At 40.0% G+C, this 62,526-nt stretch overlaps 6 protein-coding genes across 9 annotated transcripts in view; 3 read left to right on the top strand and 3 right to left on the bottom strand.

The window, feature by feature from the left end:
- Positions 1 to 9,312: 9,312 nt before the first annotated feature.
- LOC147866937 (uncharacterized) lies at positions 9,313 to 11,154 on the bottom strand. The gene is made up of 7 exons (XM_087339654.1): positions 11,097 to 11,154; positions 10,853 to 10,923; positions 10,692 to 10,777; positions 10,122 to 10,615; positions 9,763 to 10,031; positions 9,433 to 9,671; positions 9,313 to 9,317 (listed from the first exon to the last, which is right to left on the bottom strand). Exons 2-7 carry the CDS (start codon positions 10,921 to 10,923, stop codon positions 9,313 to 9,315), a joined length of 1,164 nt encoding a protein of 387 aa, XP_087195780.1. The 5' UTR covers positions 11,097 to 11,154.
- Positions 11,155 to 12,576: 1,422 nt separating this feature from the next.
- LOC147866936 (pentatricopeptide repeat-containing protein At3g09040, mitochondrial-like) lies at positions 12,577 to 16,721 on the top strand. Of its 2 annotated transcripts, none has more exons than XM_087339710.1 (2): positions 12,577 to 12,820; positions 13,322 to 16,721. In XM_087339710.1, the coding sequence occupies exons 1-2, from the start codon at positions 12,592 to 12,594 to the stop codon at positions 15,865 to 15,867; spliced, it is 2,775 nt and encodes a 924-aa protein (XP_087195836.1). In that variant the 5' UTR covers positions 12,577 to 12,591; the 3' UTR covers positions 15,868 to 16,721. The 2 variants fall into 2 exon arrangements, with proteins under 2 accessions (XP_087195836.1, XP_087195837.1); XM_087339711.1 differs by having other exon boundaries at positions 12,685 to 12,820; positions 13,330 to 16,719.
- A 2,105-nt stretch (positions 16,722 to 18,826) lies between these two features.
- Positions 18,827 to 33,820, bottom strand: LOC147866935 (zinc finger CCCH domain-containing protein ZFN-like). Of its 2 annotated transcripts, XM_087339709.1 has the most exons (8): positions 33,579 to 33,820; positions 33,369 to 33,498; positions 24,584 to 24,756; positions 24,413 to 24,475; positions 24,207 to 24,317; positions 21,760 to 22,065; positions 20,673 to 21,026; positions 18,827 to 19,719 (listed from the first exon to the last, which is right to left on the bottom strand). In XM_087339709.1, exons 3-8 carry the CDS (start codon positions 24,746 to 24,748, stop codon positions 19,315 to 19,317), a joined length of 1,404 nt encoding a protein of 467 aa, XP_087195835.1. In that variant the 5' UTR covers positions 24,749 to 24,756; positions 33,369 to 33,498; positions 33,579 to 33,820; the 3' UTR covers positions 18,827 to 19,314. The 2 variants fall into 2 exon arrangements, with proteins under 2 accessions (XP_087195835.1, XP_087195834.1); XM_087339708.1 differs by having other exon boundaries at positions 33,369 to 33,820.
- Positions 33,821 to 42,671: 8,851 nt separating this feature from the next.
- On the top strand, positions 42,672 to 48,458 carry LOC147866934 (respiratory burst oxidase homolog protein A-like). Of its 2 annotated transcripts, XM_087339706.1 has the most exons (15): positions 42,672 to 42,962; positions 43,489 to 43,648; positions 43,762 to 43,810; positions 43,936 to 44,049; positions 44,173 to 44,607; positions 44,751 to 45,137; positions 45,564 to 45,659; positions 45,758 to 45,873; positions 45,969 to 46,071; positions 46,139 to 46,212; positions 46,572 to 46,740; positions 46,876 to 47,103; positions 47,304 to 47,432; positions 47,533 to 47,611; positions 47,736 to 48,458. In XM_087339706.1, the coding sequence occupies exons 1-15, from the start codon at positions 42,713 to 42,715 to the stop codon at positions 47,843 to 47,845; spliced, it is 2,499 nt and encodes an 832-aa protein (XP_087195832.1). In that variant the 5' UTR covers positions 42,672 to 42,712; the 3' UTR covers positions 47,846 to 48,458. The 2 variants fall into 2 exon arrangements, with proteins under 2 accessions (XP_087195832.1, XP_087195833.1); XM_087339707.1 differs by lacking the exons at positions 47,304 to 47,432; positions 47,533 to 47,611; positions 47,736 to 48,458 and having other exon boundaries at positions 46,572 to 46,657; positions 46,876 to 47,016.
- A 3,036-nt stretch (positions 48,459 to 51,494) lies between these two features.
- Positions 51,495 to 52,667, bottom strand: LOC147866933 (short-chain type dehydrogenase/reductase-like). The gene is made up of 2 exons (XM_087339705.1): positions 52,403 to 52,667; positions 51,495 to 52,360 (listed from the first exon to the last, which is right to left on the bottom strand). Exons 1-2 carry the CDS (start codon positions 52,613 to 52,615, stop codon positions 51,764 to 51,766), a joined length of 810 nt encoding a protein of 269 aa, XP_087195831.1. The 5' UTR covers positions 52,616 to 52,667; the 3' UTR covers positions 51,495 to 51,763.
- A 7,846-nt stretch (positions 52,668 to 60,513) lies between these two features.
- LOC147866932 (histidine--tRNA ligase, chloroplastic/mitochondrial-like) overlaps positions 60,514 to 62,526 on the top strand; it is an 11,899-nt gene continuing 9,886 nt past the window's right edge. The window contains exons 1-3 of the mRNA XM_087339704.1: positions 60,514 to 60,793; positions 61,641 to 61,831; positions 62,289 to 62,384. Of these exons, the coding sequence (XP_087195830.1) occupies positions 60,574 to 60,793; positions 61,641 to 61,831; positions 62,289 to 62,384 (507 nt within the window). The 5' untranslated portion in view covers positions 60,514 to 60,573. The remainder of the gene's footprint in view (positions 60,794 to 61,640; positions 61,832 to 62,288; positions 62,385 to 62,526) is intronic.

Here is a 62,526-nt window from a genome sequence, read left to right as displayed (position 1 = left end):
GTCGTTGCTTGTACCATTCAATAACAATACCCCCGATGCAAGTGCCAGTTTGACTGTCCCCGATTAAAACATGCACAAGATCGGTAATTGATCGGTTTATCCTCCCTCTTAAGGCAGTATATTTGATAAACTGCCAATGTCTCTCCACAAGATTGGTAGTGTCAACATGTCCGTAGTTGAACATTCTACCAAATTTGGGCCACAGTTTCCTCCACACACATGTCAAGCCACACCATCCTCCTTCTATATATTGCCAAACACCTGGCTTGTTTGCATATTCTACCTTTAAGTCCTCACATTGGGCATTGAATGTGGATTCCGTAATGCATTGCATGAGTTGGCACATCCGATTATAAAGGTGGTTTCTCTCACTTGCACTTACCTTTGGCAACAAGTTGTCCAACCATGCTTTTTTTGCATGGAAGTGACACAACAAAAGTCGACAATGTGTTTGCGACCTTTGCCCATTTGTAACTATCCAAGATAATCGGTCTGTTGCAACCACATTACTTATGGCATTATACGATGTCCAACTTTTATCAATGACTATGGCATTTGGCCTCACATTGGGCATCCGTGCAAATATGACTCTCAAGCAAGTTTCTAAAGCTACTTGCTCATGGTTAGACCCCTTATCAGAACTACATATCATGTACCATAATGGGATACCAACTCCCATGGCATTTGGAGCCACAGCTGCATATAATGGCAAGCCAAATTGGTTTGTTTTAAACGTGGAGTCGATTGCCCAAGAGTTGTTTATCGACAGTCGCTCACACATCTCTAACATCCATTCATCTTGGAGCACCAAGATGAACGGTTGCCTTGCGGGAGATCCATATTCACCAGGCAAGTAGGGTTGGACATGAGCCACCTTCCCAAGATCTCGGAGGGCATAGGCATCTTGCATCATCAAAGACCAATCAACCCCTGACATGGCACTCCCGATTTTTAACTTGTTGGCCATGTTATTGACCTCCTTTGGTATCATAAAGAACCTATAACTCACAAGGTCTAATGGACTAGCCTTGGACTTATGATATGCTTCCTTACGCATGCTCATCCGTGCCACGTGTCGTGCGCAACCAACATCAAAAAGGTCATCTCTACAACAACTTATAACATTTGGGGCCACTGGCAAATAGTATGCATCTGGTCTACTTCCCGGTACATGACCCGTATGAGGTCCATATATTGAAAGGGTCACTGTCCCATGGTCAACCCCGCCATTCATTCGAGCATTCACATGAAAAGTACACCCACATCGAGATGAATGCTTTCTACGTCGAGTGCATGGATATTGCTTGTTGGCCACACCGGATCGGTGACAATTATACCTAGTCACATGTGCACCCCTTGTGACCCCTGTACGAAAGCGTGTGTGATACCTCAATTGAACATCTATCAACATATCATCAACCCTATGTGCCTCTATCTTGATCACTTCTATGGGTCTAGACTTTTTATATTTCACGACACTTGTCCCCTCCATGTCAGATGGAGTTAACCTCGACACAACTTGACAACCGCATTGGTCAATCACTGCTTTCACATACGCACTAGGGATCCCATAGTCACGAAGGTCATTGGACCAATTTCTCTTTAATTCTGTCAGAGTACCTGTCAAAGAACGGTGCGATGCGCCACAATGTGACGCCAATACTATCTCCCTCCATTTCTCTACGTGCGTAATCTGAAGATGAGGCGATGCCTTAAGGTGTATTGCATTCTCATTCATAAGCGTGAGACGACTCTTCATGCGCCTCCATGCATGTAAATTAAGAGGTGCCCCCCTTGCGAGTGTGCTTAATATTTCAAATGTTACCTTAACTTGACCTAATAAATCTTTAAGCATTAAATCGTACATACCTCTAGTGAACGCAATATACCTCGCCGAACAATACATGAAGGGATCAACCTCCTCCGCCTCTTCTTCGAATGAAGCCGACTCATAGTCTTCGGATGTAGACGAATCCAAGTCATTGTCATAACTAGACTCGAACCCATAACCTTTTGTTACACGGGTCGAGACTTTACCATTAGGATATGAATTGTAATTTGAAGGATATTATTTTCATTTAGGTTTTATTGGGAAATTGATGTATATTCCAGATTTCTCTGGAACATTCTAGAAACTTCAGGAGTATTCCTGAAGACACTATAAAAGGAGGCGCAAGGCATTAGTTCGAACCAAATCGGTTCAACGCCAGTCTTAAGCCTTCTAACTACTGTTGTATATCTTCCGTCATATAATACATATATCTTTCGCATCATCATTCTCTCTCTCTCTCTCTCTCTCTCTCTCACTCATTCCTTCTCTCAAAGTTCGACACCTCTCATAGTACTAATCCTTCTCTGTCTTAGTACTATTCCCCAACAATAGTACTAATCCTTCTTTTAGTACTAACTCCTTCTCTGCCTTAATAGAGTTCCTGACAGTTTGAACCGATTTCTCTACTAGTCTCCCTCTTCCTTCTGTCTCCCTCCTTTCCTACTAGTCTCTTATTTCCCTTTTCCTTCATCCCATGGCCACCGTTAGCGCTGAAGAGTATCCATCCGTTTTCTCGGAATTTCAATGCTTGAAAGAGAAGTTTCATGCTTTGGAACAAGAAAATCAACGCTTGTTGGGGGATCTTCAGCAAATTTCCTTAGAAAAGCAGCAAACGCAACAACAACATGGGGAACTTGCGTTACGCGTGCAACAACTCGAAGCAACCATCGTAGCAATGCAACAACAAGGGCACGGAGCACAAGGGATTCATAAAGAACCCAAGATTGGCCTTCCCACGAAGTTCGATGGAACGCGATCGCAGTTTAGAGGGTTTCTTAACCAGGTACGGTTAGTTATTCAAATGCATCCGTCCCGATATCCCACCGATGCATCACGAGTGGGTTTAGTAGGCACGTTGTTAAATGGCTCAGCATTAGCATGGTTCGCTCCGCTACTAGAAAAGGAATCTCCAGTACTAAATAATTTTGAAGAATTCATAAGTGAGTTTAAAGCATGTTTTGGAGATACTGACAGCATAAGGACTGCAATCAACAAAATCCGGCGATTACGCCAAGGTGACCGTCCAGCCTCCGCATATGCTGCAGATTTCCGCCTACTCGCCGCCGATATCCCCTGGGATGATCAAGCATTGATGGAGCAGTTCCGCTATGGTCTACGCAACGATGTCAAGGATTTACTCTTGACTTTCCCTGAAGAGCCAAAATCATTAACAGAAGCAATCAGTCGAGCGGTCAGATGTGACAACCGCCTCTTCGAGCGACGTTCGGAACGACAATTTCAGATGCCGAGGGCAAGATCCGAACCTACCTATGCCTCAGTGGTAGCGAAACCTTTTCAAAGGGAGTCACATAATGCGCCTCCAGTAAGTACTCCAACTCCAATGGAAATTGACACTACACGTCGTCGTGGGCCGCTATCGGAGGAGGAAAAGCAACGACGCCGAACAAACCGATTATGCCTTTATTGCGGTGGACCAGGGCATATCGCGATAAACTGTCCCCATAGACCAAGAAGGCAGGTAAACCAAGTCATTGTTAGTTCTGACTATACTAAACCCGAGTCTATTTCAGTAGGAATCTCTGATAATCCTCATAGTCATAATAGTCCTAATAGTACTAATAGTCCGAATCTCGCAAACAAATTTGATGTCCTTAGCCAATTAGAAGAAGAGTTAAACGACTAAGTCCAGCCAAAATAGGAGCCGTTTGGTTGGACAGCCCTAGATCTGTGCAGCCCATTAGTGGTTCCATTCCCTCTAAGCAAGTTAGTGATGTGTTCGTAGCCCAAGTAGCAGTTAGTACTAAAAGTACCCCTCCAGTACATACCTTAGCCCTTCTAGATTCCGGAGCTAATTCTTGCTTCATGGATAGGAATTTTGCCCGAGCTCATCAGATATCTCTCAGAAAGCTCCCATGTCCAGCCTCAGTAGTAGTCATTGATGGTCGTCCCATTGCTTCTGGTAATATCATAGAAGAGTCGGAACCCGTTAATATTGTCCTAGATAACTTAACATGTGTAGTATCATTTAATATTATTAGTATTCCAGAACATCCCATAGTTTTAGGATTACCATGGTTCGAGTTACATGACCCAGACATAGATTGGAGGACAAGGGAAATCCGGTTGCGACAAACCCAAGGATCTACCCAGAAGGTTGCAACCATTTCGCTACGTCAGTTGCGTGAGGAAGGGCGCAAGGAGGAAATGTTTCTCTTTGCAATATCAGTACAACCCTCCAGCACCACCAAAGAGGAGTCCACCGTTCAACTTCCCGAGAAGTATCGTCAGTATGCTGATGTCTTCGATAAAGTACAAGCCAACACACTTCCTCATCATCGGCCGTACGACTGCGCCATTGACTTACAACCGGGAAAAGAGCCGCCATGGGGGCCGATCTACAATTTGTCACCAACCGAGCTAGAAGTCCTTCGAGCCTATATAGAGGAGAATTTGGAGAACGGTTTCATTCGGCATTCGAAATCTCCAGCCGGCGCACCCATTTTCTTCGTCAAGAAAAAAGATGGCTCGCTTCGACTCGTTGTAGATTACCGTGGCTTGAATAAGGTCACAGTAAGAAATAGGTATGCTCTTCCCCTTATCTCAAGTCTTTTAGAACGGATCAACGGTGCCAGGTTCTTCACGAAGATAGACTTACGAGGAGCCTATAACCTCGTACGGATCCGACCAGGAGATGAATGGAAGACCGCGTTTCGCACCAGATATGGGCACTTCGAGTATACGGTCATGCCGTTTGGACTCACTAATGCGCCGGCAGTCTTCCAGCACATGGCGAATGATATATTTCGAGATCTCTTGGATGATTTTTTGATCATCTATTTGGATGATCTACTGGTTTATTCAAAGACCCAAGAAGAACATGATTCTCATGTACTATTAGTACTAAAACGACTTCGAGAACATGGTCTGTATGCAAAGTTAGAGAAATGTAGTTTCGGGTGCAACCAAGTGGAGTTTCTCGGCTATGTCATCTCCTCAGAAGGCATATCTATGGACCCAGCCAAGGTCAAAACGGTGATAGAATGGCACACTCCGCGTTCGGTGCGGGATGTGCAATGCTTCCTAGGCTTTGCAAATTTCTACCGGAAGTTCATACAAAATTACTCAAAAATTGTGCTGCCTCTCACACAGCTCACCAGGAAGGGACAATCATTCCTTTGGTCTAAAGAGACGGACATGGCTTTCGAGAGTCTTAAGAAGGCGTTTACATCAGCTCCACTTTTAGGTCATGTGGATCCGGAAAAACCATTCATTATCGAAGCTGATGCATCGGATTTCGCATTGGGGAGCATTCTGTCACAACAGGGTAACGACGAGAAGCTACATCCTGTGGCTTTCCACTCCCGTAAGTTTGACGCCGCCGAAATCAACTACGAAATTCATGATAAAGAGCTATTAGCAATAGTTGATTCTTTTATGCAATGGAGGCATTTCCTGGAGGGATCTCCTCATCAGGTCACTGTATTCAGTGACCACAAGAACCTTGCCTACTTTCAAGATGCTCGTGTACTGAATCGACGTCAAGCTCGGTGGGCCCACTTCCTCACACGCTTCGACTTCAAAATTACATATCGTCCGGGGAAGCACCAAGGGAAGGCAGATGCATTATCACGGCGTTCGTATCTAACACCACGTCCCGGTGAGCCAGCTTTCGATAACCAGAAGCAAGTAATCTTGGGTCCAGCACGACTGCAAGCAGCACAGGTCTTTGACATGCCCGTGGATTCCGACATTACCAATACTATACGTGAGGACTTGAAGACTGACGCTTTCGCCCAAGCTATACTAGCACAAATTGACCCCTCTCGAGCGTCATGTTCACAATCACAATCACCAGGTACGGATTATCGGCAATTCAAATACTGTGATGGATTACTCTTCTTTAAAGAACTTTTGTATGTTCCTAATGGTTCTTGCCGCCTTCGAGTAGTACAAAACTGCCATGACACATATACAGCAGGACATTTTGGTAGTACTAAAACATTAGATTTAGTACAACGATCATTCTGGTGGCCCCGTATGCGACAATTTGTCGAAGATTTTGTTCGGACTTGCGATACATGCTGCAGAGCGAAAATGCCAAGACATCATCCATATGGTTTATTAGAACCATTACCAATTCCAAGCAAGCCATGGCAATCCATTGCTCTTGACTTCATTACAGATCTTCCAGTCTCTAAGGGATTCAGTGCGATTCTCACAGTGGTGGATCGATATACGAAGATGGCTCATTTCTTACCATGTACTAAAGAAATATCTAGTGAAGACACCGCCGAAATTGTCATGCGGGAAGTATGTCGGCATCATGGACTCCCTGATAATATCATCAGCGATCGTGGACCCCAGTTTGTGTCAAAATTCTGGAAGCACCTTTTTAAAATGCTGAAGGTCACTTGTAACCTCTCCTCCGGCTACCACCCACAAACCGACGGTCAAGCCGAACGAACAAATCAAACACTGGAGCAGTATCTGCGGTGCTTTCTCAACTATCATCAGAATGACTGGGCAGATATTCTTCAGTTCGCCGAATTTGCCTATAATAACGCTACCCACGCATCGACTAAAGTCACGCCATTCTACGCTTATACGGGATATCATCCCCGGTGGTGTGTCCTTGAAACCCCAGAAGTGTCCACAAATCCTTGCGCGGAGGATCGTTTGGAGCGGTTACGCAAGATACAAGCGGATTTATCTACTCAACTCCAGCAAGCTCAACAATCACACAAGGACTACGCAGATCGTCATCGACTTCCATCCAGTTTTAACATTGGAGATCGGGTGTGGCTGCTACGACGACACATCAAGACTACTCGCCCATGTGAGAAGTTGGATTATCGGCGATTAGGTCCTTTCCGTATTATCGGGAAGATTAATGATGTCGCTTTTCGTCTCGAGCTACCTCCGCAACTTCGGATACACCCGGTGTTTCATAGTTCTCTCCTCGAACCCTATCACGAGAGCACTATCCCAGGACGTACTATACAACCTCCACCTCCTATCGAGCTCGAAGATGGACCTGAGTATGAGGTCGCTGCCATCCTCGATTCCAAGATTGTTCGCAACAAGCTCTACTATCTAGTCGATTGGCTAGGATATAGTCCCAGCGAGCGTACTTGGGAACCGATCGAGAATGTGACCAATGCTCGTGCTCTTCTAGAAGACTTCCATCGACGATATCTCGAGAAACCGGGTCCTCAATCCAAAACGACTCGTGAAACTCGTCGTTTTAAAGGGGGGATAGTGTCATAACTAGACTCGAACCCATAACCTTTTGTTACACGGGTCGAGACTTTACCATTAGGATATGAATTGTAATTTGAAGGATATTATTTTCATTTAGGTTTTATTGGGAAATTGATGTATATTCCAGATTTCTCTGGAACATTCTAGAAACTTCAGGAGTATTCCTGAAGACACTATAAAAGGAGGCGCAAGGCATTAGTTCGAACCAAATCGGTTCAACGCCAGTCTTAAGCCTTCTAACTACTGTTGTATATCTTCCGTCATATAATACATATATCTTTCGCATCATCATTCTCTCTCTCTCTCTCTCTCTCTCTCTCACTCATTCCTTCTCTCAAAGTTCGACACCTCTCATAGTACTAATCCTTCTCTGTCTTAGTACTATTCCCCAACAATAGTACTAATCCTTCTTTTAGTACTAACTCCTTCTCTGCCTTAATAGAGTTCCTGACAGTCATCGTCGATGGTTGCGGAGTATGGTGATGCATAACCATCCTCAGAATCATACAAGGACGTGATTAAATCTATTTCGTTGGGATTCATCTCGAATGAATCTAACTAATCTGATTAAGAATCTAACTAATCTGGTTATAAGAATCTAACTAATCTGATTATAATTGATTAAGAATCCCCCTAATATGATTAAGACTCTAACTAATCTTATTAAGAATCTAACTAATGTGATTAAGAATCCCCCTAATCTGATTAAGAATCTAACTAATCTTATTAAGAATCTACAAAATCTGATTATAACTGATTAAGAATCTAACTAAGATGATTAAGAATCTAACTAATCTGATTAAGAATCCCCCTAATCTGATTAAGAATCTAACTAATCTTATTAAGAATCTACAAAATCTGATTATAACTGATTAAGAATCTAACTAAGATGATTAAGAATCTAACTAATCTGATTAAGAATCCCCCTAATCTGATTAAGAATCTAACTAATCTTATTAAGAATCTAACTAATCTGATTATAACTGATTAAGAATATAACTAATCCTGATTAGCTTTTAGAGATTGTGCAAAATAAGAATGTGATTAAGACGCAGAATGTGATTATAAGACAGATATTGGAGATGCAATGAGCTATGATTAAAATGACAGAGAATGGTTTAAAGTGACAGAGAATGTGATTAATTTACATGTTAAGATGACCGTTTTTCTGGCCGTTTACATAACAGGTTGGGCGACCTGGTTGGGTGACCAAAACAAAAGATAATTAATTTTAAAAGGTTTGGGCAACCTGGTTGGGTGACCAAAACAAAAGATAATTAATTTTAAAAGGTTTGGGCAACCTGGTTGGGTGACCATAACAAAAGATAATTAATTTTAAAAGGTTTGGGCAACCTGGTTGGGTGACCATAACAGAAGATAATTAATTTTAACCTGGTTGGGTGACCATAACAATACCACAACTTGCGATTGGTTTAAAACCATACATTCAGATCATCCACAATATTCAGATTGAGATAAATACATTCAGATTGAGATAAATAATTGTTGTAAACAACATTTCCATTAATAAGTAATCGCGATATACAATGAGTCGATTCTCACTATACAAAATTTCTGGGGATTCCAAAATATAGTTACAACATCAGCTCTATAGCCAAATCTGTGCTGAAAACAACATTCCCAAAATTTACAATATGGAGCCACCGGTCGCAGGTGCAAATCCTAATACCGATCGTGCCCACTCGTCCACATGAATCCGAAGTGAATCCACTTCGCGTTTGGTGAACCACATCTCTGTGCCTTGTAACCAAATATGTATAAGAACACATCTATACACAATCCACATGAACAAGGAATTGCAATTACACTTACAAAAGTCGAAGATATCCATCCTTGTAAGAACTCCCTCACCAACATTTGGATAGTCTTCATCACATAAAAGCCACAATCCCAACAATTTGGCTGTGTTGGGATGTGCAGTACCTGATGTCGACCATTGGGCACAATGGTGTGGTCTGACGGTTCAGATGAAATTGTCCGAATTGCCAACTCTACCATTCTCCGCATGTTGTCTGTTGCTAGTCTGTTCAATGGATCGCAGAAGACTACTTTGCTAGTTAGCTTAGAAGCTTGTTGTCGCATGGTGAACCACAAGTTCCAATGCCCATCAAGCACGCTCGGAATGAACGTAATCTCACATTGCGCAACTTTCTTAAGGATGTCTTGCTCCTTCATTGCCTGCTGGTGTAGCTGCACCCATAGTGGGTCGACGATGGTGAAGCGTTCTGTCACCTCGAGTGGCAATGAGTATTCCATCCACAACGTGAATAAGGTCATAGTCCATGTCGATGCCATTTCACGGCTCTTGCATATGGTCTCAAGATCTGACTCGGTAACATCAAGGGCCATATCGAGACGTGGGCAAGTTAGCTGGTACCTGAATGCATGGAAATATGTAGTTTTGAGTAGGTAAATCACACTCCATGTCAATTAGTAAGATACTAGTTTATATTTCACTTAAACCCTACCTGGAAAAGTGTTTATTTGGGGTTTGAATCCATAACCTTATGCCCTTGCCATGTTGAATTTGAACTATGGCCACATCCGATGCAGCGTCATCTGAATCTGATGTTAGGGAAACAACATCAGTGTTTGACTCGACCTCCTTCCGTCGGATTGGCATTTTCGGTCGTCTCCGTCTCGGTGGAGTGGACACACCACCCTCAGATGGGTTTTGACTCTCATCCACATCCATGGACACACCCTGCGGTTGGGTGGATATCCCCGCCTTTTTACACTGTTTCACCACAATAAGACACATCTTATTATCTGAATTTTGCCAATAAACCCTCCAACAATCTGAAATGAAATCCTCACTCATACTTACATAAGAATCCAAACCAGCTGCTATCTTCTTCGTCAACATCTCCAAACGCTCATCCTTATTGGAGTCGTATATAGTCATCTCTTTGTCCATAAATCGTGCCACGAACTCTGCCTGTGTGTCAAGACGGAGTTCAGCAGGAATAGAGTTGTATTTCGAAACAGCCCTAACCTTCAACTTTCGGATATATTTTTGTCGATTTCTGTAGTACTTGATTTCCGGGTCCATGAATCTTTTGAGTGATCTTTGACGCTCATAACTGTTAAAGCATGCCCCCAGAATACCCTCCTCCTCCTCTATACGCATCCCTCGTGGTAGGACTACGTCTATTGCATGTTCTCTGCGTAAATGTGACTCCATGTCACTTTTTTTCCGATACCACCTTGGCGAGAGGCGGCAAAACTCAGTGTAGATACATGCACGAGCCTTGTTCCCATTTGCATCTCTTCCAACCTTATACAACAAGTCGGGACGAGGAGCAACTGTTCCTTCTGCACCTGTGTTACATATTTAAGATTGACATAAAGATTGGCATAAAGATTGAGATATTGCAACGACACCAAATCCACATACCATTTGGAGGAGCATCTTGGTCCATTTTGTCCCCACTCGTACACATGTCGGCTCCTCGACTTCGCCAATGTCTTCTAACGAAGACCCTTTAACAAATCACGAGTCAACATACATGCATCAAACCCTAAACCATTCTTGGGGGAGATTGGTTCGTGACATACCTCTCTTGAGTTGGATATATATCACTGTTATCGAAATCCCACCAATCTTTGTACTTGGAGTTGGAAGTCATCTACCACCATTCAAGTAATCAAACATTTTTTGATTTTAGTACTCAAACACACAAAATATCAAGTTTAAGCAAGCAAATCATTAAAACCAACAATCAAAATATAGGTGATTAAATCAAGTTTAAGCAAGCAAATCTAGTGAACGCAAGATCATAATAAGTTTGATAGGCCTCACCTATAGTGTGGATAAGAGTGGTTACATCCTCTTCTAGATTATGCCTTCAAGATACTGGTTGGGATTAGAGTGGCTGGAAATCAACAAAGCCTTGCCTATTAGATCCTATTATACTTCACTTATGGTTCGCTTATCTTCTTGTCTATAGTGACTCTAAACCCTAAAGCTTAAACATGTCTATGCATCAATATGGTCCATACAATCTTCTTGTCTATAGTGACTCTAAACCCTAAAGCTTAAACATGTCTATGCATCAATATGGTCCATACAATCTTCTTGTCTATAGTGACTCTAAACCCTAAAGCTTAAACATGTCTATGCATCAATATGGTCCATACAATCTTCTTGTCTATAGTGACTCTAAACCCTAAAGCTTAAACATGTCTATGCATCAATATGGTCCATACAATCTTGCTTGTTTTCATTATTATTAAGAAGCGATGAATATAACATTGTGGAAGATATAATAACAAGGAGCATACCTGGGAATAGTGATGGAGGAGATCGATTTGTGATGGAGGAGATCGATTTGTGCAGCCACAGACGATTTGTGATGGAGGAGCTCCCACCTCTTTCCCGGCAAACCCAACCTGTCAATCTCGTTTGAAAAAATGACAGATTATGACAGGTTTAGGGCTTTTATAGACATCCCTAAAGGAGTCTCCCAACCTAGATAAACAGGTCTCCCAACTGTTTTAAAAATCAACAGTTGGGTGACCTGCTTCTTTTATTGAGTTGGTTGGGTGACCAACTCAATATAAACTCTAAAGGAGTCTCCCAACCTGGATAAACAGGTCGCCCAACTGTTTTAAAAATCAACAGTTGGGTGACCTGCTTCTTTTATTGAGTTGGTTGGGTGACCAACTCAATATAAACTCTAAAGGAGTCTCCCAACCTGGTTAAACAGGTCACCCAACCTATTTAAAAATAAACAGTTGGGTGACCTGCTTTTTTTTTTGAGTTGGTTGGGTGACCAAATCAACCAAAAATTTTAAAAAAAAATGGTTGGGAGACCTCTGACAGGGTTGGGCGACCGCCTGCGCAACTTTTTTTTTGGCGCCTTCTTCCTCATCCAAATCGGACGGTGCAGATCACACGCGCCTTCTCTGAGCGACCTGCACCGTCTGTGGCCGCGATTCCCTCACCAGGCCTCTTTATGATTTGTGTCATAATAGACACGTCGATGTATACATTATACATACATACATACATACTTATACATATGTACAGATATGTATGTATGTAGATAGAATCTAGATAGAGCCTAGAGGCACACCCAAGAAATAGTTAGGCAGTTGTCCTGCCCTGTTCTCTCATATTGATTGATATGAGCCAACCAACAACCATCCCCTTCCTTCCTCTACATTCATTCATTCATTCATTTTTCTCAGTGTGAATGAAAATGAAGCTTTATGTCTCCTGGCGTAGCCGCAGTCTTCTGGAATGAATCCCTCTCTGTTTCTCGACCCTATTATGGTAGGTACGTCAGTCAGCCATGACTCATCATCATCACCTCCCCCTCCCCTCACTTGCTTCTCTTCCCTCTCAAATTTCACGAAGACTAATTCCAAGCTTCAAAATATTTCATGGCTTCTTCTTCCCCCCCATTTTTCAGGGAAGCCATACATCTCTCAACTTGAGACGTAGTGAAAAAGAGAAAGCATCATTGTTTTGTAGATGCAGCATCAATGATTCTGACAAGCTCAAAGAGTTCAGCTGCATCAGTAAGTGAGCCTTTCTATGCAGTAAATGCTGCACATTTATAGGAATTTTGTAGAAATTCTATATATTTGTACCCGATTTTGATCAACGGGGACTGTAGACTTCTCTTTTTCATGCAGAATCTAGCAGAGTAACGATGAGAAAACACCACACATTTTTAGGATCAATTTTGAATTACCTTATATGCATGAATTAATTGTAAAATTTTTGCCTGAACATCAAATGAATTACCTTGTATGCATGAATTAATAGTAAATTTTGTGCCTGAACATCCAAATCTCAACCAGAATTCTAGAATTTCATTTGCATGCCTAAAATACTATGAAATCATTTGAAAGAACTACAAATGTACAGGGATTTAGTAGAGTTTTTTTTTCCATTTCTGCTGAACCTGTTCCCTTTATTCATATTTCCAACCAGCAAGCTCAAGAATTTGTCCATTGTTGTAGTGAATAATGACCCTTTTTACTGGAATACTGCTTTTGGTAAATTGCTTGCTGTAGGGTTTCAGGATCGAATTAAGCTTCTGAATGAGATAAGGTCCTGTAGAAAAGGAAATAACATATGGAGAGTAAAAAGGATACATACTGATATTGTCAAGAAAGACTTGATTAAGTACAATCCTGACATTGCTGCTGCTTTGATTTCAAAATATGCCAAATGTGGCGCTTTAGACAAAGCACAAGATGTGTTTGAAAGGCTTCAGACAAGAGATGTTACGTGTTGGAATGCCCTAATTACTGGATATACCCAACACGGTCTCAGTGATAAAGCTTTGAAATGCTTCAAGAATATGCAAGAGGCAAGAGTTCGGCCTGATATAGTAACTTATATCTTTGTTTTGAAAGCTTGTGGCATTGGTCAATATCTAAAGGTTGGGGAAGAGATAGACGCTGAGATTAGAAAGCAAGGGTTACTGCACAAAGATGTTATGTTGGGCAATACATTAGTGGGGATGTATTGCAAGTGTGGTGCCCTAATGAAAGCACAGGAAGTGTTTGAGCATCTTCCAAATCGGAATGTTGTAACTTGGAATTCTCTGATCAGTGGATATGTTCAAAGTGGCCTTGGTTGTGAAGGACTGAAATGCTTCAGGCAGATGCAAGATGCCAGAGTCTATCCGAATGCAGTAACGTACATCTGTGTTTTGAAAGCTTGTGGCATTGCCAGCTCTCTACAGGTTGGAGAATACATTGATGCTGAGGTTCGTAAAAAAGGTTTATTGTATAAAGATATCGTGCTTAGCAATACATTGATGGACATGTATTCTAAATGTGATGCATTGGAGAAAGCACGAGAACTGTTTGAACAACTTCCTGTGCATGATGTTGTGTCTTGGAATATCATGATCACTGGATGTGCCCGGCATGGGCTTGATGGTGAAGTGATAAAATGTTTCAGACAGATGGAAGATGAGGGAGTTAATCCAGATGCCATAACTTATGCCTGCATTTTGAAATCTTGTGGCATTGTTGGTTCCTTAGAGGTTGGGGAGGAGATCAATACCAAAATCAGAAAGCAAGGGTTATTGCAAAAAAATGTGGTGCTTAACACTGCATTGGTGGACATGTATTCCAAGTTTGGTGCATTGGAGAAAGCACAAGAAGTATGTGAAAAACTTCTAGTTCAGGATGTCATACCTTGGAATGCCTTGCTCACTGGATATTGTGAGCATGGGCTGGGTCAAGAAGCATTGAATTGTTTTAGGTCAATGCACGATAAGGGAATCCGTCCCGATGTTGTAACATATGTCTGCATTTTGAAAGCATCTAGCATTGTTAGGTCTATCGAGGTTGGGGAAGATATAGACACTCAGGTTAGGAAGCAAGGGTTATTGCAGAAAAACATTGTGCTTGGCACTGCATTATTGGACATGTACTCTAAATGTGGTAAATTGGATAAAGCACGAGAAGTATTTGAACAGCTTCCAGTACGAGATGTTGTGTCCTGGAATGCAATGATTGCTGGATATGCTCAGAATGGGCTTGGTGAAGAAGCACTGAGGTGTTTTAGACAAATGCAAAATGAGGGAGTTTACCCAGATGTGGTAAGTTATATCTGCAGTTTAAAAGCTTGTAGCATCCTTGGATGTCTAGAGTTTGGGCAAGATATTGATGTCGAGGTCAGAAAGCAAGGGTTATTACAGAAAAGCATCATGCTTAGCACTGCCTTGGTGGACATGTATTCCAAATGTGGTGCATTGGAGAAAGCACAAGAAGTGTTTCAGATGCTCCCTAAGCAGGATCCTGTCTCTTGGAATGCCCTGCTTACTGGATATACCCAACATGGGTTCGGTGAGGAAGCATTAAACTTCTTCAGGCAAATGCAAGATCTGGGAATCTGCCCCACTGCAGTAACTTATCTCTGCATTCTCAAAGCTTGTGGCTTAGTTGGGTCCCTAGAGGTTGGGGAAGATATACATATTCAAATCAGAAAGCAAGGATTATTGCAGAAGGATACTGAGCTTTGCACTACATTGGTTGGTATGTATTCAAAGTGTGGTGCACCTAAGAAAGCACGAGAAGTGTTCGAAGAGCTTCCTGCAGGTGACATTATGGCGTGGAATTCCCTGATTGATGGATATGCTCAGTTAGGACAAGCTAACATGGTATTAGACATGTATATGAAAATGAGGTCAGAAGGTGCAGAGCCAAATTTGATCACCTTCACTCATTTGCTTTCTGCATGTAGTCATGCAGGTCTATTGAAGGAGGGGGAAAAGTTATTTAATGAAATGCGTGCTGTTTATTGTCTCAAGCCGACCCTAGAACATTACACCTGTATGATTGATTTATTTGGCCGTGCAGGGCACTTGGGAAAGGCAACATCCTTTCTCGACGAGGTGTCACATTCTGGCCATCTCCCACTATTCATTGCTATGTTGGGTGCTTGTAGAAAATCTGAAAATATGCAGCTGGGGAGATGGGTATTTGAGAAATCAGTGCAGTTGGATGAAAATTGTGGACGTACATATGTCTTCATGGAAAATATATATGCAGCAGCTGGATTTCAAACAGAGCTAGATGGAGCTGAGGCTTTGAGAATATAGAATAACGCACGTGGTCATTTCCCAGATTTGAATTCGGTATAGGCCCTTCCAGATATAAAAAAGGAGAATGTGTTGTGTCCATGGTGAGAACTTGGTTACAACGTATGCCTCGATTAATACGGCTAACGCATGCATATACATATCATCAGGACGTGCAGATTCATAATATTGCCATTCTGCCGCCTTACACATATCAAAGCACAAGATTCAAGTAAACAATACAGAGTCCATATCCAGGTTTTTTAATGTGGTATTTGCTTTTGTGCAGATTACACTTGAAACCTTGGGAATAAAAGGGTTAGACATGTTGTGCATAAATAAAACTTGCTGTTCACGGGGCTGTGCCTGGTTGGTGTATTGGTTATTCATCCAGTGTGGGATGTTGTTAATAAGAGTCTTGGTGATGAAGCATCACAGAATCTCTGGATATTAGAGCTGTCTCTAGAGATTGAGATAAGAAATGAGTTATTGTGGAAAATTTTCGTTTCATGGAAATACAATATTCAATTGTGTTTGCTCTTTGAAATGAAACAACTAGAAAATGAGATGAAGTTGGGTTTGTTATGGAAGTAGAGCATATATTTCCAAGCGTCATGCTCAACTTCATTAGGCCAACACAAGCTCTCGATATATAATGGATATGTCTTAATCTGGTAACTTGTCCATATTTTCGAACGGGGTCTGCCTAATGTGGTAACATTTGTCTGTATTTTATAATATGATCTGTCTAAATGTAATAACTTCTGTATCTATCCTGGAATTAGAGCTGCTTTTTCATAACACAACCTTTGTGAATTCTAGAACTTATTTTGAAAAATCTTAGATAGCTTGAAGTTATCCTGATGCATTGAAAATTCCAATTTTCTTTAAAATCTTCAATGGGTCTAGAATCTTGGATGTATTGAAAATCAGCTTCATTTGAGGCCATGTTATCCGTTGATTGTTCTCCATGATGTATGGTGTATGGCTCTTCACTACCATAAACAGCAATTGTATCGACAGATGAGGTCCTCATCGTGCACAACTGACTCACTGAGCACACTCAATTGAACATCTTACCTTGGAAGATGTTGTTGTCACTATAGAGAGATCCATGTGGGTTATTATCATGAGACAGTTCCCCTCATTTTTGTATCAGTAGTTGTAGTACTACGGTTCTACCAGGATTTCTGTTTACTGTAAGTAGAATTTCTTTTCTTCGTTTTTTAACCATTTTATAACACACCGTATCAAAATTTCGTCGGATATAATTTGTTTGGTCTCATTGGTCATTTTGGCCATTAGAAGATGGTTACATATCAGTTCATTTAATTTCTACAGTACGCCTTCCACATCTAATGGAATAGGGATAGCATGAAATGTGTCAAGAGAAAGATGGATATGCCCACTGTAGGCTTCATTCTTACATTCTGAAATGTTTTAGACAAACACGTGGTTGAGAACTGCAATAACGTATGTCTGCATTCTGGTAATGCGAAAGTTTTAGTATTAGTCAGAACGATGGATTGTCTCTCCTACGAGCCTCCTACGAGCCGATACCTCGATGTTTCCTCTTCAGCTTCTCAACTAATGATCTCATGCCTCCTAACCCAATGTTTGGAGCTATGTATTGCACTCGGCCGCCTTAGGCTCATCATTTAATTGAACTAATCCCTACACGGAACCTCTCCTTGACAAGGATTTTCTATGCATTAATTTTCTGGAACAGCTCCCATGTTGCCACAATTAGATGATTGATTTCGAGGAGAAAGAAACATAAGATGGATTTTAGGCTTTGAAAGCCTAAACAGATAGCTGTTATTTGACCAAACGGGATGATTTGAATGGATCTGCATACGGCCATTCAAGAAGGCATGAACCTGAACCTCAAAACAAGCATGCTGAAAATAGGGAAGCCGGTACTTCCACTACCACATCATCATGGCTTGTAACTTTTGCATCGTCGTTATCAATAGCTCTAATGTTGGTGATATATTTTTTGTAATATGCTGTCAAATTTTATATTTTCCTATATATCTTATCAGGCAGCATGAAGCCCTTTGATATATCATCCCCATGGCTAAGCCCCATTACTTTAGTTATTTACATTTCTATGAACTAAATTCCTTAGCTTGAACTTCAGTGAGCACAAAACATCTTTATCGTTTCCACCGACGCTGGTACAAGCTTAATTTCTCATGTGCTATTCTTAAGCAAAACACTTGAAGTTTTCTCCCTCATGCACATTCTTTAACCATAAGGAGCTTTGCGGTCACACTTTAATCTCCCTCACTGTTCTTAACGTAAAGATGTGCTCAGTAGGCAGTAAATAATCTCGATGTTGAGGCAAGATTGTAGATCTCCCAACTCACTCCCACTCCAATAGGATAGCCTCCTTTTCTTATATACACGCAGAATTTATATCGATGTCTCTCTTTTATCAATCTACCTGATGCTATGATAAACTTTCAGATTTGCACTCAGAAAAAGTCAATAGGTTCATGATTTTCTCTTTGCATATACATGATGAATCAATTCCTTCTTCGAGGATACAATACACACAGGCAGGAATAATTTTCTCAACACCTCAAATATCCTTGCAAACATAACGCCCCATGCACTTTAGATGTTGTGTTACAAGAGCTTCACATTTGATGAACATGTGAGGATTGTTACTGAATGAAATCATTATATCATTTATTACTAGTTCACTCTTAATAAAGTTATAACAAATTTGTGAACCATTGAATTTCGGATTTCAACAGCTGGAATACATTCTACTGTATTCTTCAGTCTTGGATTTGACCCATAAGAGTTAGCTTAAAAAACTATTGCCATGGAAATTCATATATGTTTTCTGTTTGGCAACATGCATCCTGAAGTCATATTCATTCACGAAGATTTACTTTTATAATGGCTATCAAGGTTTTGCAAACACCTTGGCTAGCACGAGCGAGTTAATCTCTCAAAACAAACCTAATTAGTTTTTCAATGTGGATTCTTGTATTAAAAACTTTTATCATACAACATTCATAATAGTGAGGAGCAACAGTACATGCGATGATGACATTATTTAGTTGGATACATTAGACGTATGTATATATCCGAACAACTCTTTTCCGTGTCTTGTCATGGATGAGAGCATTTGAACATAAGCATTATTTGTGAGCCAAGAGGCCCTAAGGTGTCCATATCCATTTGAAAGCGAGTAACCGAGGAAGCTACACCAGCGACCAGAAACTGGCATGTTTTGGGGCAGGATGTATATATAAAAATATATATGAACATTGGAAAATAAAGGATATTTGCAAGGAAATTCTGCAATGATCACATCATTATCATGTGTAGTGGAAGAGCTGTTGCCAACAGTTGGGTCACTTTATGAGGAAAGTCCGAGCATGATAGAGCTTTGAAAACTATAATTACCTGCCCATTAATGAGAAATAATAAATAAAAAAGCAAACTCCTTTATGAGGATGCACTCATATTAGTGGCAACTTGGATAGACTCATGACCCCTCATATCCAAAGAGTCTGCACTGGATGACCTGTTTGAACCTGCAGTTCCTGACCGAGTTCCATTGCTGCCATCTCCATTATCATCACCAAATGAATCATCGTCATATACTTGCTGCTGTTTATCTGTATTTCTATTTGAAACAACTTTAGGGTACATCATCTTGGCTCCATTGTTTAAAGCAGGTAGAAAAGTTGCAACTGACATTCCCACCGGATAAGGAGTTAAGGTTAGTTCTGTCAGTGATGAGGTTGAGGAGCTGTATGTCAGGTTATTGGTAATAGGGTGGTCAAACTTGCAAGTGCTACCGTATTTGCATGTACCATACTGCATGTAGAATGCACACTGTGTAGCACCCTTCCAAAGATAGAAAAAGGATTGCCAAAACATTAAAATCCATATTTAATCACAGAGGAAAATCCTTTTTTTTATTCAAGGATACCAAAAAGAAAATATAATTGTTCACAGATTTGTATTAGAAATCATACAATTTCATTTTGTAAAGGACTTGAAGAGGTTAAGTTTTTAAAAAAACGTTCAACAAATCAAGGACATTATATGTATCTGTTTAAGTAAAGATGCTATTAAATTTGTCAATACTTTCCACATGGAGTCTAGTCAACATAGTTGTAAATCAAACCATGAAATCCCCGATTACAAATCATGAGTTTCCATACACCTACCAGGAAGTCACGTGAACTATATTTTACTCATATCTAGATGAACCTCTAATGTTTATCACAGGATAGACATTTGGAGACTGCAGTTTTTACCTAGATGAGAACTAGTCCATGTTTCTATAAAGAATCAAAATAAAGGAAAGACACATGGGACATGCTATACAACAGATCTATTCAGAAAAACTTTGAATGCTATGACAACCCCAGTGAGTACCTACTGCATGATGCTATATATCGAAGGATTACCTTTACCCTTCGCATCATTTTGGCGGTAACCTCTAGCATCAGCATAAGGTGCCAAGATGTTCCCCAATCTACCATGATCAGGTTTGCTAATGATTTCTTACACATCATTAAAGAATTAAATTTAGCTAGAAACACCATATACACCAATAGTTTTCCATCTATAATGCAATTTGGCCAATTCTGACAAAGATGGTAATGGTTTGGTGCATCACCGTGCAAGAATTATGCAAACTAATACATTAAGTGGTTGGTAGGAAAATAAGAGTGTTCACAAGATAAATATTCGTAGCAAAGAAATCAGACAGAAAAAAGATGCACTGCATGCATTACATGTATTGGCATTTTGAAATTTTTGAGATTTTAAAAAAATGTTAAGGAGCTTACTTGTCGTAATGGAAGGCCAAGGGGGCTAAGGGTGCAGTTGGGCAATGCTGAAGCCCTCTCCTTTGGATGATTAAAACGGCAAGTCATTCCATATTTACAGTCCCCTGTTTTCATATAGTAGTGACAATCAAGCTGGCCAGGTCGTTCTGGAAACACAGCTTCCTTAGAGATAACATTTGATTGTATGGCTGAGGGAAAACCTGTTGCAGCAGACCCCAGCACATAACTATTGTATGATGAATGAATACTACCAGATGACGCTTCATTGTTCGATGACGCCGTTCCATATATCAGATTTGCTCTTCCAAGTGGAGATTGTTGGGCATCCAATGAAGTCACAGGGCCCATTCGGGCCTAATTCCAAATAGCATTGTTAGCATCTTAATTAAGTGCCTATAATTCCCATTTTATATGGATAATATTTAGAAGATTGTATTTCATGTATAAAATTAGCCTACCCTGAAGATGCTCCTGAATTTTTCTTTCAGAATCCAATCTTTTGAGACTTTAGATTTTTAAATCAATCAATTGAACTTTGAGAGATGTCCATGTATGAGCAAACACCCAAGTTACATGGATACATGGCTCATAAGGTACCCCAATAATGTCGTATATCTATCAGATATTGTGTATGTGTCTTTCACTAAATTTAAGTAGCTTGAAACTCCTCAAGCCATAAAGCAGAGGAAAATTTGTTTCATGTGCTATAGTGGTTTCTTATCTGTTGATGTCTCAACAATGTTTGTGCTGTCTCCTCAAGCCATAAAGCAGAGGAAATTTTGTTTCATGTGTTATAGTGGTTTTGTATCTGTTGCTGTCTCAACAATTTTTGTGCTGTTTTACCTTAGGTTTATGGCAATTTGACTATGGGTGCAAGATTACAAATATTAATATTTATAGACGTTTGTATTTCATGGAATTTTTGAAACTGCACTCATGTTATAATAAGTCTCTAGTCATTGTAGTTTCTTCTTTGCCCCAACTTAATTCATAGGAAATTCAACATTTGTACAAGATTATTTTGACACGAAACTAAGAAATGCAAGTTTTTCATGAACTCAAAAGTTTATAACATGGCACGGCTTACTTGATATGGACTCCATCCAGGTACAGAAACCATGTTTTGGGGTTGCACGATCAAAGGAGTAAAATTGGAAGGTCTCTGAAACCGGGAGCTTGGCACATACTGTGCCCTAGGTAGTGACCATGATGCCACCCCTGTGGGAAATGGATGTGGTGAAGGTGCTCCTGCAGAGACATTAGATGGATACGCAGAAGATCCTGTTACTGTCATCAAAGCATTAATTCCAGCAGGTTCCGGATGGTTAAATTTACAAGTTGCTGCAAATTTACATGATCCAGTTCGCATATAATATGGACAATCTTTTTCACCCTGCGCAATCCAAATGAATTCTGAGTTACACCAACGTTTTAGAAATGCTGGATTATTACTTTTTTTACTTAGTTGTTTCCAAACTAGAATATACTCATTGCAAGAGAAAAAAGGTTATACCAAATTATCACAATATTTCATAACTAATCTCCAGCAATGCCTTTCTTATACATTTCCCAATGCAAATGCTATTAAGGAGCATCTCCATACAGAAAATCAGGAAAACATTCAAAATTGCTATCATTAACTCATACAGCTTGTTTCTGAAGAGATAATCACAAGGCCAAATAAGTGAAATATTCTATACTCCTATTTGGATTTATAGACAAGATTATAAAAACGAGAACAAAACTCCTGCACCCCTATATGATCATTACAAATCCAACATTCTGATCAATGAGATTATTGTCCACCTTGAGATTCATCAATAAATGTATCAATTGAGGAGTGAATGTTGGTGGAAGAAACGGATCACTACTTGGTACCTCTCTTAACACAAATTCAATCAATATAAAGTACAATTAGCAATCACTCTAGCAGGAAGTCTTAGTAAGATAGATATACATAGATGAGAACAAATCATCATAAATGTATTGGGGCGACATTTATATATTTAAGCACCTTTTCAACCTTCCTATACAAAAGAGGCCTAGCATAAGGTTAGCAGCCTCTTAAAAAGTGGAACTCGGAGTAGAATTTGACATGTTTTCACAAACATTAATTTTTTGATTAAATGATCTGTTAGCTTTTCAATGACAAAAGAGAAAAAAAGTGAGAACTTCCTATTAGTATAAGAGAGAAAAGTGTGGCCTTCATTTCTGTATAAGAAAGGAAATGCTATAATGTTTTGAATAAGAAACCTCTATCAAATCAATGACCATGTTCATGTAAAGACACAAGTTCTCTTATTTGCAACAGCTTCCTTGCATAGATTCGCACATTAGATTGATTACTTATCATTGATTATGATGTTTTTCCATTCACATCGAAAGGATTATATCATATGTACCCCATATTAAAGGAGCAGAGGATTCAGATATTTAAATATTGACTACCCACTGTCAATTATAGCATATGTACATACCATATAAAAGAGACAGGATTTAGATATTTAGGTATCTTGCTTGATGAACTCAATTTTAGCGATCATTTTTTTCTCCGAAGCTCTCAGAAAAAAGAGATGCAATAGACTATATTTAGACTAAATAAATATTAATTAGTTGCAATAGAAAAAAATAGCTGCAACAGACTAAATAATTATTAATTAGCTTCAATCATGTCTCAATCTGGACAATTTTTACTACTACAAAAAATCATTTTTCCCAAAAAACCATTGAAAGCGAATTGTTCAATGGAAAATGATCAAGTTGTGATTGACTTTGTTCTAGGATTTCATCAAAGTTGAAGCTTTTTTACTTTCAAGTTTATAATTTGGGAGTGATTTCAAGTTTTGAATGTCAAAAATTAAAATCAAGTTTTTCAAACACCGAGTCTTATTAGGAATCATTAATTGATCTGATAACTGAAAATAAACCTCAGGATAATGACTCAATCAAGCTACACAACTAATTTTGGAAATCTCAGCATTGGCAGCAGCTCTGCCGTGGAGATGTACAATACTATGGTGATGAAATTTAATATAAATCACCATAGTATTGTATATCTCCACTACAAATTTGCAAATAAGTAAATAAAGATACTAAAATTGAAGTGCAAAACCATGAGATTAATAAATGAGTCTACCAATCAACTAAGAGAAACACAATATGCGCAGTTATTTTGTTTTATAAATACGCAGATTATGGCTGGAATTGCGAGGGCAGGCTTGTTGCCTGCCTAACGCGCGCTTCTTTTCTTTCAGGCCTCGCCCAAGAAAGAAAGTCAGATCAAGCCAGTTATAGGCTATGAATGAAACAATTGTTATTTGGAAAATCTCAGCATTTGCAGTCACTCTGCAACAGATATGCACAATAGTATGGTGATGTACAATATGATACAATTTTTATGGAAAACTATGACTTTTCAGGGATATAAACCATGATTGAGATTTATGCAATGGAGATAACTACTCTTTTGACATCAAACAAGAAACATTGGAATACCAATAAAACATATAAAAATCAAACCGCCATATTCCTCACCTCACGCAAAGGAAAGCCGAGAGCATTAGTTGATATCCTCTCCAACCTTTCCTTTGGATGGTGAAATTTGCAGGTGGAGCCAAACTTGCAAATTCCCGTTTTCATATAGTACTGTAACTTAATTCAAGATCATTAGTTCAATAAATTAAAAACATATGTATTTAATAGTACAACTATTGTTTCCATAACACTTAATTATTACAAACCTGACATTCTGGTTGTCCAATGCGTTCAGGATATTCTCCATTATCCCTCACGAATGATGTAGCCTGGCGGGCAACCAAACATAAACTATATAAACTATGTTTTCTCACAGTTTTGATTCAGGGTTATGACCATTAATTCAACAGGCTATGATCCAATCAATTAATAAGTACCATATTTCGGTCAGGTGGATGATTAAATTTGCAGTCCATCCCATAAGCACACTGGCCTGTTCGAATGTAGTAGACACAATCAGGTTCATTAGGGCGTTCTGGAAAGCCTCTTGGGACCACATCTGCCCCCTGTGTGTGAGACTGGATCATTGGGTTTTGCCACATTGTTGCTTCTACAAGATGGAGCAAAACTCAGTTATTATTCAAGGTCCTTCATCTTATTTTAATTTTTCTTTCCAACAAAGGAGAGTTCCGGAGGGGGGGTTCTAGATAAGTAGAATGCCACTGTGATGACAAAGCTAAACAGCTCGAGTTTGTGTTCTCATTCCTTTCATATGACAAATATACCATCTTCAAATTCACTGAATTTTACATGCAGGCAATACTAATGATAAATTTGAGTCACTAGTTCTTAAAAGCATTCTGTTGTAATGAAGCGAGATTCTGAGAGTGTATCATTGTTTATTTTCACCACAAAATGGTGGGAAGGCTCTGGATCACAAGTACCCCAATGCCAACACAAAAATATGAAGCATGAGCTTATGGTCTATCTCCCTCTCTCAATGGGTATGCAGCCCTTGGCACCCTTCTTGAAAGACACCCTGCACATTTGCAGTTCCAAGTGCCAAAGATAGGCAAATATGATGCATAAAGAATGTGCCAATTGTGTCATTCAAGGAGTGGAATTTGAAGAACACAATGTTTTCCATCATACTGTTTTTTATGAAATATGAGGGAGATATTATTGCGTCTTTAATCAAGGATTTCACCCACTAACCCAGATAATCGAATATGAGGACCAATGGTGCTTGGGACCGTACTTGCTACAACTGAAGAGACGCAATGCGAAGTTGTCAGACCACAATACAAGGATTTCACCCACTAACTCAGGTAATGGAATATGAGGACCAACGGTGCTTGGGAGCGTACTTGCTAGAACTCAAGAGACACAATGAGAAGTTGTTGGACGACAATACAAGCACACAAGCTCATCAACAAAGAAAATTCACAATTTTCTTTAGCCCTATCACTCCTACTCATGCTACAAGCCAATCAAGGGCTACACAAGGAGCTTCCAACTACGATATTGCAAAGAGGTTACAAAGAGGTTACAGTAGATAGGGCAATAGCAATTTCTAGTGCACATAAGCATCAACATTGTGGACTACGATCTTGCCACCCTTGTTATCAACAAATAAAAGACATTATCTTCCACAATTGTAGGTGCTTCCTGGCTTCAGATATCTCCATTCTGGATCAACCTACACTAGAGTTCTTTGGAAGACTAAAATTACAATCTATCTCACTGGAGAAGCTTACATGTATACATAATGGGATTCTTTGTCAATCATATTTTTATTTACTTATTTATTTAGTTACATTATTTTGGTTTTCTGTTCCAAAAGACAACAGTTTTAAGATGAAACTCTTGTTGATGTTATAGGCTATTTCAACCTCTAAAATGACGTTACATATCTTTCTTTCTCCCTCTCTTGTGAGGAAGAACAGTACCTTGAGGAAGTTCACTATATCATGCAACAAGACGTGAATTGTATCGTGTAACAAGAAATACGATCGTGGACAAATAAAACGCCCATTAGTATGGACTTGTTACAGATTATTATGATCTGATTAAGGTTCAAGACAAGAATCATGCGGATGAGACTCGTGACCCCATTAATCATATCAAATGCCTCAACCTATAGTATCATAGACTAACATCACATTCATGATATTATTTGTAACTATTGCATTTGCAGCATTATTAGGGTTTACATTATTGTGGTGAAATAGTTACACATTATAACCAAATGGCGAACATGTAGGATAGGCAACTTGCAAACTGCATTGATGCTAGATGCTGAGCAAGTGGCAATGGCAATCTTTGGCATAATCTTACAGCTCTTGTACTTCTTGTCTATAATAAATTGCGCCTCCTTACTGTTGAGAATCAAGCTCAACTTGTGTGAACATATGTTTATGAAGAAAAGGACAATGTGTGAAAAAGTGTGTGAACACTTTATTGTAATCCGTGTAGTTGTCGAGTGTTAATGTGATCAAAGAATATTAGGTATTCTTATGACAAAATCATACTCAAGTGAATATCTTGGTTAGATTCCACCAACACATTTAATATGGCAGTCCCTTGAGGACTTGTATATAAAAACCCCTTTGTCCATTCTGTTTTGTTGATGATCTATAGTTAATTAATATAGCTCTCTTCAATGCATAAGCTGTCATCCCCCTACTGTATATTTTCTTATTCTTTTCTGGTTATTCTCTCTGATTTCTTCTCTTAAAAGACGTTAATATATCTTTCTTTCTTGCTTGCTTGCTTATACACCCACTCTCTCACACACACACTACGCTTCTGAATACTCAACTTAATAGAGTTACATTCTTTACGGGGTATCAAAGCGTGAGGGTTAGAGATCCTTCACTGAGCTCTACCATTGAAACTGTGTGAGCAGCTAGAGACGTTGTTTCAAACCGGCTATCGTCGTTGTAGTGTTGCACGGCAAGAGGCTCACGTTAACAAGAGCATACAAATCAAGCTAAATCAAAAAGATGAATGCACAAATGAGTAGCGCAGAAGTTGGACCATCTTGGGAATATAAGATGCATCAATACTTAGTTGGGCAAGGGTATTGGAGTTATATCAAGGGAGCTCAAGAAACAGCCCCCGATATTATAAATCCCAACTACCCCACATGGCAGCAAGGCACCAGTAGGGTATTGTATTGTTTGGCAACATGTGTGCAAGATCACATGTTAAGCTATATTCGAGATGATAAAGCCCCGACAAAAGCGTGGAAAAAATTGAAAAAGATTTTCGCGGCTTCAACCACAGCGAGAACGGAGTTGAACAATATTCAGCAGGCGGATATGTCCGTGACGGACTATACCCTCCGGATCAAAGACTTATGTGATTCACTTGGCTCCATCAATGTCGCAGTTGATGATGACGAGATGGTGCATATCTGCCTTGGTGGCCTCGCACAAAAATATGGCTCATTTCAAACTGCCATAACAACAAGGGAGATCCCCCCGAACTTTTTCGACTTGCAATCCATGCTAATGGTTGAGAAGAACCATACACGGTCGAAAAGCACGGCATCTGATGGGCAGATGCTATATCCACATGATGATCTCGATCGAGGTCACGGTCGTGGTCGTGGAGGGGGAGGAACGGTCAAGGAAGAGGTGGACGAGGTCCACAACAGTTTAATTCCACGCAGCAAGAAGATCGAAACAGCCGAGGGAATTCCAGCAAAAAGGAGAGCTTCCACCAGCCTGCATCAACCAGGCAGAACCAGCAAACTGAGTGCTGATATTGTGGAAAGCCTGGCCACTTTGAAGCCGAGTGTCGGAAGAAGAAGAATGACTCGGCTGCCTCAACCCAGCAGCAAGCAAACTATGTTGTGATGGCTGACCTAGAAAACAAAGTTCCAATGTTTGTTATGCAACACTGGGCGAATAACATGATAACAAGTGTTTCCCAACCTAATGATGTCTGGTTCGTGGACTCAAGTGCCTCAAATCATATGACAAGTCATCAAGAATGGTTCATGAATTTGAGGGAACCCGAGAGACCCGGCGTGGTGGAGACTGGTGATGACTCCACACACATGATTGAGCACATTGGAGATGTGGCCCTTAACAATCACAACAACAAGGGCTAGATGAAGGATGTACTGCATGTCCCGACAATCACAAAGAATTTGGTCTCGGTTGGCCAAATTGTCTAGCAAGGAATGCAAGTATGATTCAACCAGGAAGGTTGCTTCATCGAGGATAAGGGCCAACTTATCGCTCATGCAAGAAGAGAAGGTCATATGTTTATTCTTGATGCGACTGAGGTGAACACAGCAGTGTATGCAAAGGGACTCAAGACTGAGTCTGATATTGAGTTGTGGGACAAAAGGGTTGGCCATGTAAACCTCGGTAAACTCCGCTCAATGCAAACAAAAGGGGTTGTGCATGGATTGCCACGATTTACTTCGAAACATCTTGATAATGTATGTGAGACATGCCAGTTAGGCAAGCAACATAGGCATCCATTCCTAAGCGAAAGAAATGTGAATAAAGGCTTCTTGGACGTCATCCACTCAGATGTATGGGGCCCAGCTCAAACAGTGACAATCGGTGGGTGTAGGAACTTCGTTACCTTCATTGACGACTATTCACAGCATACCTAGATATGCCTGATGAAGTCGAAAAGTGAGGTCTTCTCCCACTTTCTCAAGTTAAAGAATCACGTGGAAAATGAGACGAATCGCAAGAGACGATGCTTACAGTCTGATGGTGGCCAAGAACACTTCTCAACCGAGTTCAAGGCCTTTCTAGAAGAGAAGAGGATTCGCCGGGAATTCTCTTGCCAGTACACACCACAGCAAAATGGTGTTGCTGAGTGGAAGAATTGCACAATTCTTGAGATGGCCCACGCCATGCTGTAGGAGAAGAACATGCCCAAGATCTATTGGGCAGAGGCAGCAGTTACGGCTGTGTATCTCATCAATAGGTGCACGACCGAGAGTGTCCATGACATCACCCCTCACGAGAAGTATTTTGGAACAAAGCCAGACGTTTCGCACTTGAAGGTTTTTGGCAGAGAAGCAGAGAAAGCTTGACCCAAAATCGGAGAAGATGATCCTCATCAGTTACTCACTTGAGCAAAAGGGTTATAAGTGTTTTAACCCCATCATTCGACAGTCACGAGTAAGCCGAGATGTGGTATTTGATGAGGTGACATCATGGTATGGCTCAGCATCAGTGACCCCCGTCATGTTCGAAACAAGCAGATCTGGAGCAGATTCTGAGAGTGAAGAAGAAAAGAGATGCTAATGACCATTATGGGTGGAGAACCAGCAGAGAGTCTGCCCACACTCCAGCTGATTGGACCTGACATGTCGTCCAGCAATCAGAGTCTTCACGGCATGAAGAAACCTCTGATGTCGTGTCACCTTGGTGCTACACCCGCAGAAAGAAAAAAAAAAGGCAAGAGGCCAAGGACACGATCATTCACCCCGATCGGTTGACAACAAGTATGAAATGAAGAAGGCCCCGGAGGTGACCAAAGGAAACCTCCGTCAATCAAACCGACAAAAGAACCCGATAGTTAGGTTCGGGTACAAGGATTACATTGCGCACCATTATGCATTCATGATGAAGGTCGCAGCAGACCAAGAACCCGAGACTTACAAAGAAGCTGCCCAAGATCCCCGTTGGATCGAGGGAACGAGGGAGGAGATGCACGCTTTGTTTGACAAGGATACTTGGATTTAGTCCCATCCTCTAGTTCTTTGATTGTTTTGTCAAACAAGCAACATCCATTACACCCGCTATTTCTTCCCCCTTTCACAAGTACTTGATAGGTTTTGAGAACTTTTTCTAAATGGTGAACTCTATTTTTAACCCCTTGTTACAAACAAACACAAATTTGCATGCTCCATTTGGAGAATGTTCATTTTATTTAATCTAGAATGATTACCTTTAGTATATTCTGATAAAAATTACGTAGGGTTCATCCAGCGACAGACATGAGACGAACATAAAATGCCATCAGTGTCCCATACCACCAAATATTGCCTTATGTTATACCTTGGTAGTTGAATAACAGATCCAAAGAAGAAAGTTTAGCCTACTAGAAGCTTGACAACGTCTCAAGATGCCATAATGGAGGGGGTAACTAGCCCCGTATATATATGTAGTCTAACACTGATTTAAGCTCCCATACCAACACGTGTTCCAACATGTCATAGCTCATTATGGATTTGTCCCAATTCCTAGGACAACTGGTTTCACAACTATCCTGCCTTTAAACCGTTAAAATAGAATTGGTTCTTAAGATTATTCCTATAACAATAAGTATGATGAACTCTCTGAATATTGTACCTCTCAATGGAACACAAACTTTCCCCACCTCAAACTACTAGACATACCACACAGCAAGGGAATTACAGACATCGACTATGTACTAGTCTAAAAAAATGCCTTCAATGTGATAAAAACTTTTGAAGTTGGGGATAGATAAATTCCAATCAACGCAGAAAGACATGTGAGGTGACGTTGCCAAGCCATGCAGAAGTCAAACAATGCATGCATTAGATTCGCCATTTAAGATGAAACGACAAAACAAAAATACTTATGCAAACACATCAGAGGAACTGCTCCTGTGTCACCACAACCATATGATATTGAGGATGCATGGTAGTTTTTCAAAAACGTAGAATGTACAATGGGTATTCTAATAATCAAATACATGTGAAAGGGCCATCTCTTAATGCATGGTTGGATGATGAATGAAATGCCACCAAATGCAATCTTGAGACCATTCTGGTTCAAGTGACACATGGACAAATGTAGCAAGTGACACATAGTGAAAACAATATGAACTTTATAGATAAACTCAAAAACAATTACATCTTTAAAAAACCTCAAAATGGGAATACAGAGTTATTAAGGGACAGTGCACAGATTCAAGTGACACACAATGAAAACAATATGAACTTGATAGATAGGCACAATATATGTTACATCTTCAAAAAAACTCAAACAGGCATAGAGTGCTATCAAGAGATAGTGCATTGCAATAAAGGGACATTTCTCATCAACTGAAGTCTTCACATGTATAGAGCAATTATACATAAAAAAGGAAAAGGCCATGAACACATGTTTCCTTTAATGCACAAGGAAGCTTTGGAGGACAAGAAAGTAATGAAACGAGAGAAAAACGTCAAAAGGGCAAGGGTGCAGACACGCTTCACCTATAATCAGGAATGCTCAAAATGGGCGGGCCAAATGGATAAACAGATAGAGACATGCATCCCTAAATCAGGTGTAGCTCAAGGTTTTCCTGGACATCGGTGAGATGACTAGATCAAGGAACTATACTAAGGAGGGCCTAGAAATCAATTTCCTACCTATCCCATGATTATGGTGGGATATTGTAGAACTGAATCTCTATACATTACTGCTGAATATCATCTCAACTAAATGGGCTGATAAACAGAGGAAGAGAGTTGTGTGTCAAACAGGTTTATAAACCAAGCATGGCACTCTTGATCCTCTCCTTTGTCTGCAGATTGTATGGAGAAGACTTGGCCTTAAAGGGTAACTGTTGCAAATTTCAAAAAAACTTTCAGGAATAAGGACAAAGTTATGGAAAAAAATAGAAAAACTTGGAGTACTAGCAAGCAAGAAATCAATCGTAACCCGGTTACACCAGCAAATAAGATGCAGTTGAAGACGAATGAAGGCTTCTCAAGAGATGTCATGAACAGCATTAGAGTGAAACATGGATGCCCACCCCCACTCACTCTATTCAGTCTATGGATTGACCAACTAAATGAGTTCATCTGAGAAATGTTAGGAGAAACATGAGGAGAAACCGGTCATTGAGCAATTTCACCGTATTGCTACTGATTTAAGTCGATGATGTTGTACTTTTGGCATATTATCAGCTGAGACTACAAAATCTTTTAGGTGCAATAAATACTTTCTATGAGCACAGTGGCCTAGCATTCAATCTGAGCTGGACCAAATCATGGTGGTAACTACTCTTAAATCTGAAAGCCAGCAGCTAGTATGTACGATTAAGAGAAGACAACTGAAGCGCTTGATAGTTTCAAATACTTTGGAGTTGACACCCTAATGAGCACACTTAGAACAAATTTCTAGCTAGAGAATGGAGACCATAAAATGCACCACTTGAGCATACCCAAAGATGGAAAATTAGAGCAATCGTATTTGATGCATGTGTGCTGCAAACTCTGTTTTATGGAATTGAGGTTTGGGGATTAAGTATTTTCAGCAAGCTTGTGGACTGAAACAGAAAAAATAGAGACAAAATTTCTACAGCATCATTTAGAGGTTAAGAGAACAATCCTACAGTCCATAATGTTCCTAGAAACTAGAAGAAGACATATTGAATTCCATGCCCTTTGAAGAGTTAAGTAAATCTTGAAAGTAAGGACAATGCCTCGAAATTGCCAACCAAGACCCCATGGGAAATTGGATGCTTAACAAAGAAAGGTCATATAAGTAAATGTTTTTGTCCAAGTGGAATCTTGAAGAATATATGCATGTGGACATAGAGGAAAAGGAAGGAACAGAAAAAAAGAGTTCATGATTTACTGAACCACACTGGAAACACTCCACCCAAGATCAAGAAAAGTCCAACATAGATCTAAGTTTTAATACTATTGCAGATGCATTAATACTCAATATTGGGGAAGTTACTGAAACCCAAACTCATATCTAGGCATCCATGCCCAAAGGAGCGAGAATACTGGCCGCATTGATGTACACACTCACATACATTGATAATGGAAATTAGGGGTTGTCTGGACATTGAGAGGAAAAAGACAATATGTTAGTGTACCAGAAACAGAAGAATATGTCAGTTTGGAATGCTTCCCATATGAGAACAACAAGCATGCTTTCTAATCACTCCTACAAGGTCATACATGACTTCAAGAACTCCTTATGAGGAAGGAACCATTGCTGAAAACACTGAACATTTTAGTAGCTCGTCTACATGACCACAGAACCAAACTCATGGAAGACCCAAACAGTAAATTCAGACTCAAGCTTAGTTCTTCATTTTCGCCTTTCACTTTTTGTTTTTTTTTAACATTTTAATACCCCCCACCTGCATTGCAGAGAAGTGTGCTTTTGCACAAGTGATTGATTACCCAAGTATGCTAATATATCACCTTAAAAGGATGCATATATATCATCTTAAAAGACGCTAATCTCTCTCTCTTTCTCTGAAAAGACGTACCTTCAAAATTAGAGTAAGTTGCTCCTGTACCATAGCCATTAGAAGGAGCTGAGATTCCAACTCCATGATGATGATATTGTTGTTGATGTTGCTGCTGCTGCTGCTGCTGCTGCTGAAGTAAAGGAGAGCTCTGCAAATGCCACTCCTGATCAAAGCTATTGTAATTAGGTCGAGGAACAGAAGAAGTTTGAAGAGATAGACGAAGTGGACCTGTAGTAGGCCTGCGTTTTGAAGATGACGAAGAATTAGTGGTAGCGAATTGTTCCATGGATCATACTGTGTAAATCGATACAGAAGGAAAGTATATAGAGTGCGTTATCAGGGTTGGTGTTACGATTTCAGAAACGGAGAAGAAAGAAAATTGAAGAAAAAAACATTAGGGTTAGGGTTTCAGAAACGGGGAGGAGGGGAAGAAAAATAAAACACACAGAAAACTGAGAGAGAGAGAGAGAGAGAGAGAGAGTGGTTGAGTGGGTGACATTGACGTCGCCACGTCATGATGCCACGTAGGCATTTCCTTCGTGGCGCTCGAACAACTGGGATGCTGCCACGTGGCTCTACCGACATGAGTTCATTTAGCCTCCCGCGCTTCCTCCTCTCACTTTTCTGAATCCCTTCCCATATGTTTTCTGAATACTGAGGGAGAGAGTGTGCGCATGCCTGAGTAACGATGATGCCACACCAACAATTAACGGGGCACTCTCGACCAACCTTTTGTGTCCATGCGGTGCTCTTGTAAGCCTATGCGTTTTATAGGGTTTCTTTGTAAATTGCACATTGCCATGCCATCATGTGGCAGGCGGTCTATCTTTGTGTCTGTCTGTGTGCGTGTGTGTTTGTGTCTGTGTTATTTGAGTGATGTATGTATATGAGCGTCTGGGGATGGATGTTCACCATTAAGGCAGCCCCGTTCTTTTCTTTCTTCTTAATTCCCTTCCAAATGCTTGCATCATTTATTTATTTTTCATTTGAGTTGACCCAAGTCTCGTCTAACTCGACCACTTTTTTTGTCCCCTCGATAAGTTTTCCCCCGATTCCCCATGTTGTCTCTTCCTCTTCTTAAATTATGTATAGACTACACATCCTCGCACTCTCTTTCTTTTTTTGTAATTGGTTGCAATCCATTAGCAAGCCTTCCTAATTTATGCTTACCAAGGAAAATATCCTTATATTAAGGGTAATATCAATTTGATCCCTTTATTATTATTAATGTAGTCTAACCATATAAATTGTCCTAGTTAATCAATTTTATTAGCACGTTGCACCACCATAACTTCCATGCTCTCTCACCACCAATTCTTCTTCTCTTTCGTAAATAGTAATTGTATTAATAACAAAATGTATAGTTATCATATATGGGGTTGCAATGTCAAGTGACCCCATAAGATTCCCCTTTGTATCCCTACATCACTTAATTCCTCTTTATGAACCTATTGCATCATGCTACATATTGGCCAATGCAACCGGCAAACATGATTACCTATAAGCCTACAAACATCTAATTGATATTGTGATAACCTTCAAAAGTCACTAGCAAAGAGAGTTACCATAACAATATGTCGTTTAAGCGTCAAATGTGTCTTTGGACTCCAAATTGAGCATTAAAAAAAAGCATCCTTCATACACCACTTATGTCATAATCCCTAGCACTAAAGAAACAAACACAAATTGAATTTGCCCATGGGACAATCCTCCTATCTCACAATGATCAAACATGCATTGGAAATGGTGTTTTGGTACCTCAGTTAAAGAGACACATACCATGATATATTAAACGTCCAATAGATCTTAATACTAGACAACTAATAAACCTATGATTGTTGTGCTCTCTCTCTCTCTCTCTCTCTCTCTCTCTCTCTCTCTCTCTCTCTCTCTCTCTCTCCATATGTGTGTGTGTATAGATATATAGATAGATATAACACGTGAGAAAGGAATCCAGCATGGCACATGTATATCCCATATTCAAGTCCTCAAAGCCCAAATTTTGATAGTTGGCAATGACAAAAGGCTCAAAAGGTCTAAAATCCTCATGACCCTTGGCCAATAGCAAAAGAAAGACAAAAGCAAACATCGACTCTAAATAGTAGGAAAGGAGAAGCAATTAACAAAGCGAGTGTATACACATTGGTCCATGATCAACATCCTATTGTGAGACCAAGTACTAGTCATGTCTACCTCTATATAAAGTATGCCACTAAAGATAAACCTCAAACACAACAACTAGAAAGAAGGCATCCTTATGATGTAAAATCCGATGATGAACATAATTCACTAATCAAATGCAGTCATAAGGCCACCCAAGAATCAAAGTCATGCATGGACAAGTGTAGCAAGGGAATACAATATCCTTGAAAGGAAGAAACCAAGACATCGTGAACTTGATGAAGAGACGCAAAACATTACGTTTTAAGAATCTAAGAGAGACATGGAGCTATCAAGGGATAATACATGGAAGTAAAAGTGCCATTTGTCCTTGAGTGAAATATTGACATATGTGGTATACTTAAATGTTAAGGACAAATAACTCGTGACTGTCATGTTTCCCTCGATGCACGCGGAAGCTTTTGGGCATAAAGAGGCCATGAAAAGCACGAATAAACTTAAAAATGGCAAGATGCATATATACTATATCTATTATCTATGATGAAAAAAATGCAAAAATGGGTTGGTGCATTGGCTAAAGAACATATACTTGCATTGTTAAATCATGCAACAATGCAAGGTATTCCTCGAGTTTTGCAAGAATGGAACATGACAAGGGAATAAAAATCAACTCACCAAGTATATCATAATCACATGAGATATTGTTTGGCTATACTTCGAATCAATATCGATCATTAAATCAATGAATAAGCTGAAAAACACACCCAAAAAAAGTTGTGGCCTAAGCAAGTTTTCGACCAAAATATGACATTATTAATCATATTGTTTACCATGGGTAGTTATGCAAGGAGTAGGCTTAAAGATCAACAATTTGTATTACTGCTTGATAGATTTTGAGAAGGCTTTCAACACAATCCCAATGGAAATGTTACAGTAAAGAATGGAAAAAAACTTGAGCACTAATATGCATTGTAGAATTTGTGGCCAAGTTATACCATCAAGAGAAACACAATTTGAAGGCATACAAAGGTTTTTCTAATCATGGGAGTGACAAAAGATGCACACTATCATATACTCTATTTGGTTTTATGTGGTAACCAACTAGAACAACTCATCTATAGATTATTAGAATATTACGAGGGAAAACCAAATGACATTTTAGAATCCATACTTTTTGTGAATATAATCGCATTATAGTCAACTTGGCTAAGACACAAGTCATGGGAGTAAGCATTATCAATGTTGATTGAACATTGGCAATCCGTTTGTGTTTAGATTATTAGGATAGTACTTACAAACCAACCGTTTGGTGTTTTAGAGTATCATTTATATTTGTATGGACATGTTGAACTTGAGTCAAGACAGAAAAACTATTAGATATAGTCCACACTTTTTATGAACATAGTGACCTTATAGTCAAGTAGCAAAGACCCATAATACGGTGGTAAGCTTTGTCAATGTTTAATGTTGGTAGACAACTCATAGTGTTCTGTACAAAGGAGACAATTTAAGTGGCTCATAGTTTTGAACACCTCTAAGTTGGTGCACATAGTCAACACACTTGAAACATGTATTTAACTAGGAAAATCGAAGACACAAACATTGGCCCCTCCTTGGAAGAAGGAACTAGGAAGGGATCATCTAGAAGAACAACCTTGCTCGTGTTGTTATATAGCTTCATGCTCTATTCTTTACGTACTCCCTTGATTTGGAAGGTGGACGTGTTATAAAAAGAAAGGTAGCTCTTGAGTTGGAAACCCAATGAACTTAATCATAACATACTAAAACACAACACTAACATGAAGAGAAATGCAAATCATGTTGGGATAATATAATGTGGAATTGTTGAAAATTCTTCTAAACAAGAAAGAAAACAAAAAATCCAACAACGTGAACAAACATCATCAAAATCAACAAACCATTTTTATATGCTCAAAATGAGAAAGAATTAAAACAATGCCAAATGTAATTGTAATCTGGTTTATAAAACTTTCAAATAAGTTTTTCCAAGCGTTATGTCTAAACTTTAAGTTATACAAAATTTGGTCCAATCACCTACCACCTATGCTCAATTATATTATATTGATATGCACACACCACCCACTACCTTTTTCCCAAAGTAAAATTTTTGGCAGCACACCCTTATCCAATGTTCACATGTTTGATCCAGAATCGTATTTTGGCATTGTCAAAATGTCAACGATGTTAGCCATGCAGGTATGCATATATATTCAATGTACGAAGAAGAATACCAAAAACAATGATGCATTCATGGTGGTGATAAACCCCAACCAATCGTAAATAATATATATAAGTCATAGAGCATAAAATACATTCACCAATAGATAGTTTGTGGCCATAACTCTTGCTTTATGAAACTATCAACCAAGACCAAATAAATATGACATGTATCAAATTGGTGCTTATTTCATTTAAATAAAATCTTTTGCTTGAGACATCACAACAATCACAATTTGTCATTCTTGATTATTATCCACTTTGTTTTAATAGAGTCAATCACATAAAACATCACAACAAACACCATTTGCCATTCTTAATGATTACTCTTAAGAATTGTTGTCTACAACAATGCTCATTTGTATCTTGATGTGGAGTTTACAACCTTTAATGACAACAAGAATCTCTTGCGTTGGGCATAGGCTTGAGTCTTAGTAATGGCATGCCCTCTAAGATGAAAGTTTTAAGTTGCAATTTAGCACCAACGTTACTTGGTTTCAAATTCGAACCAATCTACCAAAAGCTCATATGTATTCTCCCATATTATGCACTAAGGCGACTAACATAAATGTTGACACGGATTGTGTACTTTGGGACATATTATCATCGTGATTTGGCCAAGTGTCAATATTGAAAGATAAATGTGTATGTTGATGTTGTGTTCAATCATTCCCCACCAAAGAGTTTCATGTGGTTGTATAACACGTTAACAAGGAAAATAACTCCGAGTAAAAATAACTCATGATTTCAATATGCACTCGATGACACAAGCATGCCACCAACCACCAACTTTTTCCAAAATAATAGTTTATTATGAGAACACTCACATTGCGTCTTCGTGTGTGACTTAAATAATAATAATAAATTATAAAGAGCCAATGTTTTATCCAATAATTTATGTGCATACGCATATCAAGCACGCAAAACTACAAATCCTTACGCATCTAAGAAAATAAATCATTACACAAATTTCCAAATGTGGACATACGCCACAAAGAAGTTATAAACAAATATATGTGCGGAATGGCTATCCCACAAAGTTTCACTCTATTAAATTTGACAACATTGCCGGTCTATTATTTATTTGTGAAATATCCACCAAAATTTGTCAACATTGCTTGCTCATTATTATCACCGCCCAAGGAAATGGTATTGATTTCCCCACCCTTGGTTTATTGGAAGAAAACTTCGTAAACTAGTATTTCTAGGAGCTCATCAAACATCAAACTCATATTGCATAAGCTCCATCAATACGTCATCAATTTTACGTGTCTTAAATGGACTATAGATGAAATGTTGTAGATATGATGGACAAAGGCAATCCATTAACATATAATGCATTGTTTATGTTGGAAATCGGCCGATACGCATCAAGGCATACCATAATGAGCGCTCATACCATATTGATAATTCATTTGTTGCATTTGAAGCTTGATTTGGGTCAATGAGCGCTCAAGAATGAACCTTTACAGTTCATATGGGGTTTGTTTGGTTGCATGGTCAAGAGTCAATACACATTTTGCTTAAGTTATCTACCTCACATGAGCCTAAATTGAAGGTTGAGAATGGATGATTTGACCAAAATATTCATGGCATCGATATTTATTATGAGCAACTTAGTATAAAAGTAAAAAGAGATGCAATAACAATCACAAATAATGCAGGCCAAAGACAGATCAATTGCAAAGGGGCGCGCATCTTTAGATTTACTCCTAGAATTGATGAATAGTCAAATTGATGCTTGCTTATAACATTACTAATGCTACAAAAAAGACATGTAAGTGCTCGTAATTTAGAGCATGGTTGGAAAGAGATGATATGTGAAAGCATCATTTTGACAAAACAACTCAGATGAACAAGGATGATGACATAGAAGATGCTATCTGGTGAGTACATTTATTTCACCTAAACATAGACGTGCGTGGGGTGTGAAAGAAGCTCGTGACAAGAAGGCGACACATTTGATGTACATGATCTGGTAAGAGTTGAAAGCACAAGGTTACAAACATTATGCGACTTTCGTGGTCGAGGAAATGGAGGGAATTCCAAAATGAACGATAGTTGGTTTATTTTGTTAAAGGGTGATGAGTGATGAGACGAGAAGAGCTTTCATTAGGAAAGGAAAGGAAAGGAAAGGAAAAGAAAAGAAAAGAAAGGAGGATTGGATTGGGATGGTCATAAATCCAAACTCTAAGGGAAGGAGTGTATGTGCATGACAGTGCCACCACGGTCCCACCCAACTCACCCTACCTCCCTAAATACAATTCCTTGCCTTTCCTTTCCTTTCCTTTCCTTCGTGTGTTTGTGTTTTAAATGCACGCATGACTTTCTTCGACCTTCATGGTGTGAGGGTTTGATGAGCGTCGCTAAGATTCATTGATTTAATGATAATACATAATGTAATGTTATTATGCAGCAAGCGATTTTTAATTTTTAATTTTTCTTTTTTTTGGGGGGGGGGGGGGGAGTGGGTAGTAGGTACCCATCTGTCTCTTCTGGGATGGGAAAGAAGTGGCTTTGGCTGTAAATAAAGCAATGCAACGCAGTTGGAGTTAAATCCGGTGTCTGTCCAGAAAAGAGAGAGAGAGAGAGAGAGAGAGAGAGAGAGAGAGAGAGAGAGAGAGAGAGAGAGGGAGAGGCAGCCCACGCTTCAAAGGGAAGAGAAGTACACAACACAACAAAAGAATTGACACCATGTATGTATGTATGTATGTACCTGAATACATACATACATACATACATACATAATATTAATTTACAGACACACAGTTGAGAAAAGAGATAAAATGTAAACAACAGCAGCACAAAGAAATGAGAGTGAGAGAGAGGCTTTGAGAGAATGTAATGTAATGTGGGTGTGGCGTATCAGCAAATATTGTAAAAACTTAGAAACCAAAACGAGAAAAATACTTAATAAACATAAAGAAGCCCTCCCATCCATCCTTCATCAATGATCATCAATGATCATCAGCATCATCCGTCTTCGTCTTCTTCGCAGCTACTAACTACTACTTCAAATAAAAAGCAGTTCTTCTTCTTCTTCTTCGCAGCTACTACTACTTCAAATAAAAAGCAGCGCGGGGCTTATGACAACTCATTAACTAACAATGAGCATACATAACTAACTTGCTTACCTAGTTAGTTAGTGTTAAACAAAACCAGGGATCAAAAGGAAACAGGTTTAAGTTAAGTCCCCAGTATTAAATAATAAAAAAACACCAACACCAAAACTACGCATGGCAGAGCAGAGTGAGCAGGGCGGGGAAGGCCATGCATACAAGTTACATACATACATACATACATACATACATACATACATACATACATGTTTGTGTGTGTGTGTGTGTGTGTGAGAGAGAGAGAGAGAGACTTAGATTTTGAATAACGAATCTTAACTCTCCCTCTTCCAAAACCATTCATTCCTTCTGTAAACCATCATTCCTTCTCTCTCTCTCTCTCTCTCTCTCTCTCTACAATATATATATATATATATATTTATATAATCCATGCATGCATATTTCCAATTTGTCCCTCTTAAGCAAAGTTAAGTGCGTATGCCGCTGTCTGTCACCCCCAAGCTTTTTGATTTATGACGAAGAAATCTCAGATTTTTTGACGTAATTAATTACCTACAATGCACTCACCACTCATTCATCCACAATTGTAACATTTCTTCTCCTTCCAATTACTCTCCCCCTTTTCCTCTTTACGTTTCCTATCTGCTTCTCTTTTGAAAGAAGCACAGTTCAGCTATATTAAGCTTCCATTCCCACGCCATTGATCACACAGCAAGCCTGGATTCGGTTCTTACCTTCCAATCTTCGCAGACTGATCACCGTCGAAGAAGACGAGGAAGATCGACATTAACTATAAGCTTCCATCACAAACCTCTTTGTTATAGAATTCTCGCAGACTTATATAAGTCAATCTCTGATAAGGACCCAAATTCATGCCCACTTGTAATCGGATTTAGCACAAAATATCTGTGAAAGAAGATCAAGATGCAACATCATATTTCTGTTACCACGGCAGGTGGATCAGAAGATATAAATAGTCGTCTCGCCCCCGGCGATAATTTGCAGGGAAACAGTACAGTTGATTTTGATTTCTGCAATAAGACATCTAGCCTAGATGATGATTACAGGGGGCTTCCTTGGAAGCTTCAGGATGTTGCCAAAATGACAACAATGAAAGAAGGAGATGCAAGGTCTTCTGACAAGTTCAATGTTGTTCATGGACATGGAAGTTATGATATCCGCAACAGTGAAAGAGATGATTATTATATATCTATGGGCGGAGCGCTTTCATGGAAGCTTCACGATACAATCGCTGTGAGAAAGCCAGGGGAAGAAGAAGGGGGAACATTAGTAAGGCGTTCTCCCTGTGAGTTGCAGCAGGGAAGCGTCGCTGATTTCTGCAACATTACATCTAGAGATGCTTTAAATCACAGCAGCAGAATAGCGCTTCCATGGAAATGTGCAGAAGAAGCGATGGCAATGCAAGAAGGAGCCGCCTCAGAAACAGTAGACACGGTAGAGAAAACATTGGATGTGAGAGACGATTCAGTGCTCCTGAGAGGAATAGAAACTTCTTCTTCTTCTTCTTCAGGACCCTATAATATAATTGATGAGTATCCCAATCGTCGCCAGAATCTGGTGCAGCAAGAGTCGTCGGGGGAGAATATGAAGAAAGTAGGCTCCTCCTCACGCCTTCTAAATCTGTGTAAACACGTGAAGCGAAAATCGCAAGAGCTCTTCACAGACTCCAAACGCAGTAGTAGTTGTAGTAGTAGTTACACCGCGCCGCAGAGATTATTAACGAATAAAGACTTTATGTTGAAGTCTAATCTCTGTGCTCATCATAACTCTAGCGCTAATTACGTCGATGGGAACCATAGTAGTAGTAGTACTACCTATAACGATAGCAACAACAGTAGCAAAGCCTTACTTTTTTCTACAAATCCAGCTTTCCATGATTCCCCGACTGATTCTGCTAATAATAACATGATCAACATAAGTACTACTAATTTGGCTACTGATCTCTCTGCACACGACTCCAAGTTAGATTCTACAAATTTATACTTGGGTAGATGCAAGTCAAGCTGCACAGAATTTGCTCTAGAGAGCCTTCGATTCATCAGTAAAACCACCGAGAGTGATTTGGCTGCTCAATGGAAGGATGTTGAGAATCGTTTTTATGAGCTCGCTTCTTCTGATGGCCTCATCTCTCGGTGTGATTTCGGCTACTGCATTGGTAAGATTCAATCGATATAATCCATCCATTTGATGCCCGTGTCATAACATCTATGGGATCTGGGTTAGGATCATTGCCAAAGCTATTAGCAGAACAGCTCTGAGAGCTTGATTTGCTTAATCACCACCGAAGGATGAGGTGAATAAGCATGGAGCAAAAGCTGAACATCAATGGAAGTACATCATCTGGACTGCCATAGAACATAGGCTTATAAGCTGAATGGCCATGGAGCATATAGGCTTATTATCCAGGGAACATAACTGTGGAGCTCAAGCTTTAATGCCGTGAGACATAATGTTAATATTCATGGGGCATAAGTTTAATATCCACGGAGGATATTCAGCGTAACCTCAGTGGATGTTACGGCAACATGTTCCAGGGATATTCAGCTTAATCCTCAGTGGATGGAACATACGGTTGACCCACGGAAATAAATTTTCATTGAATTGCTTGTGTATTTTAGCCAGGAATTCGTCCAAGTTTGATTTGCTTGATAAACATTAAAAAAATCGATCCCTATGTGCAGGAATGAAAGATTCTCATGAATTTGCATGCGAGCTATTTGATGCATTGGCTCGAAGACAAGGTGTCATGCTGCAATTTATAACGTTGGAAGAATTACGAGACTTTTGGATTCAGATCTCCGATCAAACCTTCGGTTCGCGCATACAGATTTTCTTCGACATGTAAGGGACAATTTCTGTATGTTATGATAACCGCCAAGTACGATGTTTTTTTCTAGCTCATTTCATTTAATCTTCGATGCAACTCCTCTTTGGGATGAACACAAAATGCACAGGTGTGATAAGAATGCGGATGGACGAATCACAGAAGAAGAGGTGAAGGAGGTGAGAGAGAATATAAATTAGTTAGTACCATGATGTACTTAGTTTCTTAAAACTATTTGTGACTAGTTAGTTCTATTTGATTCTGATTCCGTCGTTGGTTTATGCTCTAACATGTATGTATGTAGGTCATCGCCTTGAGTGCTTCTGCCAACAATTTGTCAAAGCTTAGAGACCAAGCAGACGAATATGCAGCATTGATAATGGAAGAGCTTGATCCTGATAATCTTGGTTATATAGAGGTAACATGAGTGTGTGTAATTTCCTTAATATGGAGTTATCAATCATCTCATCTTTTCTGTCATAATTTCTGATTATCCCAGAATCAATCATTATACCCACCCATAAATATGAATCAATTGCAGCTTTGGCAATTTGAGGCTTTGCTTCAAGAACAAGATTGCAATAACCTATGTGGACAAGATACTGCGCCCAATAACTATAGCCAAACCCTAAGCCAGACGTCGGTGGTGACAGCAAGGAAGAGAAGGAATGCCTTTCACAGGATGTCTATGGCAGTGGTATATGCTTTGGACGAGAATTGGCAACGTTGGTGGGTAATGGGGCTTTGGATTGTGGCTATGGTTGGGCTATTCACATGGAAGTTCTTGCAGTATAGGCAGAGGACATCTTTCCAAATAATGGGCTATTGTGTTTGCACTGCCAAAGGTGCTGCAGAAACCTTGAAGCTCAATATGGCTCTCATCCTCCTTCCTGTTTGCAGAAACTCCATCACATGGCTGCGATCAACATTTCTGAGTTCAATCCTTCCTTTCGATGACAACATCAATTTCCACAAGGTATATATATAATGTATATAGCCCACAGTTTAGTTTATTTTTTATGTCACAAACCTCTCATACCATAGAATCATGAACTATATAGGTATGTAATTGATTGATTGAGAATACATGGACTAGATATATAATTTATTGTTTTGCAGGCCATTGCTGTTGCACTAGGTGTTGGGGTAATGTTGCATGCCGGGATTCACATGGCCTGTGACTTCCCTCGCTTGATCGGCAGCGACAATGAAACCTTCGACAAGTATTTAGGCTCCGACTTTGGCTACATTAAACCAACATATGCGGACTTGGTGAAGGGCGTCGAGGGTGTGACCGGCGTGGTCATGGTGCTTCTCATGGTTATTGCCTTTGTTCTAGCTTCCAGGTGGTTCAGGAGGAACTTGGTGAAGCTCCCATGGCCTCTGCACAGAATGACAGGATTCAATGCGTTTTGGTATTCACATCACCTCTTCGCCATCCTCTACGTGCTTCTCATCCTTCATTCTCAATATCTGTACCTCAATCACGACTGGAGGCAGAAAACGGTAAGATGACACGAGCTTTTGCACAATGAAGCTGGCATGTTAGTTAGCGACGTATGAGCAAGAGAAAAAGTTAGCAACCCTATAGTTTCTAGAGATTAATGACGATCAATCATGGGGCTGGGGCTGTGGTTCATGTACTATTACCCATTCCAATTAAATTGGATCGAGAATCTCATAACACAGCCAAGCCCAATTACACAAAAGTTCTTAATAGGTCTACATTGAGGTAACGACAGTTGGAGAAGAGACTAATGACACGAGTCTTGCTTTAGTGATGAACACAGCCAATGGGAAATAGACACGGTTTTAAGTAATTACACTCCAAGTTGAATGATTTAAAGAATCTAGATTAATCACATGATTCTATCTTTATTCAGAATAATTAAGAGGAGGCCATTGACTAATGTTATGGAGTAAATAAAACAGACATGGATGTATTTGGCTGTTCCAGTTCTTCTATATATGGGCGAGCGCATTCTGAGAACATTGCGAGCTGGTTATTACACTGTCACCGTGGTTAAGGTGGCTCAGTTCTTATATTTATACGCTGTAAATTACAAGTCGAAGTCAGGAAGGCGTTGCTTAATGGAAATTCCTTCTTAATTCATAATATATTGTAGGCTGCTGTTTATCCTGGGAATGTATTAGCCCTCCATATGACAAAGCCTCCTGGTTTCAAATACAAGAGTGGCATGTACACATTCTTGCAGTGCCCAGATGTTTCACCCTTTGAGTGGTTAGAGAGATTCTTCCATTCTTCTTCTTTCAGAATCATAAGTTACTATGAGGATATAATAGTATGCCTGTTAATATCTGGTTCTAAACATGCAGGCATCCTTTCTCCCTTACCTCTGCTCCAGGAGATGATGTCCTAAGTGTTCATATTAGGACTTGTGGGGATTGGACACTGGAAATGAAGAGAATCTTCTCAGAGGTGAGGATTTCCTTGACAGCATTGTTTCAGTGAAGCATTTAAAACTAAAATTGAGCTATTTACATAGATGATGGAGCCTCCTCTAGTTCCTGGCAAAAGTGGGTTGCTAAGCGCTGAAAGCAAAATTGGAGTAGAAATCAGGTAACACTAGGCATCACATGTGTTCTATGCTATGATCTCTCTATATATGTGACATTTCCGTCTTGGATAACAAATTTAGGCAGTTGAGTATATATTCGTATTTTGCATTTGCTTCTTCCCACTTCTGCCATTAGGTAGTGGCATAGTAATGCTGTGAATATTGTAGGTCTTTCTTTGGGCCTCACATTGTGATCCATGCTCAATGAATTATGTATAAAAAAAGCATGCAATCTAAACCTGATCCTTACTCCGCCATGATCCCAATCCCATAAATTGTTAACTTGTACAAGGCTATGATCCATCTATTGTTTGAACCTCATAAAACATAACAACTTTTCCATTGTCTGGCATGGTTTCAGATTTCCAAGACTTCGAATAGATGGACCTTATGGGGCTCCAGCACAGGACTATAAGAAGTATGATGTGCTCTTGCTTGTTGGACTGGGTATTGGAGCAACCCCTTTCATCAGTATTTTGAAGAACATGTTGTATAACATAAAGCTTGCAGATCAGCACTCGTCTACACATGTTGGAGGCCCTTCACTCTTGATCTAAGCCATGCTACAATATTGAATTTATGCCATATAAAAGTATTGTAGTAGTTTAACCTTTTACCATTTCAAATTCCTATAGGATTTGATTCATAGGATTTATATTTTGTAGGATTCAAGTAATAGCTGTACTTCAAATTTCAGCTCCAACTCGAGCATCAACTCTTTGGAAACTGCTAGCACTACGAAGTCGTCTTCAGAAGGATGCACATATAATGTGAAGAAAAACAAGAAATACCGTTGTCCGACAAATGCTTACTTCTATTGGGTTACGAGGGAACAAGGCTCTTTTGAATGGTTTCGTGGGGTGATGGATGAGGTAGCCGAGAAAGATAACCAGGTACTATCAATTCCTTTTATTTTTATTATCAGAATTTTGGGTAATAGTTTGCATCCATTATATGTATGTACATTAATTTTATGTACGTCCAAGGGGAAGGATGGCTCCTTAAGGTGAAGTCCATTTTAAAGGATGGACATTATTATCCAAGGCCTAACTAGTAACTGGAGTAGTGCATATGGTTCTCTTACATATTTCAGGCGGTCATTGAGATGCACAATTATTTGACGAGTGTTTATGAGGATGGTGATGCTAGATCAGCACTCATCATGATGATTCAAAGTTTGCATCATGCCAAGAATGGGGTGGACATCGTTTCAGGAACGAGGGTGAGCTTGTTAACAAACCTGTTGCTGAATAACAACTTTAGCTTATTATACATAATAATGCCTGATCTTTGATCTTTCTATGTATTATATGTATGGGCAGGTGAGGACCCACTTTGCCAGACCAAATTGGAAGAAAGTATTTTCCCGGGTTGCAAATATCCACAAAGGATCTACCATTGGTATGTATGCACCATTGATCTCAATCATTTCAGGGCTCTCCAACTAAGACGTTAGGCTGGATTAGGTCAACTTGGAATGTGTTTTCTTTTCTTACATTGTAACATTTCTCTGTTGCCAAATTAGGAGTCTTCTATTGTGGCCCATTGATGGTTGCCAAGGAACTGGAAAATCTAGTCAAGACCTACAACCATTCTTCTAGCACAAGATTTGAGTTCCACAAAGAGAACTTCTAGTATCTGGTTCACCATGATGATGATGATGATCATCATCATCATCATATACATACGATGAGACACGTGGTGGCATTCACCTTATTTTTTCCTTCTCTTGAGAAAAGCTTGGCTCCACAGTTTGCTAGCAAGGAAGGACATATGATCGATCCCATGGATACTTACTTACATTCCCCCAAAACAAAAGTCCTTTCTACCATAATTATTCAGTTGTAAATAAAAACATACGCACACACACGTACATACATATACATACATATATAAATGTACGTATTATAATAGTATATTATATCATATATGTACGTAAGTATATGTATGTATGTTTGTATGGGATGGAGAGATAAAATTTTAGGAGTAAAAAAAATAAAGAAGAAATCAGAAAACTGCTACCTATCTGTACATGGGCTGATGATGTTAATAATTGAAAATCCACACTATGTATATTCTTGGAATAAGAAAGCAGGCAATTAATTATGCGGGGAACTATTTGCAGTCCTTGCAATTCAAAGGCGAGAAACCCATTGTGCTTTTGACAAGGAAATTATATCGCATCTAAAGTTATGAACTCTGCACTACAAACGTTAGGGTTATATATTATGAACATTCGAAAAGGAATCGCGCTATATGTACTACCACACACTTATCTAAGAGCTTCACTAGAAGTATTCTCTTCTAAGCATATGAATAAATCCTCTAGTTCTTGCATATCACGAGTTGATGAGCATTATTCATTCCTATCCCACCTCAACCTTCCCCTTTGGTATCATGACATCTTCTTCACATGCACCCATAATGTCCCCCTTTTCTACCTTCGCCTTCGTCATATGTATATTGATTCCACAAGTCAATGGAAGCTTGACACTCTATACATGAAAATAATAGTATGTGGGCCTATTGTGGACAAGCCTAAATGAATTTATTTTCTTCAACATCAGTAACCTTACATGGATGCACTCTCGATGCTTATTTTGCATTACCTTTGGCTTTATAGTCAGTTATGCCAAAACAAGGATTAGATGTCTTCACAAAGACCCCCTTACATGTTTGTTAGAACAAGGGTAGGTGGTCATCCCTAAAGGCGGCACCTTTGAACCTTGAGGGAGTACATATGAGATACAATGCCATTGAAGAATTATGATGGCATTTGGTCATCACTATAATTGGGAAGAGATTTGTACAATGACAAAGCAAAAAATGAGCAACAATTGATAGAATATTCTTTCTAGAGTTTAAAAAAAAATAACCCTTTTAATAATTCAATTTGAGTCAAAACCAAATAGCTAAACCATGAGTTAATGTCTTACCACTTTATAAATATGTTAATGTGTTTGGTTTGAGCTTAAAATCCCTCAAATGGTTTATACTTCACGGTTCAATTTGGTAAAAGGTTTGCCTTTGACACTCCTCAGCTGAACCGAACCATAAACGATTACTAATTGAACATCACCGTTGTGTGTGTGTGTGTGTGTGTGAGAGAGAGAGAGAGAGAGAGAGAGCGTGCACATGCAAGATCTCTACTCTATGGCATAGATCATTGTTACTCCTCAACAAGCTCTAATACTTGAAGTGGCTCGGTTGACCATTGTTGCCAAAAATTGTTTCAAACCAATAACCATATACCACCGAACCACAACTATGGCACACATGCTTCATTTTGTAGAGAGGTGCACATATGAACTTCAAGGGGAGACTTCTTGCCTCATGGAAGGAAGTTCAAGATCCTAAATCCCCTACTATCTCAGTAATATAGCCTATAACAAGGAGGATAGTAAGCACAAGACAATTTTTTCACAATAGATAGAAATAGATGACAACATATATCCTCTATATATGTTGAGAATCACACTCATGACCATAGAGAAGTTTTAATTGCTTGTGTCCCCACATTGTTAGCTAGCGTATGACCAAGTTGGAGTATTATGCTCTAAAACGTGAATCTAGTACATTATGACATTACTAGGACCTAGTAGACCAACAAACCATCTGTCCTCTCTATACACCATGTTAATTGCGTAGTTCCAATGGGAGGCCATGTTACCTAGTTGTGGCCATGAGCACTATGTACCTTTTTGCATAGAGAAGTATACATTGGGTAGGCTAGTGGGATTTTGTTGTTTGTTGTATTGTCTAAATTAGGCATGAGTATTGTCACAAAAGCCCAATGGATAGCTCAAAACATAGCACACAAGTCTAAGTACTTGAACAATAGTTAAGAGGAAGACGAAACAAATGCCTCACACAACTATATTAAAGTATTAGCAATTAAACTTCTTATGGTATAGCGTATGATTAACTTAGATCCCAACATGTGGAAAACATAACCTCCCAAAGAGTAAAGGAATTCGCCAAACAACTTAAGTAGGCTTTCTTGGTTGGTTTGTACGATTGGATGTCGATGATGTAAAATACCTCGTTAAGGAGCCAAGACACCTTTATGAATAGGTAGGAATATACTTAAATGGAGTCATGCACAAGAACCCAATTACGGGTCATATAATATGATATTTACTTAATATAGAACCCACTTTGAGGAGCAAGCAATGATTGCATCCCACCCTACATGTGTCATGGCCATAACCCTAACCCCTATAGTCTATAAATCAATATAATAACCTTGTAAAGGGATAGATGATTTAAGGTGTACATTTTGCCTTTTCTCTCTACTTAATTACGTTGATGAATTATGTATATGTCTCGTTTAAGTGACACTAGAGCCTATTCTAATTTGGGAGTCGGGACAATAAGTCTATTATTTGAATTAGTTCTAGTTTCCTTGCTACCAAACTTATGACTTGTGTGTGGTTGAGCTTAGCATAATATAGAATTCTTCACTAGTTACATCTCTCGACGTGAGCTTGCATAATTCATTTCTACATTCTTGTCAATGTCAAGAGTCGATAGTCATTTTCAAAGATTTTATTATTAAAACCACAATAAGAAGGTAAAAGAACTTGGAACATGTTTGAGGGTACACAAGACTTGGCAAAGTACTAAACCAATGAAGATGACAATGAGATTTAGAGGGGCTCCAATCCTCATGTTGTCACTTTTGTTACTATGCAAAGATTTGTAAAATTTAGAAGGCATCAAAGCATAAGTCTTTACTTTCAAGCCATAGAAGCCAAGTGGAAAATTCAAACACAAAACATGAGTATTTTTTGGGTTCCCTTGCATAAGTCATGTCTTCTGTCTCCTTTCCCTAGTATCTTTCTCATGACAATTATGTTCCAAAAATGAGTCATTTAGTTTTCAATTCATGAGACAATCCATACCCATGTATTGAATTAATCTTTACTTATTGAATTAACCCTTTCTTGTCTCCTGCACTAGCAATTTGTATCTTCACTCAACATGTGTTACAATTTCCATGTATGAATGGATTTGCTTACTCAAACTATTGAGTTAGAGTATGATTTCTTTGTCCCACCATGTTTCACTAGGTGGGCTTTCCTTAGAATGTGAGATAAATTTGTGCATTTCACATCGTGGTTTTGGCAGAAAGACCATGTCCTTTTCATTGCCATGTATGGTGTGGCCAACATTCAATTACAGAAATTTTACTGGCTCCAATGTGGATTTCATTTTGTTCACCATCCATCAGAAATTGACACTGGATCATGGAAGGAATCATAAGTAGCATGCAAAAAGGGAGTGACCATCAGAATGGAATGCCATATTTCAGATTCATGCTTTAGTTAATTACAAAAGAGATAAAAGTCGTAGACAGAAATCCAATATCATGAAATCAAAATATGTTTGCCTATACATACATAGAACCTAGCATAAGCATGGAAAACGTCGTGACATTAACTTATTATAGAGCCAAAATATCTGGCGTTAACTTACTATAAAGACAAAATGAGGTTGACTAGCACAAGAGCTATATGGATGTATGTATGAGATGTGTCATATCATATCATATCATATGGCCAATCCACCGTTGGCTCGAATGACCTGCCCATTCACCCATTCTCCAGCATCACTGACCAGGAATAAGATAAGAGGTGCGATGTCCTGAGGGGTGCCCAGGCGTTGCAATGGAGGCGCATCCCTGAAGCTCTCCACGAGTGCCTCATCTTTCCCAGCATAAAACATGTCTGTGGCCACTGGGCCTGGTGCCACACAATTGGCTGTTATGCGACGACCTCTCAATTCCTTGGCCATGATTTTAGTTAAGGTTTCGACGGCTGCCTTGCTGGCCACATAGGCCCCGTAGCCGGGCTTCAGGACATGCACCATAGATGAGCTTGTGGTCACAATACGACCTTTGCCTCCTGCCACAATTCGTTGGGCAGCCTCTTTAAGGACCAGGAATGTTCCGGTGGCGTTCACCGACATGGTTCGCTCCCAATCTTCTGAGGAGGTCTGCTCTAAGCTGGGGTAGCTACTTAGAAGAATGCCAGCCAGATTTATGACGATGTTGACATGGCCAAAGGCTTGAATTGCAGCATCGAAAATGGCCTTTACATCCGCCTCTTTCGACACGTCGCCCTTCACAGCTATCGCCTTCACCTTCACCTTCACCTTTGCCTTCTGCTCTTCTTCTTGTCCGCCTGCCACATCCGTTTGTGTTTGTGTCTGCGTATTGATGAGGCCCAGGACGTCTGATGCTGCTTGCGCGTCTCCTGCATAGCATACTACCACAGAGGCGCCGTGTTGTGCTAAGTGTAGGCATACCTCTCGCCCGATCCCGCGGGACCCACCTGTGACTATGGCCACTCGTCCTGCTAGATCCTCCTCCTGTGCAGGGGCAGAAAGGGATGAGGATGCCATCTCTCTCTCTCTCTCTCTCTCTCTCTCTCTCTCTCTCTCTGGCTCGGACTCTGACAAGAAGAGCCTTAGTTTTAGTGTTCAGCCCCTCTCCTCATCATAAGCCCAAACAATACACATATAATAGATATGTATGTACAAACTATTTCTTATTAACTTCCTTCCTTGGCTTTGCTCATTCTTCTAGGAGCTCTCTCTCTCTCTTTCTCTCCATCATTTGCTCGAACTTGGCAGTCGCCACCAGATGGTCATATATGTATAGTAGTTTAGCCAAGTGGCCAAACTCGAAAGAGCTCACGTGTTTCCCACATGGAGCAGGGGAAAGCACAACTGATTATCTAATAGGACGCCCTGAAACTACCCACATGATTAACTCCTTCCGGGTGGCCCCATGCCCTATTGGCGTGGACCATAGTGTCTTATACTTCGAGCTAAAATGCGATATCTCTAACATCACCGAATCTAGTCAACCACGCCATCACACCACAATACATTTCACACATGAGCTCTCTGACATATACTCTCAACGTGTTCAAGCCCATCTCTCCTCCCTTGATCCCTCCCTACCTTTAGAGAGCCTTAGTACGAAACTCACACACATCCTTCACTCCGCAACAGTTAGTAGTTTCCCATATACGAAACACTCCAATCAAGGTAGATTAGGATCTATGCCACAAAATAGATGGTATGATGAGGATTGTTGGAACTTACATAGACAACTTACAATATCGCAACTCAGTGGTAGTATTACCTCAATACAAGCTTGCAAAGAAATGCGCAAGATGACACGTCGTAAGAGACGAGCATGGGAGGCATCCCAATATTAGGAACTCTACCATATGCTCATGAGTAGCGATTGCGCCACTGCATGGAAGAGATTACGGGAACCAAGACCACAAACACCCATCGAAGATCCCAAAACCTGGCACACATATACAGAGAGACTTTACCAAATCCCAAACCAACCACCCATTCCAATGCCTTCTACACCCCGACCTACGGTGGGGACACTTTTCGCAACCTCTAGGGTCGTGAAGGTCATAAAGAAATTACAACATAGGAAGTCCATGGACCACATAGGATTGCGAGCAAAACACATCATATATGCGAGAGAGTGCCTAACTCCCTTGCTAACTCTAATCTTGAATCATGCCCTCGCGGAGGGTTTTCCACCACAATGGACTATGAACACAGTGGCCCCCATACATAAAAGGGGGAACCCCATGGACCCAAATACATGTAGGACCATTATGATAGGTCATGGAATCCGAACATGACCTACAAAGGCACCTTAATGCCTTAGATGACTTTTGCGCACAACGAGGATTGGCAGTGAATCTAGGGAAAACTAAAGTCCTTATCTTCCACACATCGGCCCAAGTTAGAGCTAAGGGTCACATAACTATCTCCCATAGCCCAATTGAGGTGGTTGGATCATATGTCTATCTCGGAGTCACTTTCAATGCCTGCTCAGGTAAATTTTCGATGACACAAGCAGTAAAGGATAGACTTACGAGAGGACATGCATCCCTCTCACTCCTCAAGAGACAATGCCATCAAGCATACTTTCAAGAGCCACTGACTAAAGGGTGGCTCTTTGACTCATTAGTGACTCCCTCCCTTATGTATGCATCAGTGGTTTGGGCTCCAAGACTACCATCTTTCATGTGGATGCAATTAGAGAGACTTCGAAGCAAATCGACAGTACCACATGACATTATTAGGGCTGAGGCACTTTTTCAACTTGTAGTCGTTATCCACAGAGTACATAACCAACCACATGATAGAATATCCCATCAAGCCTTTAAGGCCTCTCGTTCATTGTATGAGTCCGATTATACTAGCTCATGGTATGACCTTGATTCCAGGGAAAAACCACTATGAACAAGATTTCACTATGAGACAGAGAAAGAATACAAGCCTAGAATGATAGAACCTGATTGAGTATGAATGTACTCCCAGGTAGTTGTCTAAAACCACAGTTTCAGTCGTGGATTGTTTCCCTCTTTTGAAGCTTTCAGAGCTTCTCTGTTCTATCTCTCTTATCTTCTGTGTTTTGTCCTTCTTTTCTTGCTTCCTCACACACTCAGGTGCACAGCTATGTCTATCTCTCTTTCACAACCACCATTGTGTTAGCACTCACGTTCCTTGCAACGCGTTCTCTCTCGCCTGCGCTTACTCACACATTCACTCTAACGCTTCTCTCACTATTATACTCTCAATGATTTATCCCACATACATATGCAACTAATACCACTATGTCTATATATATACTAACCTAACTCATACACACACACACACACACACACACACATTCTTCTAGCAGTGTCTTGGTTTGGCTCTTCGGCCGATTTCAGCCAACCGTGTCTCGGTTCGGCTTTCCAGCCAACTCCCCTATAAGGAGGGACAACCTTGCATAACAAACTCACCCTTCACTCTTGTAGGGGGAGAGTCAACCAAACTAGTCCTTCGTTGGCACGTAACAAGTTTTACCATAGATAGGATTTTAGTAAGCATGTTTGATCTATTTTTGTCTGTATGGATATTCGCTAAAACTGTTGGGAAACAGGGACCCACGTGTGCCGCGTATAGTCGTCAATGAAGGAGATGAAATATCGACTCCCGCCAAGACTAACATTCTGTGCCGGCCCCCATACATTGGAATGTATCAAGTCGAGCTTGTTCCGTCTTCGGTTATACTCGTTGGGGAAAGGAAGTCGGTGTTGCTTCCCTAGCTGGCATGCTTCACAAATTTGTGCCTTCTGGCCACTAAATTTGGGCAATCCAAACACCACATGTTTCAATTGCAGGTCTTGAAGCCGTTTATAGTTGACGTGGCCTATCCGCTTGTGCCATAAGTCGATATCTGACTCTACTTTTTGTCCTTTCATGAACATTGCGGTGCCACCATCACTAGAGTCGAGGATAAACATCCTCCCGTCTCTGCGCCCTTGCGCAATAACTCGGCCTTCTTCCTCAATGAAGCACTTGAGATGCGTGAACCGAACCTGCATCCCCTGGTCGATGATCTGTCCGACCGACACCAGGTTCTTCGTGATTGTTGGAACGTGTAACACGTTCATGAGTTTCCCTTTTTGCCCGACATGGCTCAGGGTAACTTCACCGACATTCGCGATCGGATGCGGAGTGTCGTCTCCGATTGCGACTACTCTCGGTTGCATCGGTTTTTCCAAGTACGAGAACCACTCCTTGTGGCACGTCATGTGGTTTGACGCGCCGGAGTTGACGTACCATACCTCATCCGACTTCGAGGTGATCTTCTTCATTGAGTTTGCTTCGTGTCTCATCACGAAGACTGACCCTTCTTCGCATCCTTTGGCGTAGTGTGATCGCTGCTGGTTTCCTTTGTTGGTCTGTTCGGAGCCTGATCCGGGTCCAATCCTCTCCGAATCGGCGCGCTTTTTCCAGCACTCGCTCTCTCTGTGGCCTTTCTTGCCACAATAGCAGCATTCCGTGGCGGATTTCCCTTGCCGTTTCTCATCGCCTTGACTCCCCTTGTTTTCGGAGGGTCCGGAATTGTTGTCAGCATCACTTCGGTGCCATCTTCCTTGATCCTGTCGGCCGCCTCCATTGTGCACCGACTCGCCTCGTCCGCCATGACCACGAGGCCTATCTCCCTCTGTTTACAACATCTTATTGTCGGCATGCGTGCTTGTCGACGCACCCCCATGGTTCTCCTCTATAAAGAGCATCGATTGTAAGTCGAAAAACGACGACGTATTCTCCCGTGTACACACAACAGTTCGGAACGCTTCGAACTTCGACACCAGTCCCCCGAGATAGATTTGCACCATCTCGCCTTCCTCGACGTTCACATCGATAGAGGCTAAGGAGTCGCATATCTCTTTGATCTTCGAGGTGTAATCAACCACCGACAAGTCACGTTGTCGTAGGTTGCTCAGCTCCTGTCGAAGTTGAAGCTTCTTGGCTATAGTGCTTGCGGCGAAAATCTTCTTTAGATTTCCCCAAGCATTTTTCGGCGTTTTTGCATCCCGAATGTAGCTTAGGAGTTGTTCGCCCACACAAGACGCGAAGCAGTACAGTACTCTGCTCGCCGACTGTTCCCACGCCGGGAAATCTCTGTGTGTCGATTTGGGTGTTGTGTCATTTGCTCCGTCGACATAGCTCCAGTAACCGTGCCCGAGCAAGTACTGGTGCATCTTGTAGGACCAAGACACGTAGTTGTTTCTGTCGAGCTTCTCCGTCGGAAGCGAGCTAGCCATGCCTCTATCCATCGGTTTTACCTGTTCTTCTTGGTTGGTTTTCCTTTCAAGCTATGTCGGCTGCAGAGGTTCTCAACCCTTGCGCTCTGATACCATGTAAAAGAATATGTGCGGAAGCAATAGGAAAACGAACACAGGAAATACGCAGGTTTAATGGAGAGCTTAGGATATACACACAGTACGTGGGAGAGATAGAGAGAGAACACACAGAAACTCAATTCAAAATAATACTCAATTTGTACATACACCGTGCTCCGTGAGCACCTTTTATACAAGCCCTGTCAATAGGCTGACACAAGTACTGACAGTACTTGACCGCTCATAAATGAGCCTACTACACTAACTCCCAAAATTATTCCTTACGAGGAATATCTTCCCAACGGCCTCGCGGTTTACGCACCAATACGGCCATGTTATGTGTACCGATTTACGCACCCAGTCTACGCACTGGTTTACGCATCGTATTACGCACTAATGTTGAACTTGTCTCTCAACAAGATTGAATATGACATCCTGAGTCCACTACCCAAGAGCACTCAACATTTGCAAGGTTCACACTACCTTGTTCACAAATAAATAACATCTCTTCTTCACTAGTTGCAATGGTTAGGGTGTTTTTATCATCATAAAATTTTCTAGGTTCGACCTCATCAACATGCCTTTGTCCTTCCTAATATGTCAACATTTCTTTTGGAACTGACTAGGCTTTCCACAATAAAAGCATGTAGGTCTTCCTCTAGATTTCGACCTAGCATAAGACTTATCTCTATTTTTAGGGCTTCTGTGTCTGCTTCTTCCTCTACTAAATTCTTGTGTCACATTGGCTTCTCAACAGTTCTAAATTTCTATCAAGAAATTACAGAAGTAAAAATTGAATTTCGTACGAGTCGGTTACTCAGAATGCAAATATAAGGTACTGTGATCGACTAATTGACTTAATATAATTAATAGAAGATTTAACACTGAGTCGAACATAGTAACAAAATAAGCGACATAGATTTTCCATAACTAATAACTATATTAAACTCAAATTAGAACGATAGTATGACAATGTCCTTGACCCCTTTTTATAGGTGGTCGATGGCTTTACTCATCAAGAACTACACTTGTCTTGTTAACAAGAACTAACCAAAACCATTCTAACTAATTCTAATATCTATTTTTTATTTACTCGGCAAAACGTTGACTCATCGATCCAACTCCGACTCTGTGTACATCCGAACATTGTTGACTCTGACGCTTCCATACTTGTCCGGCTCCTTAGCTGACCGGCTAACACTCTGACTCTCCTAGTACGACTATATCAAGAAGGTGTTGAAGCACTTCAACATGGAGAATGTGAAGCCAACACCAACACCACTTCCGACGTTGATCCGACTATCAAACAAAGGCTCTCCTTCAACAAACAAGGAGTGAGAGGTTAATGGAAAGATGCCATATGCATCGGCCGTAGGAAGTATCATGTATGCAATGGTGGCAACTCGACCCGACCTAGCCTATGCCGTAGGGGTGGTCAACCGGTACATGTCGAATCCACGATGGAAGCATTGGGAGGCTATCAAGCACATCTTCAGGTACTTGAGAGGGATCGAAGATACTCAGTTGACTTTCGGTTTGACAACCTCAACCGAAGTTGAAGGCTACACTGATTCTGACTATGTTGGCAATACGGACAATCGGAAGTCAACATTAGGCTATATTTTCACCTATGGTGGTGGTGCTATATCATGGAGGTCGAAGCTTCAAGCGTGCATGACCTTGTCAACTACAAAGGCTGAGTACATAACAACATTAGAGGCAGTGAAGGACACGATCTGGCAGCACTGACTATCTACTGATTTTTCAACTACAAGCCGAATCGACCGACCAACGCCAACCATTTATTGCGACTCACAAAGTGCAATACATCTCATCAATAATCCTGTCTATCACGCAAAGACAAAGCATATTGAGGTGCGGTATCGTCACATCCGGGACCTCATAACTGAGAGGAAGCTTGAAGTCCGGAAGCGACCAAGTAGAAGAAGGTCGAACAAAGAGCAGAAAGTAAGTCGAACCGATCGACTCAGACAAGTCAATCTAACTGACTAGCCATTGAACATATCTCTGGTGACTCGGCCACATGCCGACTGACTTGTAAATATAAATTTAGATTGATTTTGTAATCTAGGTTTACGGGAGAGATAACCCCAAACACTTGTACACATAAGAAAGAGTAGTCTCGAGGGAGTTTGTTGGCATAAAAGGCCGACTCCTTCCACTTTGTATCCGAGTATGAACTTGTCCAAAGAGTTAGGGCTTAGTATATAAGCGATAACCTAACGTTGTAAACATGATGATGATCTTCTTGTTCTTCTTGTACAACACGTCTCGAGAACATAGAACAACATTTGCTATTTCAACATCAATCATCTTCGCATGGTGTTTGTATATTTTTTAATTTATTTTGAAACTTGCAAAACATGAGGCTTCCTTGCATGGAGTATGATGCAACCAATTGGATGAGTGCTCTTTGCGAATGGTGGCTATGTTGTGATTGGCCCATTTTGAGTTAGTAACTCGGTGGGTGTTTTAATTGAGTCCAACTTGAAGTATAGATTTACAAACCAATTCCAATAACCCAAAACATAGAACAACATTTGCAATTGCAACATCAATCATCTTGTGCGTGGTATTTGTATAATTTTTAATTTATTTTGAAAATTGCAAAATGCGAGGCTTCCCTTGCATGGAGTATGATGTAACCAATTGGATGAGTGCTCTTTGCGAATGGTGGCTATGATGCGATCGATCCATTTGGAGTTAGTAACACTATGGGTCTTTTAATTGAGTCCAAGCCACACCTTTTTATTGAGAAACATAACGTAGAAAACATATAATTAAAGATTTCTATTCTTTTAAAATGCCACGTATTTTACAACATCAGTGGTGCAAGAATGCCAACAATCTTTATGCGTTGTGAAAATGCGATTCATTTGTATTGCTATAGGAAAACATGAGAGACGTGATTTCCATATTAAATCATGTTTGAATTATGGATTACTTAATTAATCGTGACGCTGCTTACAACATTGTTAAATGAACAAACCATAAAATCTTAATCAATGAACATGATGATAACGTGTGAACCATTTAATGTCGTTAAGTTGATTCAAGAAGGATTACCTAGCCATGCCGAGCTTCATTAACCGACATCAAAAACATACTTTGACATTTGATTACCATCCCTTCACACACCATAACACACACACAAAGAGAGAGAGAGAGAGAGAGAGAGAGAGAGAGAGAGAGAGAGAGAGAGAGAGAGAGAGAGAGAGAGAGAGACTTTGACTAGGAATCGACAACGGTTCGGTTTCGGCTTAATCAGTTTGGCCTAGTCCAAACAAAACCGATTTTGGCTTAACCAATTTGGCCAAATCAATTAAGCATAGATCAGTTGATCCAAACCGATTAAGTCTTAACCGGTTAAACCCAAAACAGTTCGGTTCGGCTTCAACCGACCCAAACCGGTTAAGGAAGCTAAAGTCTGAACCAATCCGATTCGAGCCGAACATATAAACCGTCAAACCGTTTAAAAACGGTTTAGTGTCTCGGTTTAGGCTTGAACCGAGATGGACTCCTAACTCTGACTCTGTGTGTTCAAACAGAAAAACACACACACTCTCTCTACTTCACTGAGGCTTTCAGGAATTTCCATTATCCTTTCTAAGCTGAAGCATGAGGATTCCTTCTTCCTCCACGCTCGCTTCGCCTTCATGTTCCTCGTGCTCCCCTCGGCGGCGCCTCCGCTCTCTCCCTGCAGCCTGTCAATCTCGATTCTCTCTCATTCCTAGTAGCCTCTCTGTGCACAGGTTTCTTCGTCTCATCTCAGGATCGTTGAACTATCCACATCATGTCATCTGCAAGAACCCCACCTCGCCATCACCATTTGTATCAGGTATGTGTATATATATATATATCTTTCTATTCAAACACGAGCAGATAGAGAATCTTGTTCCTGGCTTCATTCCTAGTAGCCTCTCTATAAACTTGGTTATGCTTTCCAAACAATGATTAAAATGCCTGTTGTTACATGTGGTGGAGCTTTTTAGAACCAGTAACAGCGCAGATAAATGTGTGTCATTTGTTACACTTGCCGATGAAACGTTTTTTTTGCCTTCTAAATTCATACGTAATGGACTTCCAAAAAACAAAAATAGCACGTGAATGGGAAAAAACCGTTAAAGTTGCCAACTATTAAAGATTTTCCTTTCCTTTCATATAGTGGCACTTCTCAGAAGCAATATATTAATAATGTGATACAAGAAGGAAAAGCCTGTTTTAAAATGTATTTTGCTCAATAGTGTTTCTCAAAATGCAAACATTCCATTTCCGACGTGTATACAGGAAAGAAAAACTGATCTGAAAATGTATTTCCTCTCATGTAAAAGCGTTTTTCAGAATACAATTTTTTCTTGAAAATTGATTTTGGTTCCATTTGTCATGTGATGCCACTTCGCAGAAGCTGAAAATAGTGCAGATCAATGTATATCATTGGTTAAACTTACCATTTACTATGTGTAAATGAAACTCCTATCTCAGAATGCCTATATTTCATGTAATGGTTCTTAACAAAAAATTTGAGTCAGGTACGAACATTTGGTTAAACTTGGCTGTTTCTATCTGAAAACGGATTTCCACTTGTGTGATGGTGCTTCTACAAAGCGAAATTTGATGTGCTTTCCATTTCTAAAAGGAAAAGCCTATCTGAAAATGCCAATTTTTGTAATGATGTGCATACACAGGTAGGAAAAGCCTATCTGTTATTGCGGCAACGACTGCAGCTGGTGATATCAGCAGAGGGCCAGCATCTGCAGGCCCTCCTACCCTCCTTGATCCCAATGAAAGCATTGATTATAACCCACCTCGCGGAACTAGGGACTTTGCACCAGAGGAAATGCGCCTTCGCAGCTGGCTCTTCCAGAAGTTTAGAGAGGTATACAATTTCACTTCTTAGTTTTGTATGTTAGAATGAATTTTCTCTTTCTTTTTATGTATATGTAGATAGATAAATAGATAGATATAGATATTGATATGTATATGCGTGTTGCACACCTTTTATGTACACGTTTGTGTGTTGTGTTGTGTATAATTGTTTTGTTCTTGTTTTTCATCACACCTTAGCATAATTATATGCAGTGTCCATTTTCTCTCTTGTTTCCCACATCTTTTTTTTAATGATATAACGTGCTCATAATTGATTTTCTCGAAGTTTACACATGCCTTTGCATCATAGTATACACATGTTTGTCATACGCAATTGGTTTATCCTTAGTTTTCATCACACCTCTTGCTCTGTATATATATTATTGTCAATTTGTAATTGAGCTGCTCTTTGTTTTCATCATACCTTTGCATAATGATATTGACATATATGTTGTCAATGCCTAAAGGTTTCCAGATTATTTGCATTCGAGGAGGTAGATTTCCCTGTCCTGGAATCAGAGGCATTGTTTGTTAGAAAAGCAGGTGAAGAAATTACACAGCAGGTAATTTTCTGATACTATGCGTTTCCTTGCTGCTCTTTTGAATTTGATTCACGTAAGTCATCTGTATGTCTGTTAAGAAGTTTTTGTTTGCTTTTTCTCTGAGATCATTTTTTTATTGAGTGTTAATCATGACTAAGTGCAT

Source organism: Azolla caroliniana, unplaced genomic scaffold, assembly GCF_043228905.1.
Source record: "Azolla caroliniana isolate FFs.n. ecotype wild unplaced genomic scaffold, voAzoCaro1.0.p SCAF_2, whole genome shotgun sequence".
Taxonomy (NCBI): Eukaryota; Viridiplantae; Streptophyta; class Polypodiopsida; order Salviniales; family Salviniaceae; genus Azolla; species Azolla caroliniana.
The sequence above is the reverse complement of the archived record's forward strand: the minus strand, read 5'-3'. Positions and strand labels throughout refer to the sequence as shown.

Bases quoted from the DNA above. Each gene is read 5' to 3' on its own strand.
- LOC147866937 (XM_087339654.1), bottom strand. From the start codon at position 10,923: ATGACTTCCAACTCCAAGTACAAAGATTGGTGGGATTTCGATAACAGT. The intron at 10,616-10,691 runs GTATGTGGATTT...TATGTAACACAG, and splicing joins CCAAGATGCTCCTCCAAATG to GTGCAGAAGGAACAGTTGCT. The intron at 9,672-9,762 runs GTAGGGTTTAAG...CCATGCATTCAG, and splicing joins CCAAATAAACACTTTTCCAG to GTACCAGCTAACTTGCCCAC.
- LOC147866936 (XM_087339710.1), top strand. From the start codon at position 12,592: ATGACTCATCATCATCACCTCCCCCTCCCCTCACTTGCTTCTCTTCCC. The intron at 12,821-13,321 runs GTAAGTGAGCCT...TGCTTGCTGTAG, and splicing joins CAAAGAGTTCAGCTGCATCA to GGTTTCAGGATCGAATTAAG.
- LOC147866935 (XM_087339708.1), bottom strand. From the start codon at position 33,636: ATGGAACAATTCGCTACCACTAATTCTTCGTCATCTTCAAAACGCAGG. The intron at 24,318-24,412 runs GTTTGTAATAAT...ATTAAGTTACAG, and splicing joins TTGGACAACCAGAATGTCAG to TACTATATGAAAACGGGAAT. The intron at 19,720-20,672 runs GTAAGCTCCTTA...TATCTTTGGAAG, and splicing joins TTGGCCTTCCATTACGACAA to GGTGCTACACAGTGTGCATT.
- LOC147866934 (XM_087339706.1), top strand. From the start codon at position 42,713: ATGATCAACATAAGTACTACTAATTTGGCTACTGATCTCTCTGCACAC. The intron at 42,963-43,488 runs GTAAGATTCAAT...CCCTATGTGCAG, and splicing joins TGATTTCGGCTACTGCATTG to GAATGAAAGATTCTCATGAA. The intron at 47,612-47,735 runs GTATGTATGCAC...TTGCCAAATTAG, and splicing joins CCACAAAGGATCTACCATTG to GAGTCTTCTATTGTGGCCCA.
- LOC147866933 (XM_087339705.1), bottom strand. From the start codon at position 52,615: ATGGCATCCTCATCCCTTTCTGCCCCTGCACAGGAGGAGGATCTAGCA. The intron at 52,361-52,402 runs GTGGCAGGCGGA...GCAAAGGTGAAG, and splicing joins AGACACAAACACAAACGGAT to GTGAAGGTGAAGGCGATAGC.